Source organism: Alnus glutinosa, chromosome 5 (genome assembly GCF_958979055.1).
Source record: "Alnus glutinosa chromosome 5, dhAlnGlut1.1, whole genome shotgun sequence".
In the NCBI taxonomy this organism is placed as follows: Eukaryota; Viridiplantae; Streptophyta; class Magnoliopsida; order Fagales; family Betulaceae; genus Alnus; species Alnus glutinosa.
The window spans coordinates 25,093,779-25,157,359 of record NC_084890.1 but is presented as its reverse complement, the minus strand read 5'-3'; the positions used below and the strand labels follow the sequence as shown (position 1 = coordinate 25,157,359).

Below are 63,581 nucleotides of genomic sequence, written 5' to 3'. Positions count from 1 at the left end.
GGCCTAAGGCAACAAGTTTAAGTGAAGACATTTTCTTATATTTAAATATTAATTAAATTTAGTTTAATATTTTGTTATGGTATAATATAGGGGTTAATAGGGAAATTGGTAAGGAATATTACATAGGGGTAAATAGAGAAATTAACTAGGGAGAATTAATTAAGATATTGCTCCTAGAATACTCTTTTAGATTCTATAAAAGGAAATGAAGTTTGTAAAGAAAAGATATGAAAATGAATATTGATGAGAATCCTTTCATGGAGAGCTTAGGCCCCTTGAAGTGCCTTGGAGAGATTGGGCCTCTCTAAGTGCCCATAGTTACTCTTATTATCCATTTCAATCTTCATCCTTTTTCCTAATTCGTCCATATTTTCTCTTGCTTTGTTACAATTTCCATGCCATATTAGAAAAGCACATAACATATATATATATATATATATATATATATATATGTAATATATCGATTAGAGCATGATCTTCTATTTGTAAAATGCATTTTTAAAACTTTATATATATATATATATATATATATATATATATAACTTATTAAATAGAGAATAACTTATCACTTGGTTCAAAGATATGAAATAATAAGATTTAAAGAAAAGTAAAGAGAAGAATGGAAATAAGTTATATAAAGATTGATTTGTAATAGAACATAATGCGGAAAAAATTGTTGGATATTGAAGACTAACTGAGTGTGTGATTCTATATATTATGTACAACACAAATAATGAGAATTTATATACTTTGAAGACTTTTTATATTTTTCTAAATATTCAATTCAAATAAACGTTGGAAAAAAATTATATACGTTGGACTAATTTTATGAATGTAAAAAATTGGGCTTTTAAAAATAGTAAATAAGTGGGACTTTCTAAGAATTTGTTGAAGTTTTTTCTGAATGTAAATAATGAGACTTTCGATTTGTAATTACTTTTACCATGATTGAGGGCCTTAATTAGAAACTATTCATTAAATTTTTCCATATTGGAGTTTGAAAATTTGTTTTGGAAATAACCTTTATTGTATAATTATTAAGTGGGGGCCTTAGTTAAAGAGTAAAGAGTATTTTATTAACTTTTTACCTTATTAGAACCATAATTTTTTCCTTAACAAAATATATATTTATTATATAATTATTAATTGGGCCCTTAGAGTAACCCTAGTGAGCTCTCCAAATTTTAGCTAAAAAAACTACTTTTGTTATTTTAATTACTACTTTTAACAAACTTCCTACACCAAACTCTCCAAATATTTCTCTATTTCAACTAGATACTAATTTTTTTTATTGGTTTTAAGCAATCACTCCTAACAAATGAGGAGAGAAGAAAAGTGAAAAGTGGAGTGAAATGAGAGAGAAATGATTAAATATTCAATAGCTCATAAAATTTGTGAGCCAAATTTGGAATAAAATTCTGACAAGAGTCAAAATAGAGAAATTATAGAGAGTTTGCTGAAGTGAACTTTTTTGAGGTTTTTACCAAATTTTGATGAAAAATTTGAAATAAAGAGATCACTAGAGATGCTCTTATTCAATTGGGGACCTTTAACGACCGATAAGGCTCGAGCTGCCATGTTAGCTTATGTAAAGTAGGAAGCTCTTTTGCTTGGAAAAGAATAGAATCTTGCCTAGCACAAAAGCATTAATTAGTGATAACAAGGTGAGTACTTCCTATTGATTATTCCTTTTTCTTTAAAGTGACTAAGATGCTAATAGCCTAGCCAATGTCTGAACATTAGAATTGAATTATCATTTTGTCCAATGAGTAATTTCACGTCACTATTTCATATGTTAACATAACATTGCCAATCTACTATTTTTCATCTATTTTATTTATTTATTTATTATTGTTATTTTTAAACAATAACTGATCTAAGGGTAGAGTGACAATAATATATACATGAGTATATTGAGATAGTAGTAAGATATATAGTATTACTCTTTATCTAATATAATAGCGTGACATCTAATATTGCATTTGTTAAGTCTGTTAAAATATTAATTAAATAATTAAATAAAAAGGAAGCCAAAATGATCATAAAAGGTTTTGGAAAAGGATTGGATCACAAGATCACATGATTAGAGTTATACAACATTAATTGATTGGTTTGACTACACGTGATCATATTGCTAATTAAAACTACATAAAAACGTGAAGGCTTAATTGTCGAAATTGAAAACCTAAGGATTAAATTGAAATCACAAAAAAAATCTAGGCACTAAATTTGATTTTTGGCATGATTTTAGTGAGCATGTTTTCTTGACCAACGTTCCCTACAAAGAGTTGTGATTGGAAAATCTCTTTTTATTTATCTACCAATGTATTGCAAGTCTTCAATCCTTAAAAAAACGATGTTCACGGTGAGCAAATCAATTAAAATGCAATTTCTTAACTTCTTTCCGAGTTTGATATTTTAGCTTAGTGGGAGAAGAATTTGATCAAATATCCTATCCTTACAAAGATATCACGTGATGTCACCATTGCATTTAGCACAGAAGAACGTATATTGAATTCTTTTAGAAGTTCATCGTCTCCATATACGGTTGAGACCTTGATTTGTACACAAAATTGGATAAATGTTTGTAATTAAAAAGCTATGGTGATTAAGATAAATGTTTATAAATTAATTGAAACTCAGTTTTCATTACTTATTTATTCATTTAACTCAAATTCCTTTTATTTATTCATTCAACTACAAATTCTTTGGATTAAGCCCATACAAAGCTTAAAAAAAAACCGGAATTGTACAAAAAAAAAAGGGGCTAAAATCTAGATAAACCCATATAACAAGCCCATTAAGATTGAATTAAAGTCCAAGGCCCATGTTAAGCCCCAAAAAACAACTAGATTATGATCACCTCATACACTTTGACTCCGAGTAATTTTAAAAGTTCTATAAGTACGCATTTCTCTTGTGTCACTTAAAAATTAGGAGGTTTTTAAAATTATAATTTGATCAAAATTTAATAGTGATAAATCACAAGTCCAATAATAACTTTACAAGCCACCTCATTTTTTTAGGAACAGAATGTTGTACAAGAAGAACTAATATATAACGTTACTCCATGGTGAAAGGGTAAAAAAAAGTTTAAATGTTATATATTACTGTTTACTCCCGCCCTCAGTGGAGGAAGGCTATTCAATATTAATTTTTTTTAATTTTATGGTTTTGAAGATTTTGTTTTGATTCATTTAAAATGTTTAAATTAAGTGAAAACAAAACATATTTATCATGCCAGCCGGCCCCAAAGGTTCCTCTTCCAGGAGATGATCCTATATTCCTTCCTCTTCTACCACGCTCTTTATATCCCTTCCCAACGGTTACTTTTCCTTTCCTTCAACATTAGTAGCCTAAACCTGCAGGTTCACACACATGCTTAGAGAGAGAGAGAAAGAGAAAGAGAAAGAGAGTTTGTTTCAGTTTGTAGATGGATTTCAGTTCCTTCTTAACGTCCCTAGGGACGTCCTTTCTGATATTCGTGCTTCTCATGCTGCTTTTCACGTGGTTGTCGAGGAAGCCAGGGAACGTCGTGGTCTACTACCCGAACCGGATCTTGAAGGGTTTGGATCCCTGGGACGCGTACGGCGGCTCCAGGACCCGTAACCCGTTCGCGTGGATCGGGGAGGCTATGTCCGCCACCGAACAGGACGTCATATCCATGTCGGGGTTCGACACTGCTGTGTACTTCGTGTTCCTGAGCACCGGTTTGTCTCTTGTTCTCTCTCGCTTTCCATTTATATTGGAATAATGCTAGAACTAGAAGTAAATCTTTCGTCACTATTCGTAGATTTTTTTTTTTTTTTTGGGATTTCATATTCCAAGCCTATCGTTTTTAGTGAAAACTAAAGCCCTTTTTCTTCCTATGAAAAGTGGGAGCTATATATAGGGAGTTTCTTCAAATAAAAGAGAAAATTTTAAAAAAGCTTCGTGAATTATCCCTAAAAAATAACCGTTAGTTCACGAAGCTTTTTTAAAATTTTCTCTTTTAGGGATAATTGCACCGTTGGTCCCTGTGGTATGTTATAATTATTTTTCACTCTCTATGGTTTTAAAAGTTCATAGAAGGTCCTCGTGGTATGCAATAATTATAAATCGATCCCTGACGTCAAATTCTGTTAAATTTTTTAACAGATTCCGTCAAATGCCACTTCAGTGACACGAGTCGCCAATAAGATGGCGATACGTGTCCATCTTAATAAAAAAAAAATAAGTTTATTAAAAAATAAATAAAAATACTTTTTAAAAAAAAAAAAAAAATTCAAAAAAAAAAAGAAAGCTAAAAGGGGCGGCCTTCGTTTTTATTTATTTTTTAATAAATTTATATTTTTTTTATTACGATGGACACGTGTCGCCATCTTATTGGCGACACTTGTCGCTGACGTGGCATTTGACGGAATTTGTTAAAAAATTTAACAGAATTTGATGTCAGGGATCGATTTGTAATTATTGCATACCACAAGGACCTCTCGTGAACTTTTTAAACCATAAGGAGTAAAGAATAATTATGGCATACCATAGGGACTAACGGGCAATTATCCATATTTTTTAAAAAGCCTAGACAAATGTACTAAAGTGGTATGTCAAACTATCAAGGTATCCAAAATGCCACCTTTTTTTTTTTTTTATTATTCTATTCTTATAATACCTTTATTTTTTTAAAAACCAAAATAAAAAATTAATAAAATAAAAAAATAAACTAAACGAATTTTTTAAACCAAAAAAAAAAAAAGAAAAAAAACTCAAGGGGGTGGATTAATACAAAATATATATATTTATATATTTTGGATAAATGCAAAATCATTTCCTTTTGTTGGCCTAAATTACAAATTACTCTAGTCATATCAAAATGAATTTAAAGGTCTCTAGGGTATGCCAAAAAAATAATTTAGTTCCTGGAGTCAAATTCCGTTAAAAAATTTAACGGATTCTATTAGGTGCTATATCAGCGCCAATAAAATGATAACACATGTCATTCTTACAAAAAAAATATAAATATATTAAAAATATACATTTATAAAAATAAAATAAAAAAATTGGTCTAATGTTTTGACAGAATTTGACTGCAAAGACTAAATTGTTATTTTGGCCTATCCTGAAGACCTTTGAATTATTTTTTATTCCGCAGAGAGCGATTTGTAATTTAGGCCGGCCACGTAAACTAATTTTGCATATATATATATATAGATATTTGTTTAAAAAAAATAGTTTACTTTAGTTTTTAAGAGAATAAGGATATTATAGGAGTATAATAAAAAAGTGGCATTTTTGACACACCTTGATATATAGTTTAATGTATCACTCTAGCACACTTGTGACTTAAAATGTTGCCGAGCCACTCAGGATAATGGGCCGAAAATCAGTACACTACCCTTATAGGCGGGCAAATTTGAGCAGAATTTAAGTCTCCCCAATAACATTGGCAAACCTAGGTCTTTAGCAAGTTGGGAAACTTGGGATCCTTCACTCACCCTCGCTGGCAATGTGCTCCACCACATCCATAGCTTTTTGTATCTTTGAAGACATGTTTTTTTATATTGGAAAATGATTTTTCACATCCCAAATGCACAACTCTTACACACTTGAGGCACATTGGTGTGATCCATGCATGATGGGACCCACATGCATGGATCCCACCAATATGTCTCGAGTTGTGTAAGAGTTGTGCATTTGGGTTGTGCAACAAACCCATCTGTTTTATATATAGGTAACCCCTTTCAAATCTCTGCGAATGATTTGTGTACGAGCCTTTTTCGTATCATGGAAGATGGAGCTGTTTGTGTTATTCCTATTTTAAGTGATGAAATGAGAAACCTGTGGGTAAGTCAATAGGGTTACAATATGGGTAGAATTATTTCATTTATTAAGATTTTTGTTGATTACCCGAGTCTCACTACTTGTCAAAATTCAAAGTAAATGAATAAACTTCAAACCAAAATTTTAAGAGTATAACCGTGACAAAGAAATTCTAATTTTATTTGATGATGGAGAGAGTATCAATTACCAACTCCATCTCAATAAATATATAACATATATAAAAAGAAGAGAGGCAGAGATAAGGAGAAACAATACCACTCTGTGCAAATGCTTAGGTCAATCATGAGTTTAAGCATATATGCAGCTTGAAAGTAAAAAACTCAGAGAGAGAGAGAGTGAGAGACAGAGACAGATGGAGAACTTGGAAATGTTTAAGCAAAATCACTTTGTACATCCCTATTTTAGCCAATGAATGACTAAAGTCATTGTTAGCTTAAACAGATAAATGTTAATCTTCAACAATTTGAAATATACATATGATATTAACATTTGAACTATCAAACTGAATCATTACTTAAACAGTACTTGAACTATCAGAAACTGATAATAATGCTTGTAGTTTATGATCTGTTATACAACAATTAGGTCATCCTATAGTATAAAAAAACTCATTTACACCTTCATGAAATCATTTTGACTGAATAGGAATAAGTGAATGTCACTTTGACGGTAAGAACCTTAAACTAATTAAGGTTGTGTAGTTATAGATTTCTTTTATACAAACCTTTTTGGCAAGCTATAATTAGTTAATCTTCAAGAATTTGAAATATACTAATAACGATGCCTATAGTTTATGATCTGTTATACAACAATTAGGTAATCCTACATTATAAAAAACTCATTTGCACCTTCATGAAATCATTTTAACTGAATGGGAATAAGTGAATGTCACTTTGACGGTAAGAGCCTTAAACTAATTAAGGTTGTATAGTTATAGATTTCTTTTATACAAACCTTTTTGGCAAGCTATAATTAGTTAATCTTCAAGAATTTGAAATATACCGATAACGATGCCTGTAGTTTATGATCTGTTATACAACAATTAGGTCATCCTACAATATAAAAAACTCATTTGCACCTTCATTAAATCATTTTGACTAAATGGGAATAAGTGAGTGTCACTTTGACGGTAAAAACATACCTTAACGTAAGGTTGTATAGTGTTGGGTTTATCCTACATCGGTTGTGGAAGGGGCTGAGTGGTTAGTTTATAAGTGTGAAGGAAAGCCTCACTTCATGAGCTAGCTTTTGGGGTTGAGAGAGGCCCAAGACCACCTAACACTAGTATCAGAGCCCAGGTTTACCAATAAGTCTCAGGCCCAACAGTTCGCTGGAGAAACGGGTTGTCTATGTTCCTACCCAAGGCCCTATGTGTGAGGGAGAGATATATTGTTGGGTTCATCCCACATCGGTTGTGGAAGGGGTTTGGTGGTCAGTTTATAAGTGTGAGGGAAAACCTCACATCATGAGCTAGCTTTTAGGGTTGAGAGAGGCCCAAGACTTTATAGATTTCTTTTATACAAACCTTTTTGGCAAGCTATAATTAGTTAAAAAAACTTTTGCTTTCCCGAAGAGAAGCTTGTATTTGAGATTTCTTCTATTTGGTTCACTTTTTGACCTAAACATGTGAAGTTTTCAAGTGAAAAGCAAATGATTTCTTATACTATCTTTTTGCCAATTAATCTGCAGTTTTGAGAATCTTGGTCTTATCTAGCATAGTGTTGTTGCCAATGCTTCTACCAGTTGCTGTTACTGATGATAGTGTGAAGTCTACTACGGCAACCACAAGCAATGGGACCTTTAACGACCTTGACAAGTTATCCATGGGAAATATCAGAGTATGTTGCACAACTTTTCATGAACTGAATGGTTAATTCTCTTTCTTTTATTCTCTCTAGGCAGTAGGTTATCAAATGATGGATATGGCAATTAGATATTTATTAGATTTGTCAAAGTGAATTAAGGAATTTGTCTCATCCTAATAAAATCTCATACCTATTCTATAAATAGAGGCATATCTTAAATAGCTAGTGGTGCTAAATTTGTGATTTGTATGTTATGCTATATAATTAATGTCTTCTCGATCCAAAGTAAATATTCAATCTATTTGATGTAGACAAGTTGGAGTTCAATTGCATGAATAAAATAGGGGAGGACATTGGTGTCTGGACAAGTCTAGTGGGAGGAAACTAGAAAGGGAGCTTCGTTCGGATTGACGTTTGGTTCATGTCCGGACGGTCGTTCTGCATGGAGATCCAAGATGCGCGGCCTGTTCGGTAGCTCGTTTAGATTTAGTGGGGTTTAGTAGGGCTGCGACTTTATTTACTATATAAGTTAAATAAGGATGGCTTAGGCTGTCAGTTCTGTGTATTCTTCATCAGTTTTCAATAAGAAACACTATATGAGTGATTTTCTACCTGTTGTTTTCTTGAATCATTGATTTGTTCTTGGTTTTGGGAAGAGTTATTAACCAAGTGTTGTTTGTTTGTGATCAATCACACCCACACTGCATCCGTTGGTATTAGATCTAGGGTACGTTTTCTTTCCATGGCACGAAGGGGACGCGGAAGGGGAAATTGTTTTGTAGAAATTGGTGAGGTGCATGAGCTCGACGAAGCCATGTGTGATGATCAATTGACAACATGTTTGCATTTTTTCGAGGAGTAGTTTGATCGGTTTGATGATCGAATTGAGTAATTTGGAGAACAATTATAGCTCTATCCAAGCATCTTTTTTCCATTGGTGGCCCAAACGATCATCGTCGTCGACCAAATCCATGTTATGCGGTGGAGAAAGAATAGTATAGTATGGAGGATGACCTATCAACATGTTTATAGAGCGTAGATCACGGGGGAGCACGCTAATAGGGGGGGAGTCAGGCTTCAAACTTGACATTCCAGAATTTTAAGGTTGCTTGCAAACTGAAGAGTTGCTAGATTGGATAGTCGTAATAGAAGAAATTTTGGATTTCAGGGAGGTGCCCAATAAAAGGCAAGTTTCTTTAGTGGCAGTGAAACTCTAGCGTAGAGATGCTTGTGGTGGCAACAAATGAAGCAAAGTAGGGTGTGGTAAGGGAAGGCAACGATCAACAATTGGGAGAAACTATTGAAATAAATGAGGACCACATTCTTCCCCCATAATTATGTGCAGACCATGTACTAACAACTTCAAAACCTTAGGCAAGGAGCCCGATCCATGGATGATGACACCGTGGATTTCTAAAAGTTGGTGGCACGAGGGGATTTGGTGGAGTCCGATGATCAGTTGGTTTCATGATATATTGGAGGTGTGCACAATAATTTTATGATACTTTGAATTTCTTTGACCATCTTAATGTGTCTGAAACCCATTAGAGGGCATTGTATTTAGAAAAGACTCTATCTAGGATGCCTTTAGGATTGTTGGGTGGAGGTAGTAGTCGACTTATCCCCACATCCTCGGTACGTAGATTAGAGGGCAATCAAATGTGCAGCCTAACAAAGCGGGCTTCGAATAGAGTTCCAAAGTGCTTTTTAGCTTCACGTTTAACGACATGAAGATTGTACTCTTATTAAGCAAGGAGGTTGAGTCAAAACCTTAAAGAGAGGATGATAAAAATATCTTAGCTAGGAAGGAATTTATGGCTAAGATGCTAGCCTCAGGAGTAGTCTTTGTCATGTTGGGCATAGAGAGTATAAAGGAGGAATAGTGCCAAAATCTGTGAAAAGCTTATTAGAGGAATTTGCTAATGTATTTTCAAAAGAGTTTCCAAAAGGTTTACTTCCTCTGAGGGATGTACAACACCAAATTGACTTGGTACTGGGAACTAATCACCAACATTACAGCATGAGTCTTAAAGAGCATGAGGAGTTGAGGCGTCAGTGGAGGCTTGTTTTCTAAAGGTGATATCAAAGAGAGCCTTAGTCCATGCGCAATTCTAAAATTACTTACACGTGTGTAGATAGCCGAGCTATCAACAAGATCATTGTAAGGTATAGCTTTGCTATTCCAAGATTGGATGACTTGTTAAATCAGTTAAGTGGATCTACGATTTTTGCTAACCTAGATTTGAAGAGTGGGTAGAATCAAATACAAATTCGTCTTAGGGATGAATGGAAGGCCTCATTTCATACGCGTGAGGGGTTATATGAGTGGTTGGTGATGCCATTCAGGTTGTCTAATGTCGCAAGTACTTTTATGAGGGTGATGAACCAGAATTTCCTCCATTTAATTGGCTGTTTTGTTGTGGTCTATTTTGATGACATTCTTATCTCTTGTGCTAACCTTGATGTGCATCTTCAACATTTGCGAGAGGAGCTTGTAGTGTTACGCAGGGAGAAGTTCTTTGTTGTCAGTCTAGTGTTCGGTCATGATGGATTCTGTTATTTTCCTTGGTTATGTGGTGTCAAACGATGGTTTATATGTGGATGAGTCCAAAGTTACAATTGTCAAGCAATGGCCAATTCCTACTACATTGCATAAGGTGCAGAATTTCCATGGATTGGTGTCGTTCTATTGGTGTTTCATTCACAACTTCAATGCGATCATGGCGCCAATCACGGATTGCATGAAAGCTGGAAATTTTTTGTGGAGTTACGAAGTAGCTTCTGCATTTGAAGTAATCAAGGAGAAGTTGACTACAGCTCCTATACTTGCATAGCTAAATTTTTTACAGCCCTTTTAGTTGCATTATGATGCATCATCGAAGGTTGAGATTGGAATAGTGCTTCGTCAAGGCAGGAAGCTGGCAGCTTACTTCAGTGAGAAGTTGAGAGGATTGAAGCTTAACTATAACACTTATGATGTGGAGTTCTATAAGCTGGTGCAAGCCTTGAAGCATTGGAGTTCCTACTTGGCCTTCAATGAGTTTATCTTGTACTTGGACCATGAAGTATTGAAGCACCTTCATAGCTAAGATAAGCTTTCATCTAGGCATGTTAGTTGGGCGGCATATATCCAGCAGCTTTCCTTTGTAATCAAGTATAAGTCTGGAGCAATGAATAAGGTGGCAGATGCGCTTCGCTAAAAGGCGCTGTTATTTCCTACATTAAGGACAAAGGTACTTAGATTGATTTTTTAAAAATATTCTTTGTCTATTGATCCATTATTTGGTCCTATTGTTAGTGATGTGGCAATTGGTAATCGAGATGAATTTCTCTTCAAAGGAACCAATTGTGAATTCTTGAAGGTAGTTTAAGGATGAAGACCATTCAAGAGTTGCACAATGAGGGTCACATGGGCCGTGATAAAACGCTCAAATTGCTGGTGGGCAATGTTAGTAACCAAGTGCGCAGAAGGAGGTTGAAAAGTTTGTGGGGGGCTGTCAGATTTGTCAAGTGTCAAATGGTACAGCTATTAATGTTGGGTTGCCATGCATTTCCCATTTCGAATCAGCTATGGTCCAACGTGAGCATCGATTTTGTGTTGGGGTTACCAAGAACACAATGAGATAATGACTCTATATTTGTTGTGGTTGATCGGTTTTCTAAGATGGCTCACTTTATTGCATGCGAGAAGACTTCTGATGTAGTAAATATGCTCAATTGTATTTCCGAGAGGTTTATTGACTTCACACATTGCCATTGTCCATAGTTTTTGATCGGGACACTCAAATTCTTTGTCACTTTTGGAGGTGTCTGTGGAGATTGTCTAACACCAAACTAGATTTTAGTATTGCCTATCCTCTTCAAAGTGATGGGCAAACAGAAATGGTCAATCGGGCTTTGTGAGGTTTACTTGGGAGTTTGGTGGGTGACCATTTGAATTCAAAGGATCATAAGCTATGTTAACCGGAGTTTTCCTACAATAGGTCTACCAATCGAAGTACTAGGTTTAGTCCTTTATTTATTTTCTATGGATCTACCAATCTAATTTGCGTGCACTGTTGGATTTAGCACCCATTCATGATTTGCAATGTTGGAATGCTAATGTTGAAGATCTTATTACTCAGATTCAGGAAGTTCTCAAGGCTACAGTTCAGAAGTTGCAAGATTTTTGGCTAAATACAAAGAAACTGCTAATAAGAAAAGAAGTGTCGTAGTATTTGAGGAAGGTGATTTTGTGTGGGCTTTCTTAACCAAATATAGATTTCCTATTGGGGAGTATAACATGCCCTCTTCTCATAAGACTTCTGATGTATTCAATGTCAAGTATCTTTTACCGTATAGGGAGACTTATCTGATGAGGATGTGAATTCGATAATGACTTCTCTCCAACTCGGGGAGGATGATGTAAACTAGTTGACTTTCAATTGCATGAAGGAAATAGGGGAGGACATTGGTGTCCAAACGAGGTCTAAAACTCATCTGGATGAGTTTATTAGGAGGACAATAGAAAGGGGTCTAGGGAGTTTCATTCGAAATGGCATTCAGTTCAAGTTTGGACGAGTTGTTCAGCATGGAGATATGAGACGTTCATTTGGTAGCTCATTCAGAACAAGTTCGAACGAGGGCATGTTCATGGGAGATCAGAGATGTTTGTTTGGTATCTCATTCGGAACAAGTCTAGACGAGGAGTAGTTGCACTACTCGTTTGAATGAGTTAGTAGTTCCATCCGGGTGAGATCACTACAAACCAACTTAATTGTAGGCTTCAATAGGGTTGCGACTCTATATTATATAAGCTAAATAAGGATGGTTTAGTCCATCAATTTGTGTAATTTTTATCAATTTGGAATAAGAAACACACTTTGATTGATTTCTATCTATTTTTCCTCAAATCCTTGATTTGTTCTCGGTTTTAGGAAGAGTTTTTAATCTAGTGTTGTTTGCTTTTGATCAATCACACCCATGTTAAATCACAACTATACCTTTTATTTTGTGTTTATGAACTATATGTGCCCCATCATTTCTTCTAATTGCATTTTTTTTTTTTTTTTGGTGTTTGTGTTTGTTTGCATATACAGCGGAGGAGTCCTCGGTTGTGGGCATTTCTGATTGCCACTTACTGGGTTTCATTTGTTACATATTACCTGTTATGGAAGGCATATAAATATGTCTCTGTATTAAGAGCAGACACTCTTATGTCTTCTGAAGCGAAGCCTGAACAATTTGTTATTCTCGTTAGAGATATACCTCTAGCCCTTCGAGGTCAAACAAGAAAAGAACAAGTTGATTCATATTTTAATACTATCTATCCTCAGACATTTTACAGATCAATGGTGGTAACAGACAACAAAGAGGTAAGGCATTGATTTGCTATGTATGGTTTTCGTTTCTTTCTTTTACTTGACTGTTCAAGACTGCAAAGTGCTTGCAGGGTTCTTTATTTCTATTGCATTGTGATATACTCTTGTTTTCAATTTAAAAATTTTGTCGCTTTTAGTGATACTAGAATATTTATATAAGGCTAAATTACTAACTTGATTCCTTAGATTTGTACCTATATCAAATTGATTTTTACAATACAAAAAAATTCTTAAAGATCCTCCCACTATGCTCTTATATCAAATCAATTATTTTATACAAATTTTGAAATTTTTTCCAATGAAGCCCTATGCAATAAAATTTTATCCTCGTATAAAACTTTAAAAATGAAAAGAATTAAAAAAAAAAATGGAAGAAGAAGAAGAAGTTATGGCGGCCCACCTCTAGAGTGGCCAACCACCACCAAAAATGTGTAAGGGTACGTAGTCTAGAGTGTTGGCTGAACCATCTCAAAAGGGTTATTTATGGGGGTAGTTCGGTTACCTTCTTTTTTTCTTTTTTTCTTTTTACTTTATTTATCATTTTGGATTTTACTTTTATTTGAAGTAGAATTGTAATTTCGTAGGAGCTTCATTAGTAAAATTGACAACATTTGTCTTGAGGGATTGATTTGATATGAGAGTGTAGAACAAGGATCTTTAAGAAACATTTTTGTACCCTAGGTATCAATTTGATACAAGTCAAAATCCTAGAAATCAACCCAGTAATTTAGCCTTTATATAATACATGGTATTTCATATGTGCTGGCCCAAAGTTAGTGTTAGAATATTACCATTATCAAAATATTGTCATACTTGTGAATATTACCACTAGTAGAATATTTTCATAGTATTATTAGCATATTATGTTATATTGCTTATTCAGTAGCATATTAGCTATTGTAAATCAGTTGGGCATTATTTCTTAATTTTGTATTTAGTATATTTCCTTTCTTTCACAGGCCTCATTCAACTATAAATAGGACATTCTATTATGCACGCAGTTTATATATCATAAATACAAGCTTCTTTTCCACAATACTTTATCTTATCATTTTCTTCACAATAGCAAAGCTACCGTTTTTCGTGGTGCCATTAATAAGCCTTATTCCGCCACTCGTTCAAGTTCTCTTATTTAAGCAATCCTTTGGTGTTTTTCACTGTGAAAGCAACACACCAAACGCTTTGTTGTGGTTAGCTTTGCACTTAACATAAATTAGGAGTTAATCTCGACTAGTATGCGCCTCCACATGCCACACTCGCCACCATCTCACCTGTGTCAGACATATCAATCACCAAAATCGATCTATTAGTCGCCGATCGGAGGTTTTGTGAAGGAATGGCACCAAGAAGTGCCCTCACGCATTACCCTAAGTTCGACCACACCTTCACACTAGTGCATGCATTACTGGTTGACTTGTGTGTGATATCCACATGCCTATACGTTTCACGCATGCCTAGACCAAGTCAACTCCAACCGGTTCAATTTTTGATATGGATCTATACCCAGTTCATACTTGTGACCGCACTTTTTGCCGCACTTGATTGCTACTCAAAGGTTTCATGCTTGTTCTATTGCTTGCATCACACCTAATTGCAGCCTAATCCAAGCTCACATCTCTTTTGATGTTCATGTTGCACCTGATCTTAGTCTCCTACATCAACTTATTTGACAACCGAGCTCACACCCAAGTAATTGCCCCTACTGCACCTAATCCTTTTCGGCAAAACAAAACCCAAAAAGAGAACGAAAAAAGAAAGTTACCATTTCTCATATTCCTTCTAATCTTGACAACGTTATATGTCCTTTTGACAATATTTTGGATGGATCCAAATATAATATGTGGGCCCAAAATATGGGTGTTTTTCTGAGAGGGTGAAATGACGTTATGTTTTTGGAGACGTTTCTAAACCTGTATAGCAAGAAGGCAAGACCAAAGATAACTTTCCACCTCGTCTCGAAGATTGGGATAATGTGCATAGAATCCCCACTTTTTTTCTTTTTTAAGAAAAGAAAGAAGAATAGGAAAATATCCTCTCTTGGTTCATTAACACTTCTATTCCTTCCAATCACATCCTATTTCCCAAGCTTAGGAATGCAAACGCTGCTTGGGATTTTCTAGCGAAGCGATATAATTGTACTTATGATGGCTCACTACTGTTCCAGATTCAAACTAAGCTTTGTCATATGCTTTAGGAACTAGGTCAGTCTATTGCTAATTTATTCTCAAGTAAATAATCTTTGAACAAGTGTATGTTGTAGACCCTCAGGTGAAGTGTTTTGAAGATGTGGAATTATTTGCAGCGTATCATGATCGTCAAAAATTTATGGACTTCATAATGGCTTTTTGTGAGGACTTTGAGTCCATTCGAGCTTCTCTTCTACACTGTACCTTTATTCCTTCTCTTAAGGTTGGAGTAGCAAAGCTCATCTCTAAAGAGAATCACTGTTCCACTATGAAAATGCAATCTCCAGATATGGTTGCGGTTGCTGCCTCACATGGTGCTTCCAAATCTCCTATACCTCTCTCTAGACATTCAACATCGCAGTCATCTTCGAAGACTTACTTTTGCAAATATTGGCGACGTCCTGGTCAGTTAGTTCCTGAACATTGCAAGCTACAACACAAAATGTAGTTACGGGCTCCCTTCCAATAGTCAGCCGCAATTGGTCCATCTACTTCTTCTACACTTGAGTCTTTTAATGAGAATCAATCTCAATCCACTACTCTCACTGCAACTTATGTTGAGGCATTAATTCATCAGGTTCTATCATGATCCTCTACTGCTTTGTTCTTCACTTAAGCAAATCCTCTTGGTTTATAAACTTTGGGTGTTGTAACCTTATGACCCCTAATCCCATTATATTTTCTCAAAAGTATTCTCTTGCTCTCCTAATCCTATCATTTACATTGCTCATGGTTCTCATTTGCTTGTCAACAACATGGAGTCTATTTCTTCCTCTAATTTATCTATTGGTGACACGTACCTTGAACAACTTTGTGAACTAGGTCTTGAGCTAAATTTTTCTAAAAAATGAATTGATGTGCAAGATCCATAAACGGGTCATCTAATTGGGATAGGTCATAAGATTGGACATCTTTATGAGATTTCTTTTCTACAGATTCCTTCCCACTTTTCTATTTCAGTTACTGCATTCATGTCCTCTTCTAGCTTATGGGATTCTTGTTTGGGTAATGCCTCTTTACCATGTGTCCACCTTTTCGCTTCTCAGCGTCATCTAGGTTCCGTGGATTTAAAACATTTTCATTATGTCTCTTGTCCTCTTGGAAATCAAACACATTTATCATTTAATAAAAGTGAATCTTTCTCGTCTCCACCTTTTGATTTGATCAATTCTGATATTTGGGGTCCCTCCCGGTTTCCACTTAGGGAGGATCTTGCTATTTTGTTATTTTTGTTGATGATTATTCTTGTTATACTTGGATATATCTTTTACAACATAGATCTGAACTTACTCATATTTATCAAAATTTTCACAAAATGGTAAAAACTTAATTTTCTTGTACCATCAAAATATTTCATTCAAATAATGTTATGCAACAGAATGAAAAATCATTTCTCGTTGTTTTTAACCAACATGGGACAATTTCCCATCGTTCTTGTCTTACACCTTTCAACCGGAATGGATGTGTAGAACAAAAACATCGTCAAATATCTGACATTGTAAGAACTATTCTCATTTCTACTTTTGTTCTTTAAATATTTTTTTAGGTTAAACTGGTCTTCTTTTTGTTTACACAAACAATCGAGTCCTTTTGAGCTTCTATATGGAAAAGTTCATTACAACTCCTTTCGTGTTTTTTTCGTTGTGCTTGTTTTGTCACTCTTCCTCCACATGAACACAATAGACTTGAACTTTACTCCTAGTTATGTTGCTTTCTTGGTTATTACATTGCTCAAAAGGGCTATCATTTGTATGATCCCATAACTAGACTCCTCCGTGTTTCTCTTCATGTGGAGCTATGGGAACATAAATTGTTTACCAGTCACTTGAATTTTCCGCATTCTTCCTCCAATTATTCGCCCATTTTCATTGATCTATCCATTGCTTTGTTTTCTTAGTCTTCTCCAGAAAATTCAAGCTTCTTAAACAATCCTTCCATAGCTATTTTTTGTACACTTGATGCGTCTAATGGTCATCATGTTACATCACTCACCCAGATTCTCCTGAGGCCTTTGAACTTCATCACTTTAGTAGGTTAAGAGAACCTTCAACCCATCTTCGAGATTGTCATTTTTTTTGCTATTGCTACTCTTCATGAACCTCCCACTTATCGTGAGACAACCCTCTTTGGCAGAAAGCTATGTCTGACGAATTAGATGCCTTTACCAAAACTCATACTTGGGACTTGGTGGATTTTGAAAAATGTGCAGTTTGATGTACGTGGGTTTGCAAAATCATGACTTAGGCAGATCATTCAGTGAAACGCTACAAGACTTGCCTTGTTGCGAAAGGCTTTGTCCAAGAGTACGATGTTGACTATGAGGAGGCTTTTGCTCTTGTAGCATGACTCACAAATGTTAGATATTTGTTTCAGTTGCTACAGTTTGTCGTTGGCAATTGTTTTATAGATGTCAAAAATGTCTTTCTCAATGGTGATATTACAAAAGAAGTCTATGTTGCCTCCACCTAGCTATAAGCACCCTCCACATAAAGTCTATCTACTTTGTCGTGCTCTTTATGCTCTCACACAAGCTCCTTGAGCTTGGTTCGCCAAATTTAGCTTTGTAATTGCCGAGCAAGGTTTTTTCCTAGTTCATATCATTTTTTACTATTTATAGGAACTAATAATGTTGGTACTATTCTTATTCTTCTCTATGTTGATGATATAATCATTACTAGTGACGATATTTATGGCATACGTGCTCTTCAGCATTTTCTTAGTCAAAATTTTGAGATGAAGGAAGTGGGGACACTCAGCTATTTTCATGGTCTTGATGTTACTTTAGGTGCCAACGGTTATTATCTCTCAAGAGAAATATGCCTTTGATCTACTCTCCCTTGCCGGTTTGAGAGACAATAAGACGCCTAGCAGCCCTCTTGAGACAAGTCAAGCTTCTTATTAGTGATGGTGAACCTATTCCATATGCCGCTCTCTATAGGAAGTTGCCCAATCTAGCACTGAAGCTGAGAATTGCGCGCTTGCGGACACTACATCTATTTTTTTTTTGGGTTATACTGGCTTTTCTCAAACATGGGTACCACTCAGATTGTAAGTTCTCCCATTCATTGTGATAATCAAAGTGCAATATAGGTTGCCCATAATTAGGGGTGAGCATGGGGGGGGGGGGGGGGGGTTCCCCATTTTTTGGCCCCGCCCCGCACACCTGTGGGTTCTCAAATTTACACCCGTAAACCGCATAAAATCAGTGACATTTGTGCGGGGTGGGTGATGCAGAGCGGGGGATGCGGGGTTTGCAGGTTGTGCGGGTATCCTCGATTCAGGCCAAAACATGAGAAAAATCAAACCAAAGCCAGATTCAATACCAAACATACACAAGCAGTGATAATTCTTTCCAGTATATGTTGCATATAAGAGGAACCTGGATGAAATGGTGATAGTTATAGCACAACAATAACAACAACAACAACAAGAATATTCTTGAAAGAGGATTGCCATAAAGAAAATTAGACATTCTTGGACTCACCTCCTCATCCTGTGTATCAACAGGACTATTTGGTAATGCTTTGTTTACCCACAGACCATAGGATTGACGGAGTTAGTGAAGATGGGAATGATCGATTGAGGCTGTGGCGTTGTGCGGCGTAGGGGAAGAAAAGGGAAGATGAAGAACTTAGGATTTTTTCTGGGGTGTTGCGTTTTTAGTATTTAGGCTAAACGCACCATATGAGTATTTAGGCTAAGCACATCGTTTGGAGTAGGAAGTGTAATGATTAATAGCTGTATCACACTTTAAAAAATACTACAACCTACATGCGACACATGATCCACTGGTCTTTAAGTCTCTTCTTTTCCTTTTAGGTTTCACTGTTTCAACTTGGGCTCTTCTTTTCCTTTCTTCTTTTCACAAATCCTCCAGGCTCCAATCCTCCTCCAGTCCACCGTCCTCCGTTAGTAATGAAGATGAAGAGAAGATAAAGAGCTAGAAGAGGAAGAAAATAAGAGAAACATGAAAAAGGGGGTGCGGCTGCGGGGCACTAGGGTTAAGGAAAGGGGTGGGGTTTTTTTAATCATATATATAATTCATGCGGGTAGGGGCGGTGCGGGCCGGGCCCTCGATTTTTTTCAAATGCCCCCCCCCCCCCCCGCAGCCCGCACCGCACCGTGCGGGGGGCCCAAATATAGGCCTGTGGCCCGCCCCATGGGTGTGGTTTTCCTGCTAGATGGGGCAAGGCGGGGCGGGTATCTTCGGGTTTTGCTCACTCCTACCCATAATGATGTTTTTCATGAGCACACCAAACATATGGAGATTGATTGTCATTTCATATGGCATCTTCTTAGACAGGGTACCTTACATTTACGATCAATCGCATCATAATATTAGCTTGCCGACATATTCTTGAAGTCTCATCCACTTGATTGACTTCATTATCTTGTTTCCAAACTCAAGCTGGCTTCACCACCTAGAGTTTTGGTGGGGGGGGGGGGGGGGGGGGGTTAGAATATTATCATTATCAGAATATTACAATACTTGTGCCATAATATTTTTCTGTTGTGCAAAAGACCACAATTACGATAAATAAGGCAAGACAATCACACACAATAACACCAAGATTTACATGGTTCTCCTAATGTGAGGTACGTCCATTGGCAGAAGTGATTACGAAGAAAGTCACTATCACAGAAAGAGTACAAAGACAGAAGAGAGAAAATCACTCATAACCTAAAGCCCCAATACACCCAAATCTCACTATCACACAAAAGAGATTCTTTCCCGATGACAGATGGCTGCTAATCTCTCTTTTTCTCTCTCATTGTTAGAGGGCCTCTTTTCCTTCTTTCTTGAGGTTTCTCCAAGAGACTTCTGTACCTCCAAGAAGAAAGATAACAATCCCTGGTCTTTATCTTTGGTGCTGTCACTAAATCTCAAAACACAATGTCCAACACTCTTTGATATCAAGCACAGCAACCCACTATTTCTTGCAGTTAAAAACTCATTTTTTTGCGGCGAGAAACAAAGCGACCCATCATGTCCTTTTATAAAGGCTCAAAGTCAGTGTTGAGAGAGAGACAATTCGATGGAGGAAAGGATTTCTTCTCCTACTCTAAGTAGGCTACGTAAGTCCAAAACTAAAAAGGAATAAAACAAAGCAGCGGAGCCCAGACATTAATTGATGGGTGAAAGGCTTACATTAACAATCTCCACATTGACTTGAAACCCATCAAGTCTAACAATACGAATCTCCTTCGGATGTCTCCACTAAGGGCCCTAAGGGCAATCACAATCCACAATTGCCACTCAAGTCCAAGCATCTCTTGAGCTTAAGCATTGGACCTGGTTTAGATAGAACACCATGCTTCTCTACCAATCCCGTTGACGACAAAACTTTCCCAGCTAACTTTGTCTTCCTATAGACCCATTTTCACCATGTAGCCTTATTTCCCTTAGGCAATTCTACCAACTTATAAGTGTTACCTTTCTGTAGTGACTCCACCTCTTTTGGCATACCATCCTGAATAGACGATGAATCTCCCCTACCAGTTGTCAAGTCAAAAGAGACAATGTCCTCAAACCCATACATTTCTGATACTTTTCGATCACTTTTCTCTTTGCCTCTTGCTAAAGAATAAGGCTCTTCCTAGTGTTGTGAGTCTCTTGAAAACTGATCATCACATACATCTGTGAGTGAACATTGGTCATCAAGCTCCACCTTCACGACTTGTTTCCCTTTCTGGCTATTAGTTGATGCTTCATCTTCACCCTTTCTTAGCTTATAGACCTCATCAAACACCACATCTCTCCTAAAATTTGCCTTCTTTGAGACTAGATCCCATATCCTATAGCCTTTAACATCGAACAAACCAAGACAAATACATTTTCTTAACTTTGAATCCAATTTCGACCATTCTCCATTTTGCACATGAACGTATGCAGGACAACCAAATATTCTCAACACTGAATAATCAACCGGTTTACCTGACCATACTTCCTCTGGAACCTTGAAATCAATTGCTACTGTTGGAGATCGGTTGGTGACGAAGCATGCATAATTAACTGCCTCAGCCTAAAAACTCTTTGGTAACCTTGCATCAAACCCCATGCATATAGCCTTTACTAGCAATGTTATGTTTCATCCTTTTGGCAACTCTGTTTTGCTGTGAAGTCTCTTTTACTATGAAGTGATGAATAATGGCTTCTGTTTTATAGAATTCCAAGAATGCAATGTCTCTTACTCTAAACCATTACCAGATCTTACATACTTCACTTTTCTTCCACTCTGATTTTCCACATATGCCTTCTACTGCTTGAAGATGGTGAAATCCTCTAACTTGTGCTTCATAAAATAAACATAGACCTTTCTTGGAAAATCATCAACGAAACTAACAAAATAATATGCACCTCCGTTCGAAGACACTGCTACTAGTCCCCAAACATTTGAGTGAACATAGTTGTGAACACCTTTGCTTATATGAGATGACACCTTAAAGCTGACTCTTCGTTGCTTCCCATACAAGCAGTACTTGTAGGAACCCAATTTACATGACTTCAAATCTTTCAATAAATTTCGCTTGTGAAGCTCAAGCATACTACGCTCGCCTAAATGGTCAAGCCATATATGCCACAAAATAGTATCATCACTATTTGGTTCTGCCGAGGTGGATGCTGCAGCTCCACTTGTAATTGTGTTCTCGAGTAACTTATACAAATTACCAATTTTCTCACCATTCATTACCATTAAAGCACCTTTGGCTATTTTCATAACTCTATCTTCAGCTAAATAACTATAGCCCAAAAGAATCCAATGTGCCCAGCGATATCAGATTTTTCTTAAGATCTGGAACATATGTAACACCCCGGTCCCATTTTGAGAAGATGAGTAGCCCACATATAGAGTGAATGGTTTACAAGATATGTTCATAAGTGCTAAGTTCCACATTGCTTACTTAGTTGGTAAAACTGGGTTTATAAGTTATTCTAGTGAAACTCCAAATTGACTAGTCCTTTTGGAGTGATAGCGCAGATATGGCTAGCACTTTTTCCTAGGTCGTTACAACATATCTAACATTAGTGAGTATTCTTACAAACCTGTCAAACATCGTGACTTTTATGCACCTATTCCAATGGCCTTACACCTAGCATCATTACCCATTAGCACAGTACCTGCATTATAGGATTTTGAGTGTGTCAAACCATTGCCTATTCGGACACATTATATGAACAAACAGTGATATGAACAAGCATAATCTAAAATCCAAGAATCTATGAGAGAATCTGTACCTGAGGAAACTGAAAGAGCATCTGCGCTAACCTCACTGTCATTGGACTCGTCATTCACCACACTGGCTAAATCTACAGAACCTTTATGATTCTTCTTATCTTCCATGTCTTATTTCATCAGCCTACAAAATCTTCTGTAGTGCCCTTTCTTGTGACAATAATAGCAATCCATGTCTTTTGCATCTAACCAAGATTCTTCAGCCAGTGCCGATCTTAGATCGAGACTTCTTACCTATGCCATTTTTCCTCTTAAACTCATCTCTTTCACGCTTTGGCTCAAACCTTGCCACAAGCCCATCTGTCTGATCATTAACAGGTTTTCTCCTCGTTTCATGTGACAAGAGAGATGTCACTACAAAAAAGCCATTATTTTGAGTCGCTTGAATAGTGTCATTTTTTGACCAAAATAAAATAAAATGATACTATTAATTTTAAGTCGATTGGAAAGCGACTTAACACATAGGGTTTGGACTCTAGGTTAGAGTCGTTCTGCTGTTCAAACGACTCCACTTAAAGTCGTTTGAACAGTGAAAGACTTCAAATGATCAAGAGTTGTTTTAGCTGAAAAACAATTTCAAATGATTAAAGTCATTTGAAACACCCAATTTAAAACCCAAATTCTTTAATTATCTCAAAAAAAAAAAAAAACAGCCATCAACCCATGTACCCTTCTCAAACCTTCTATAAGTTCTATCAAACACCTCATGTGCCTTATACAAACAATAACAGAAAAGAATGCCAAAAACATAATTAAAGGAATTGAAGACAAAGTACACACACACAAAAAAAAAAAAGAAAAAAAAAAAAGCTCTTCCCCGAACACAAAAGACACAAACACATGCATGCATGCATCGTGACACGACAACCCAACAAAATCGAATGTAAAATCAAAAGAGGAAGGAAAAATATCACGATTGCCAATAGCGAGAGTGGATCGATGAACGGTGAAGTGCCCTGTGGGTCATGCCCAATCCCGCTGTGAGAGGTAGAGAAAGAAAACGATCAAATATTATGGAACAAGAGAGAGAAGATCAGATAAGAAGGAATATCAACTAACGTTCAAGCTAGAAGGGAAAACTCATATAGGGTGCGTTTGGGATTGTGATTTCGTAGACAATAAGTGCGATTTTAAACCAAATCGCAGAACATAGATCGTTTGGGAACTGCGTTTTTAAAAATTGCGATTTGAAAACGCAGAAAATCTGCTTTTTCAAATCGCAGATAAGATGGTGCTTTTTTGAAAACGCAGAATTTTAAAAGGTAAATTCGCGATTTTAAAGGCTAAATTGTGATTTTGCCAAACGCTTAACTGCGTTTTTAAAAATCATTTTTTTCAAATCGCACATTTTTAAATCGTTATTTTAAATCGCACTTTTTGAAATCGCAAACCCAAACGAACCCATATACGTACAGAAGAGAAAAGAGGGAATATCAACCACGTTAAATTTAGCGACATTTACCATTCAGATAACACTAATTTTAAATTTAGTATCGATAAACAGTAAACAACACATAAAATTAATTTAGCGACATTCACTGTTCAAACGATACTAAATTTAAATTTTACGTCGTTTGAACGGTAAACGATGCTAAATGACGTCATTTTATACAAACGACACTAAAAAGTATGTCACTAAATCCCCTCCATTTTCTTTTCTTTTTTGTTTGTAGTGTGTAGTCACCTCTTCAAACGCAGTCTTTTTCCTTATACGACAATGTCATAACCAAGTGATCATAAGAAAGGAGAAGCGATGTGAACAAAAGTATGGCTTTATCTTCTTCTTCTTCAATTTCACTCCAAAATTCAACAGCTGTGTATGCATGCAACATGTTGAACTTGTTGAGGTGCTCCAGCAAACGATATATAATTAAAGGAACCAAAAAGGAATATAACAAAGCAGCGGAGCCCACACATGAATTGATGGGTAAATATTCCTTATTTACTAACATAGTAGTTATTGTAAATCAATTAAGCATTATTTCTAGATACTGTATTTCATGTATTCTTTTTTCTTTTTTCTTTTCACCTGCCGCATTCAACTTTAAATAGATCATTCTATTGTATACTTCATATATTAGAAATACAAGCTTCTTTTCCGCAATTCTTTAGCTTGTCTTTTTCTTGGGTTGGAACAGTATCTCATATGGAAGTAGAATGTGTAAGCATTTCTAGATACATTAGAAAAGTACAATAGGTTTATGATTATTTAAATTGATTTATTACCTAACATTGATTGTTTCTCCTAGGTAAACAAAATTTGGGAAGAGTTAGAAGGGTACAAGAAGAAGCTTGCACATGCTAAAGCCATATATGCAGAGTCAAGAAGAACTGGTAAACCAGAAGCAAGACCCACCAACAAAACTGGCTTCCTTGGTCTCTTTGGTGCAAAAGTGGATAGCATAGAGTACTACAAGGAAAAGATTAATGAATTAATCCCAAAACTGAAATCGGAACAAAATCTCACTCTCAGAGAGAAGCAGCAAGATGCTGCTCTGGTCTTTTTCACAAACAGGGTGACTGCAGCTTCTGCTGCTCAAAGCCTGCATGACCAAATGGTTGACAAATGGACAGTTACAGATGCTCCTGAACCACGTCAACTGCTATGGAATAATCTTAAAATCAAGTTTTTTCAGAGGCAAGTACGGCAATTTGTGGTGTATGTTATTGTGGCCTTGGCCATACTTTTCTACATGATTCCAATTGGGTTTATTTCTGCTCTCACAACACTGGACAATTTAAAGAAACTTCTCCCATTTGTAAAGCCAGTTGTGAATTTGAAAGCACTCAGGACAGTGTTGGAAGCTTTCCTCCCTCAGATTGCACTCATTATCTTCTTGGCTTTGTTGCCCAAGTTCCTTTTGATTCTCTCCAAGGCTGAGGGAATTCCCTCTGTAAGCCATGCAGTAAGAGCTGCTTCTGGGAAATATTTCTATTTCACTATGTTAAATGTTTTCATTGGAGTGACAGTGGGTGGAACCTTGTTCAGTACACTCAAGACCATTGAGAAGAATCCTAACTCTGTAGTTACAATACTAGCGAATGGTCTGCCAGGCAATGCAACGTTCTTCCTGACCCTTGTGGCTTTGAAGTAAGATAATGATTTTGCATTTCTTATATTTGTTGTTTCTTTTCTTCGGAAAAACTTTACTTATCACTCATCATCTTTCATCACTTTTGCAATCATACCCATAAACTTTAAAAAGTGTCAATTTAGTGTATCTATCTTTCAATTTTTTTCAATTTCACCTCTCTATTAGAATTTTTCGTTAAATCCTAATGGAGGGGTGTCAAAAATTCTAAAATACCCCTCATTTTTTTTTAAAAAAAAAAAAAAAAATCTAGGATTTAGGCATTGTTTAAGATTTAACAGAATTTGCAAAAATACTCATGATTGAATCTTTGAAATTTTTTTATTTTTTATTTAAAAAAAGAAAAGAAAACATGTGTATTTTGAAAATTTTGATAGGATTTAACAGAAAATCCTAATGGAAATGTGAAATTGAAAAAAATAAAATAAAATAAAGATAAATACACTCAATTGGCATTTTTTAAAGTTTAAGGGTATGATTGCAAAAGTGATAAAAGATCAGGAGTGGTAAGTGAAGTTTGCATTTCACGTACTCTTTTTTTTTTTTTTTTCATCTTCTATTTTTGAGGTCTTATGAGTTAGAGATATGTACCTTTCTAATTATCATAATAATAATATGTGCATTTAAGCTTTACAATACAATAATTCTATGATTCCCAGGTTCTTTGTAGGCTATGGTCTTGAACTGTCTAGAATAGTTCCTTTAATCATATACCATTTAAAGAGGAAGTATCTGTGTAAGACTGAGGCTGAGTTGGTAGAAGCTTGGTATCCTGGAGATCTCAAATATGGAACTAGGGTTCCTGGTGACATGCTGATTGTCACAATTGTCCTGTGCTACTCTGTTATAGCTCCTCTTATTCTCCCATTTGGCGTGGTTTACTTTGGCCTGGGATGGCTAGTTCTTAGAAATCAGGTAATTTTCATTGATTTTTTGTTGAATTCATGATTCTTATTTGACCAAGCTCTTTCCTATGCTGGAAGCAAATTGAGGAATATATCTTTTACCCTGTTAAATCACTTTAATATTTCCCCTCATGTGTGGCTCAAACTCTCTTTTAATATGTGAGGCCTAGCACGTGAAATATTTAATTGAAAATTGAGAGTAAATGACTGAGACAAGATTCGAACTCGGGACCTTTAGCTCTGATACCATGTTAAATCGCTACTTATTTCAAAAGCTTAACTTGACTGCCAGGACGACGGCACGAGAAAAAGGGGAAAAAAAAAATGATATGATTCCATGTCGTATTTATATTCCTTATGGGAGAATTACCTTCTAGGATTGATTGTAATCATGTTTCTGTGTGATGTTTCATACAACAGGCACTCAAAGTTTATGTTCCATCTTATGAAAGCTATGGAAGGATGTGGCCTCACATGCATTCACGCATCCTAGCAGCTCTGATAATATACCAAGTCACCATGTTTGGTTACTTTGGGGCAAAGAAATTCGTCTATGTACCATTCCTAATTCCACTCCCCATACTGTCCTTGGTCTTTGGATATGCCTGCAGTCGGAAATTCTACCGCTTTTTCCGTGACATGGCTCTGGAAGTTGCTTGCCATGATTTGAATCAAATTCCTAACATGGACCAAGTTTTCAGATCTTTCATCCCACCATGCTTGAGATCTAAGGAGCTTGATGATGATGAGTTTGAAGATGCTTTGTCACCATAAGTTTGATGTACATTTGTGTATTCCACGGGATTTATGTTGGTTTTTATACTCTTGTTTAAGATAACTTACATGGAACTTGGCATATTTGTTTAAGATTGATGATGCTCTGTAATCTGTCATATGTTATGTTAATTTGAACCACCTTGGGTGGAATTTCTTATTTGAATGGAGATGTGATGCAGCAGAAACATGGCATGTCGTTAATCAACTAGCAACAATCAACTGTTTTCAACTACCATCGTGAATTTACCGTGTGACTTTCCACTCCCCACATCCTCTTTTTCAACTTCCACGAACAGGGCATAACAGAGCCCCTTGGTAACAAACAAAGAGAGAGAGAGATATGCCTCAGCTTCTGTCATCTGTCATTAGATAATGCAAGCATTCCAACTCAGAAGATCATAGCCGTGCCTTCAAATCCAGGAGTTGGCTCATTATCCAACTTATATTCGATGATAATTTTGAAAGTCACGTAACATTTGAGAGGGCACGAGAAAGACTGAAGTCTCTCAAATCTGTCAAATCGTGCTTCCCTTACCCAAAATCTAGCCCCTTCTTGGATTTTTTTCTTTCAATTGTCATTTATTTTTTATTCAATAATGGATTGTTTTTCTTTCTATTTTTCTTCTCACTGACCACCATCTTCTCCATTAAAAAAATTGAATAATTGCACCATTGGTCCTTGGGTTGGCCTAAATTACGAATCACTCCCTGTGATACTATAATTACAAATCACTCCCTGAACTCGTTTTCCATCCACTAAGTAGACAAAGTTCGTTAGTAGATTACAATACAAATAATATTTAGAGGTTGTCTCATTATTTATATGACGTGGCAAACTAACGGATTCTGTTAATTTAGAGAACGAAAAACAGGTTTAAGGAGTGATTCGTAATTATAATTTACCACAAAGATCCTCCATGAACTTTTTGTACCACAGGAAGTGATTCCTAATTTAGGTCAACTCCAGAAACCAGTGGTACAATTATCCCTTAAAAATATTCCAAACTTCCTCATTCTTTTCATTTTTGACTTCCTTTGTAGTCAACTGCCAGAGTCCTCCCTGATTTCGTGAAAGTTGACTTCATTACTAACAAAACTATGGTTCCTTAGGACCGTCTGACCAGTTCAAACCAACTCCCCAATGGTTCATGGCTTCATGGCTAGGACACGCTACATTTATATACCGAGTAAAACAATAAGAAACCAAATGAGTCAGATTGTCTAAACCAATAGAGATAATGGAGCCTGAACATTTGGGAACTCGATAATACACACAAGTCAAGTATTATATAATTTTCCTTGAATATTACTTTCAAGCAAAACCAACATTATCTATCTATATTTCCGCTCATCACTGGATTAACATACAAAACTGCCTCTTCATTTGTGCTGTCCATGCAGGAAAGTTCAAAAAAATAAGGAAGGTGGCTTAAACCTAGACAGACTAGCAGTTAGTTAGCTAGCTCGAAAATCCAGGAAAAGACGCAATTTCTGCAGCAGGAGCTCACGGGAGCCAAAAAGAGGCTTGCCGCTGATGATCCAATCCTTCTCAAGAAGACCTGCTTTAGCACTATTCAGCATCTCATCGTGGAAAGCAGACACAATATTGTAGATGGAGGTCCTTAAAACATCAGCAACAGCATATGCTTTTGAATGTAGAGGCCCACCTCTCTTTTTAGCCACTGCAACTTCTATTCTTCTTGTGCTTAATGTTGCCCATTTAATTCCAGCTGGCCCCATCAAATGTGAGGGGGACTGAACGTTGGTCTTCTTCCCCATGAATGTCTCGACAGCGAGGAGGCAAGACAACAGTGTGGAGATGACCGCAGCGTTACTACCAGAGAGCTGAGCAACCCCACACCTGTCCTCCTTATGCGAGCCTGCAGTTAGCGAGGCAACCGTCCTGGCACACCATGCACATAGCTGCATAAAGAAGGCTCCATCATTTGGTTTGTATTGTTATGCTAATAGCTGCATGAAGTACTGTTCATATAAAGTTGTCTAATTGTGAAAACAAATTTATAGTTGTTGGCTGTTTTCCTTCCCCTCACGCTTTTCTCATTTACGGGAAACCATTTCCCAGCAGAAAGTATCCAATACAACTAGCTAATTTAGAATCTGACGACATGTCACATGCAAGATAAAAGAAACGTGGAAAGTTCAAGCGAAACTATGAGAGATATTAGCTGACATATTTATGCATTTTTTAACCTGAATATATTATAAATAAAAAAGTACATACAAGAAGTTTCTGATGAGTAGGTCGCTAAAACCTAGCTTACAATAAAAATATTAATTATACAAGGAGATATTCATAGCTAAGAACTAGAGTACTCGTGTATGTATGTGCGAAGAGGGAAAATGTTTTTCACATCCTTTCTTTGTCCCACATGCATAGCAATAACTTGCTGTCAGCAGGCATCGAACACAAGGACAAGGACTGACTGCTGCCAGAAATCATTTCTCCGGAAAAATGAGCAAAGGAGAAAAAAGGGTGGCAAAATAGATTTCAACTAATGCTCCGTTTGTTTCGGCGTAAAATGATTTCTGGAAAATGATTTCGGCATTTTCCGGTGTTTGGTAGGGGCGAAAATAATAGTCAACCGGAAAATGATTTCTGTTTGACCAAAAATGCTTAGTAAATTTCGGAAAATGATTTACGCTTTTTAAAAGCGTAAATCATTTTCCGAAGACGCCAGACACAGTCGATCTATTTTAAACGGCACAGTCGACCTTCACGTTCAAGCAGCCGACCACCATCGAAATATTGCCGGTATCGGAATCCAACATCCGTTAATGTCGCCGGAATCTGGCAACGGAATCCGGCCACCTTCGCCGGAATCCGGTCAGCCAGTTTCCGGCGACGAATCTGACCGGAATCCGGCCATCTGGCCGGATCTGGCCAGACCGGCCGGATTCCGGCCATCTGACCGGATCTAGCCAGAAAGGCCGGATTCCGGCCAGAAAGGCCGGATTCCGGCCATCTGGCCGGATCTGGCCAGAGAGCCGGATTCCGGCCGGCCCTGGCCAGGGAGGCCGGATCCCGGCCGGCCCTGACCAGGGAGGCCGGTTCCCGGCCGGCCCTGGCCAGGGAGGCCGGCTCCCGGCCGGCCCTGGCCAGAACGGCCGGCTGGCCGGACGGATCTGGCCAGATCCGGCCATCCTGACGGGATCCGGCCTCTCTGGCCAGATCCGGCCACTTTCGCCGGAATCCGGCTATTCCAGATTCCGACGAAACTGTCCGAATTCCGGCCTTTATCTCGAATTCTAGTTATATTAGCCAGAATCAGGTGAAAATAGTCAGAATCTAGTCGGTCAATAACGAAATCTCGTCATCGATGATTTTTATATTATTTTACATTAATATTTTTATGTTGCGAATAAAAATTGATTTTTATAAGTTAATATGATTGAATAAAAATATAAAAAAATATTTACGATTTTCCGTACGCGCCAAACACCGAAAAATGCTTTCGACGGAAAATGGCTTCCTGAAAAATGACTTCCCTGAAATCATTTTACGACGGAAACCATTTTACGTCGAAACAAACGGAGCATAAGTGGATTCAGATTGAAAAGAATTTCAGAGATCATGTGCATCAGCATGCACACTTGCAAACACAAATAAAAAAAATAAGGTGCTTATGTTTGAGATATGAGACAAATAATTTGATCATCATGCTATAAAAGTCTAAAAGAAAACCCTTTTGTTGCATCAAATAATCTCAACAGTTGAATCAATCACCACAATTCCCCAACCTCGTGACAGAACAGCTGATTACTTAAGTCTTATCTGATGCACAGAAGATTCCTAACTGGGAACCATTCAAGAATCCACTGAATGCGGTCTTATCTGTGCAGGTCAGCCTACAATGTAAGAGCAAGCCCAAGTGATGCAGGATTTTGATAAATAAAATAAAATAAATGTTACTGTTTGTAGTACCAGTACCAAAGCGGTGGTACTGCTCAAAGTACACAATTTTCTATAATACCTAAAATGACATTGTAGTTTATATTATCAGATCCACCGTCTAAAATATTTCTAGTAGGACCCTTTTGAAGGATTAATAGATTGTGACCTTGTGGGCAGACGGTTCAGCCAAAAGGTAACAACAATCCCATATCCAGCAACTCTTTGTGTTCTGCCAATGGCACGGCATATCAACTTCCAAAAGACAGGCTTGGTGGTCAAAAGCTCACAGAACACCGCTACTTCATATCCTAAAGTAGCAGACAAACTTAAACTTCTTTTACATAACAACATCAACAGACCTCTTTTCCCCTTTCAGCCACCAAACTCAATGACATTCTAACTGAAAAATCTTTTATCAAGTAAATCGCTCAAGAATTGATGTCACTAGAGCTAGAAAATAGAAACTAAGGACAGCCAAAATGCTCTTGTTTCCTTAGAATAAGCGCCCTCTCTATTTCTGCCCTAGCGGTGGCGCGTGTAGGCGCGTCCCGCTAGGTCTCAGCCTGGTTTTCCTTTCTCTTGGAGCGCTGAGTTCAGGCGAGCCCTAAGATGGAAAGGAAGTTCTTAGTGGAGGCAAAATCCTTTGTGCTCTCGGTTTTGGAAGGGGCGTCGGTACTGCAAGTTGAAGAAAAGAGAAAAGGTTTCTTCGGTGAGATCCTCCTGAGCAACCAGTGTACCGGTTGGCTATCGTCGATGATGGAGGCTCTTTTGGGTTTCCTTGGAGATAAAGAATTTGTCAAATCTTTCAAGGAGGGGTCGATGGTTCTGATCGTACATAGAGGTGGGAACAAAGATGGCTGGTTCTTGGAGGCGGTAGCTTACAGGATGGGTGGGCGGAGAGGGATTTTGTTGATCCCTAAGGGTGGTGGAGGGTGGGGCTGGCACAAATTTGCCGGTGAGCTAAGAAAGGCAAGAGGCTATTTTTTTGCTACGGTAGGGGGCGGGAGTGGGTCTCTGTTTTCGACGAAGGGTGGGAAGGAGGAGACGGAGCCCTCATTTACGAAGGTGGTGAGGTCGGGATCGTGCTTTGATGCAAAGGAAATGCTCATCATGGGTCGTGTGAGGATCAGCCATTGAAGGAAGCTTTTCCGGTGATATTTAGTATTGCTTGTCGTTAGGAGGCATGGGTTGTGGACAATATGATGTCTACCAATGGCGTTCTTCAGTGGAAGGTGCTGTTTCTTAGATCGGTACAAGATTGAGAAGTAGATTTGAAGCTTGCATTCTTTTGTTTGTTACATTCAATCCGATGGAGATAAGGTAGTGAGAACTATATTTGGTGGATTCCTTCAAAGAGAAAGAAATTTTAGGTGTTTTTCATGAGTTATTTACCTCGGGGGGTTCTTCTTTTCCTTGGAGGAGTTTTTGTAAAGTTAAAGTCCCTTTGAGAGTGAGTTTTTTTGTGTAGACGACAGCCCATAGGAAGATTTTGATATTGAATAATCTGAGAAAGAGAGTATTAGTGGTGGAATGGTGTTGCATGTGTAAGAGGGGTGGGGAATCAATTAATTATCTTTTACTCCATTGTAAAATGGCAAGAGAATTGTGGAGTGCGATCTTTACCCTATTCGGAGTCAATTGGGTGATGCCAACCAATGTGGTACAGGTGTTGGATTGTTGGCAAGGTCAAATGGGTAGACGTTCAGTTCTAGATGTGTGGAGGATAGCACCGCTGTGCTTAATGTGGAGTATATGAAGAGAGTGGAATGCTAGATGTTTTGAAGATTGTGATAAGACAAGGGAAGAGCTCAAGAACTAGTCAAATCGCTTTTTAGTTGGACTGTGACGCATAATATCTATCAATTTTCTATCTTTTCTGAATTTGTGGATTTTTGTTTTTCTTTTAGCATGTAAGGGGGACTTTCTTTGTATACATCTTGTGTACTAAAGTTGTGCGTTTCTGCACTTTTCAATGAAATGAATTATTTATCAAAAAAAAAAGTATAAATCACTTTAAGACGAAAATATTGTAGCATTATCACTTTGGTAGGCAAAGAGACCCTGATAGCAAAAAGTGGTAGAATGCAAGTGTCAAACTCTTTTTAACAAGGTATCCTTATCCCATTATTACAAGCCTGGAAACCAAACAAATTTAATAGGTTTTCTATTTCTATAAGCAAACCAAATCAAATTAGCTAATGAAATCATCCAATTGATTTGTTTTGCCTAGTTCGGTCAATTTAGTCAGTTTTTCCTTTTTTTAACCAAGTTACTAAAAATGTGTAAAATTAAGATATGCCTTGTTTAGTCAGAAACGATGTTAAAAAGTTATTACTATTTGTGGTTGACTAAATGAACAGATGACCTTGAACTAGATATATTAGCCCATTATTTTTGTTTTTATTTTTCATAAGTTATAGTAGCCCATTATATAGTCACCTCAACTAAGGCTTTGATCCATCTGACTAAGATCGATACCATGAATCCTTTACCAACTGTCTATTAGTTCATTACTAAAATATGTATTCATTACATATTCTAATCACAAAACGCATCTATTTAGTCAAGCCCCCATCCATGCATCTAGTACAGAGATCAGTCAAGTGCAGATATGACGTGCAAGATGGAGTTCATACCCATGTCTGTGTCAAAATGCAAGCACATAGATCAGAGATATTTGAAATTCATGTTATATGGGGCACTCAGCTTTAGTAAATACTACTAATAAATCACTAAAAGCAATTGTCCTACAAAACATTGCATAAAATTCTTTATTTTACAACTTGCTAGAAGATGACACTCGGATAGAAAAAGGCCGAATAAGTAGCAGCACAGTCATGCAGGAGGTCCTGGGAAAGTCCTACGACACTTTGGGGGATTACAACGAACTTGCCTATGGGTAAACATAGGGTACAACTAGGGGAGAGAGAGAGAGAGAGAGGTCTTGGGAAAGTCCTACGATACTTTGGGGGATTACAACGAACTTGCCTATGGGTAAACATAGGGTACAACTAGGGGGGGGGGGGGGGGGGGGAGAGAGAGAGAGAGAGGTTAAAAATCTGCACTTCATCCTAAAATTACAGATTCCTGAACACATTTCCAGCAATTTTAAATGAGTTAAAAAATAAAGAAAAGCCCGCATACAAGAAATCTGTTCAGGACAAGATAGCATAATGCAAGCATCAAAAAATAATACACGCACATACATAGACTTATGTATGCATAGATTCATTCACATGCGTAAGCAACAGTGGTCTGTACCTGGAAGTTGTTCAGTGGTTCCCAATGCTTAGATTCTAGACGTGAGTCAGCAGGTGAGAGTAACTGATTGGATAGTTGAGAGGTTTTGTCAACATTACTTTCCAAACCTTCAGCCAACTTTAACGCAAGCTCTTCCAGAGGCCTCAAGCATACAGCTGTGACTCTTTTGTAAGTCTCACCAGTTTCTTCATAAAAGGCAGCTCGTCGCCAGGTATCAACATTATTCTCACAAACCATACACAGATCAAGATATGCAAGATACTGTAGAAGAGAACTTCGGTTGCTCTCCTCCAGAGCTGAAAGGAGATGCTCACTTGGATTTGTTTCTGCTGCTGCAGATCCTTTGGGTGGTGCAAATGTGAACCTCTTTGTATGTAGCACCTATTTTGCCACATAGTTTCAAACAATTAGGCAAATGTTATAATAACTGACTTTAAGGAAAGAAGAGAGGATATGAATATGCAAATACTGGAATTAAAATAATTTAAACGATTCGCTATCACATTCTATTGAGACAGAAGTCTCCACCCATTAAAGGTCATGGAGGAAGAGATATTTGTGTTTGTGGATCTCGATGAAAATGACATATTATTAGAAGAGTATATGCCAAGATGTAGGTGTCCTAACCCCAAGGAGTTGGCTCAAGTGGTAAGGGCTTTGGTCTTGGTGACATTCCCATCAGGTCTAAGGTTCGAATCACATTAGGTGCAAAAAATTCATTGGGGAGTATTACCCAATTCGTATAGAGAGGACGCTTTGCACGCGTCCGAAATTTACCTGATAGGGGTGGGTACATAAAGTGGCCCTGCCTGAAGAGGTTCCTCGTCATAAAAATAAAAAAATAAAATAAAAAGATACAGGTGTTCTAGTGTTTTAATTGCAACTAAGTTCTCATTAACTCTTTATCAAAAGCAATAGGCAAGAATTATTCAGATTTTCCTACAATTAGTTTTATAACCCAAAATCTGAATCATCGTATTTTCGAGGATAGTGAGACAACCGTTCTCTTTCTAAAATCTTCTTTTTTTGAGATCTCTCTTGGGTTGAGTTCTTGTTAATGTTCCTAACTTTGTCTCTACAAATTTGGTTGATTTGATTAGCTTTTTACATTGTAGCAGGTTATAGGGTTGAGTCTATATTGTATACTCTTCGTGTACGTCAGTTTAACCCTTTTTTTCTCAATAGGATCTGAATTATTCATCAAAAAAAAAAGGCAAGAAATATTCGATTAAAGCTGTTGTGGTTAAAAGAGAAATCGATGCAGCCATGGAAGATTGATTTTCATTAGTTCATAACAATACAGACGCCAAAATTTATTTTGTGACTCATTTACGACATCACATTAGGGTCCAAAATCTAATGCAGTTTTGAATGTCAAATCATTAGGAGTCGACGGTTAAAAAGGTTTTTGATTTGGGTTATAATCTCAAAACTAATGGTTAGTTTTTTTATGAGGGACAGATCAATAATTGTTTCAAACTCCTGCAAATTGAGTGTATTTTGATAATTGCATCGATTTAGAACTTTATAGGCGTTACTAAGTGTCTTCGAGTTCATGTTAGTCTTTATTTGGGTTTTGTTAGATCTTTAGTTTACTAGACAAATTAAAAGTCATAATGCTACCAGTCACTATATAGAGAGCTACTAGTCCCTCTATATATGTGCCCAATGCACTCAGAGAATTCAGCATATTTGATAATGGAATACCTGATACAAATGGCAAGACAAAAAATTTATTTTAGTTTATTTAGGTCTTCTTCCTCCTCTCTTCGTCCTAATTTCACCATGTATTTTTGTGATTATTGTTTGTCCTGCATCAATACCAGTTTTGAGCATTGAGATAAGATTGCCAAGTGTGTTCTTCTTTCTCTCCACTGTGGAAGATACCATTCGCCAAAACTGTTTAGAGCCCCTGAACAACCAAAAAGTTTTCTCTTTTCTTCCATCTTTTACAGCCACAAATCAGATCCCTTCTCTTATACCCTTTAAAACCCTAAAACCCTAAAATACCTCTTAGATTACAAATCTTCCTCTTAAACACCTTAAAAAGCATAATCTTTTACTACTGCCAGAAAATTCTAGCAAGTCATTTCCGTAGTTTCCGACTTCTTCCATCTATCAAAATCAAATCTTTTCAAGCCATAATTCACTCTACAATCCCTAACCCTTCTTCTAAAATCCCAGACACTAGATCAACACATTCTCCTAACTCTAAACCCACTACAAGCACATTTAGAGAGGTTCCCTAATCTTTCGTGTATATATATATATATATATATATATATATATATATATATATATATTTAATTTGTTACAATTTATGTTATAAACCACTTTTGTGGTCTTTAAAAGGGAAAAATACACTTTAGCCTCCTGAATTACCACCACTTTTGCATTTATGGCACCGAACTTCAAAAACTAACATTTGGGACCCTTAAACTGCCACTCCATCAGCAATTGGCCTCAAAATGGATGAAATAGAAGTCATGTGCGCCTAAAGGGACTTAATTCCAGAAGAGCTAAAGAGAACAAAAAAAAAAATCAACTTAAGAAAATGTCAGAAGAGCTAACCCGATGTAAATGGTGACTTAATTCCCAGCATAGAAACACTGCAAAACTCCCAATCCAAAAGATGATCTGCTCAGCAATGTACTTTCTCACAGTAACGTGGCTCTTAAAGGGATCTGGGAGAATTGCTCCTAGAACAGCTGAAAAAAGGTAAGCCACACCCGAAAGTGTGAAAGCGCGTGTAGTAGCTGAAGGGAGCCCCATCTTGAAGCTGAAGAAGGGTGGACGCTGTTGCGACAAGCAGATTAAAATTAGTGGCCATGAGTCTCATGACTAGAAAACAAAGCACTGTGAGAATCCAGTGGCAATATAAGTTCTGAATGGCAGCCCGGGTGAAAACATGCAAACAATGAGTTCTTAACTAGTAAAAATGAACTTGATTTTGCCATTCTGCAGACTGCAGGCTCATCAAAACAGAGTAAGACCTGAAGTTTTGAGTTTCACAGTCATATATTTTGAGCAATAAAATGGACACTATTTTTTTTTTTTTTTTTATGAATAAAATGGACACTATATTATTAAAAGAATGAGAAAAAAAAATTAATAAAGCACCAAATTTCTTTTAAGCACCTACAAAAGAAAAGTATAGAGCAAAGTTAGTAGGAGCAATTGCAGCAATTGCTGATCAATTTGACCCATATCAACACAAGAAGATATTCAAAGATGACGTGCAAATAGAGTCTTAATAGCGCCAAAATTTAAACACAATATTAAAAATAGGAAAAATCTAGTGCAGCAGGACGCAATACTAGATAGGCAGCATAAGTTCTTGGCATTCCCGACAAGACTATTTGGTTAATTTGAAGAATATATCATCAGTTTCTCCGATAAAGTTCTAAGCTTAGAGGAATATGGCTTAAATCAAATAGTCTCCTTCATTTGAGCTCCTATGCCTTCCAAAATCTAATTTATAATAACACTCTTTTATTTTATAACCATAGTAACCAAAGTGGCAGGGTATTTCGAACAGCATATCAAAAACTATTGTGCCTAACACAAGTGTTTAAGTAGGTCGAGATGTTTCTTTTTTCTATTTCTGAAACCAGCAGAACATGAAACGCTATCTAATAACAAAATCTGTAGAAACTTGTAAAAATTCTCCTCCCAATTCTCAGCAACCAACCAGAGCATAGGCCCAAATTAAAAACTTCAGAAAAAGCAAACAAAACCCACACACACACATATACACAAAAAGTAACCTGGATAATGGGAAACTCCAAAACCCATCTGCGCTTATAAATATAAACCAACCCGTAAAGCAATCCAACCCCAAAACCCCGAATCACCCACTCAACAGCAAAGCCGCTCGATTTCACCCAGCACATCGAAACCATTCCCAGCATTCCTGATACAGCACACGCCGCCACAAACAACACGAAGCTCAGAGAAACCTTGGCCCGGAGACGAAAATCGACGGGCACCGACGCCGATGATGAGTCCGAGACAAGAAGAAAGCGGACGAGGCCGAGTATGAGCTCAAAAGGGTAGGCCGGGCGGTGGGGGTGGGGAGAGGAGAGGAGTGAGAGAGAGGCCGAGAAGAGGAGCTGTGAGAGGTGGAAAGTGAAGAAGGTGAGGAGGGTAATGAGCGACGGGGCATAAGTGATTAATGGGTTTCTGCTTCTACTACTACTAGAAGTAGAAGTAGAAGTAGTGCTGCTGATGGTGGAGATGAAGGTTTTGAAGAGGAGGAAGATGGCAGAGGAGGGAATGGACTGCCATATGAGGAACCCTAGGAACCGGTTCTTGACGATCATTTCTGGTGGTGTTGCCAACATTGTTTTTTTTCTTTTCTTTTCTTTTCTTTTTGGTTTTTTGATTCTGGTTAGTGGTTTTGGTTCTGGGTTTTGTTCCTCAGACAACACACCGTGTGTGTGTGTTTGATGCTCTTTTGATTTTGGAGAAAGTTTTGGGGAGGAACAATGGTGGGGTTTTGATGGGTTTGATTTGTTTGCACAAAGTTACCCTACTTTTTGATTAATTACCGCAGGACCTTAGAAGTTATGTGTTATTTCATCTATAATTTTCTTTTTTTCCGAACCGACCCCAAATGTTAATGGGATTTTAGCATGATACCCTTGTTAATTGTAAGTATATTTCTAATTTTCTACATACTACGTAGTTTCTCTTTCATGCTATACTTTAGACTTTAGAGTATGAAAAATGATCTTTGCACCTACATACATGAGCCCCACTCAATGTGAATGATTGTGTAGATATTGTGCATCAATCACTCCTCTTAGAGTATAATGTCTTTGTAGTATCGTATCAATACTTAAATTTCGATGCTGAATGTAATAAAAACAGTTGCCTTCCTCTTGTGTTTTGTTTTGTTTTGGTTTTTTTTTTTTTTTGAAGGTACAACCAAATAATAGGAAATGAGTCTAAAATTGGCATGACCCTCTGTGTTGTAGTTAAAACCCAAGATATAGGCTACACAAAAAGAGGAATCAGATGGAACACAAGGAAGGGCATGAACCTCAAAAAGCCCATCAACCCTACTCGAACTCCCTCTAGACAGCTACAACATTCATCGAAAAGGAACCAGTTGACCAATAGGCATTGCATTCCCATATGGATTCGAATATGAGAAGACAAAAGCTCCGATTACACAAATCTCCACATCAAGATCAAACCATAGTGGCATAAGGAGATTTAAACCCACAAAACCTATAAAACATAACAATAAACACTGAAATGCAACTAGAAAAACAGAAAAGAAACCAAAAAAAAAAAAAAAAAACATCATTGGTGGAAGGAGCAGTTGGGGAGGAGCACTTATCTACTGACGGGCACGTGAGAGCCACACGGTGGTGCGGAGGGCATCAATGAGGAATAAAGAGGTTGAAGAAGATAGTGGTTGAGCGCTTTGAAGGGCGGGACTGACAGAGGAAGATAGATCGAGATTGAAATTTTTTTTATATGAAAACAAAGCCAATATCGAGAGTGGTAGAGGCTGAAACGATGTGGTAGGGGGAGGGGGTTGAGTGGCGCGACAAATCTATGGTGGAGGGAGAGTTGAGGCTTCGTTTGTGAGAGGTAGAGGAACCAAAAAAGAAAGAATGAATGACAATGAGACAAAGAATGGGAAAGGAAAGAAAATCTACCTCTCTTCCCTAAAAGACACACCGGTGGGGAAGAGATGCCTCAGAAGGAAGAGGAGGATCTCTAGCAAGAGAGAGGGGAGAGCTTATCTCTCTAACCAAGAGAGAAGCATCGCTTTTTTTTTTTTTTTTTTTTTTTAAAAAAAAAAAATCATAATATTTTAAAAATATATTGATTTCACATTATTTTTACAATTTTGCCAAAGTGTTACACAAGAAAGCAACACAGCTAACTAAAACGACATCATTTTGGTATTAAACATGAAAATAACGTCATTTTGGTTAATTCATTAAATATAATATATATTAAAAAAAAAATTATATGTAAAGAACTGCATTCGCATACCCTTAAACCGTTATCTATGCCCATATATGCGGATAGTAATTTTTGCTAACTGCATCCACATCCGTATGTGCGGATAATAAATACGAACAGTTAATATCCATCCACATGTACAATTCTAACGTCTTCAATACACGAATTGCAGAAAGCAAGAAACAAACATGAGCGCATGATTGTATCGGGGGACAATGTAGTCTATTGATGTGAAAATAGGGGGAATTTTTTATTTCATGACGAGGAAGCAATTTTTTCTTTGAATAAAATGTAAAATGTAAATATTTTATATCATTTATTAACATGGTATGTGGAAAGAATTTAAACTTGTCTCAAATATAATATTTTATCTTATACACTGCCTCTTAAAATTTTAAAATTTTTATATGTTATATGTTTTTTCTTCAATAAACCCTCTGAAATTATTTTTTTACTCTTCCAAAAAGTCTGCTTTTAGTTTTGTCTCCCTAAAATTCTACTTCTGCCACTGACAAAGCATATTTTCAGTATTATTTTAATATGCTCTTTGTGCTATGAAATTCGCTTAACATCTAAATTGGTCCCAATGGAACAAAATACTAAAGCATAGGGTTATATATATGGCATACTGATGCAGTTATTAACCGCATCCACTTATCTTGAAATTGTTATCCTCATCCGCATATGTGATTAATAATTTTTGCTAACTACATCCACAATAGCGAATAGTGATTAGCAGTTAGTCGCATTTAATAACCACTCGCTATTACAGGCCTACTAGAGCTAATAAATTAATAATCATTGTTCTTATTTCTTTCGGTTAAATACATTTTTGCTCATTGTGGTTTAAAGACTTTTGCCTCCTATGCTTCATTTCGTATCCCAAATGGTACCTCGTTTATGGTTAAAGACGGAGAAGGTACTTCCGTCCAAAAATTGAAGGAAGTCCACCTTAACACCTTTAAAAAATTGACACGTGTCCTATGCCTAATTAAAGATAAAATTAAACAATAAAACAATTAAAAACTAAAATACTAAAAATATTAATAACAACCTTAAAAAAAAATAAAAACATTAAAAGATTAATTTTTTTTTTTTAAAAAAAGAGGGCTCGAGCCACCCCATGGCTCTTGGAGGTAGTCGAGCCGCCCCCAAAGAGCAACATAGGGGTGGCCGAAACTATCCCCAAGAGCCTTGAAGCCACCTCTATTTGGCCTGAAGCCACCCTCACAAGGCCAAATTTTTATTTATTTATTTTTTTTAAAAAAAAAATTGTTTAGTGTTTGGCACTTGAGGGTGGTTCATCCCAATAGGTCATGGGTGTGGTTCGGCCACTCCCAAGCCAAACGAGAGTAGCTTGGCCACCCCAAAGCTCTTGGGAGTGGTTTCGGTCACCCTGATTTTGCTCTTTAGGGTGGCCGACCTACCCCCAAACTGGCCATAGGGGTGGCTCTCCGTGTTAATTTTTTACTTTTTTAATTGTTAATTATGCTTAGGACACGTATCGATTTTTTAACGGTGCTAACGTGAATTTCTATCAATTTTTGGACAGAAGTACATTCTTCATCTTTAACTATAAACGCGATATCATTTATTATACGAAATGAAGCATATACAATAAAATAAATAAATAAAGTCTTTAAATCACATGGGTTTAACCCTATTTCTTTAGTGTTTTCAGTAGTTCCTATACCCATCATGTTTCAAGCTCTTGCCTTTATAACTTTAGCTGTGGCTTTATATAGGCAAATCGATGGAGGATCTTCATTGACTAGTTTTTGAAATATCAATGTATGCACAGATCAAGATAATATGCTGAGGGAAATTAAATAAAATATATAAATTACATGACAAATAAGGTATAAATAAGATATATAATTTGAAGACTACCGTCTTACCTTTCAAAAGGCCGGCCGTTAAATAGAATTATGTAATAAAGAAAGACTTCTTGAAAGATCCAGCTTCTATGTTTCACTACCGCATATCTGCTGTGATTTGTTCCAAAGGCACAGATGCTATCAAGCCATTTTAATGCCAAAAAGCAAGAGTTTGTGGGAAACATTGACTACCAAACTCACACCGTCTGTTTTTTTTTTTTTTTTTTCTCTCTCTCTTTGCTACAGTATACGCCTCTGCGAAAAGGATCCGGCATAGGAGCCGGATCCCTGCGAAAACAGACTTGTAGCAAAGAAGCAAGCAGATAGCAGTATTCCCAACAAACAAAGAGGTGATTGTTCCTGTGAATTGTTGTTGTGAAGGTCAGTACTACTGGTTCAAAACCACATGTAATAACTTAAACGATGAAACATATTTTTGTGTGGCAAACAACATATACTAGGGATTATCAACTTGAAATGCTCTTAAGCATGTGAATCCATATAGTAGTGAATACTATTTACAGCTTGGTATGGAATAGCAAGTGCCACTTGGATGTGCTTGTCCTACAAGATATCAAACAGCAGATGGCACAAGGTATATGCTAACTTACTTGGTCAACTGGGATTATCATGTTCCTGATATTGCTGGGAGATTTAGCTTAAGCGTGAGAAGTATACTTGATGCAAATGGATTTTCAGAAGAAAAACCAGTCAAGTATTTTTCTTTTTTCTTTTCCTATCTTTGCTACAGGCCTGTTTTCACAGGGATCCAGCAAGGATCCAGCTTCTATGCCGGATCCTCTTGCCTTTTGGCTTTAAATGACTTGGTCACATTTGGGCCGTTAGAACAAACCACAGCAAATATGCGGTAGTGAATCACTACCGCATAGAAGCCGAATCCCTTCTTAAAATGCAATGCTACTTTTGAGTGGGGACTGTATTTCCGTATAAGGATCATCTCTATTTCAAATAAAATGAAAAACATCTATTTTATGGTTAGAATTCAAAACTGATATATCTAATAGTATGTATAAAGCTAGTACATATGAAGTCAATACGAAACTAATACTAAACATTCAAAATATTGGGAGACAAGAGTTGGGTGCAGCACACAACACGAGTCATTTCATTTGTGCTAGTCAAAAGAAAAATCTCCATCATTAAACTTTCTGTAGTTGGTGAAGTCATCGTAGTCTTCGTAGTCATCTGAGAATTCATAATACCTGTCAATATCAGACAAATGATCTATGTCTGACAACCCAGATGAGTAGTTGCCATCAAAAGAACCATCATCATCAATTTCAGCATTAAATTCGTAGTCATCAGTGGAATCATGAGGACGCCGCAAGTCTTTAATCTGTTCAGCACATCTTCTTCCCAAATTTCCTCCTAGTTTGACATTGAAACATTGGCGTAGGTCAAGTGATTCAAGGTGAGGACAACCATCAAGGATGGCCTGCAAGCCATCATTAGTCAGTACATTTCCAAAAAGCTGGAGGCGGCGCAATTCAGGCAAGTTCTCTGCAATAGCAAGTGCCACCTCATCACACTCAAAGTAAGGAGTTTTAAACCCCGGGTTGTTGAATTTGAATGATTTCAAATGAGGACAAAAGCGGCACAAAGCTTTCAAAGGTTCGTTTGACAGTGCAAAACAGTATGAAATGTCAACCTCCTCTAGTAATGGAAGTTTTGCAGCCACTTCACTCAATCCCTCATCTGAAATGTCATGGCAACTTACAAGTCGAAGGCGTTTGAGCTGACTTGAACTGTTAAAATACCATGAAAGGAAATGACAAAATGAAATATCAGTTATCATTAGACAGGCGAATACAAATGTGGAAGAATTTTGCATCAGCAAATTCATTATTGGAATAAAGAGATTGAATCCACAATCCATCACAAAGATTGTGAACTGTACGAAAGATATTTTTCTACATTGCAGCCCCACTGGGGACTATAATTCAACAAGGTGGGCTGCAAAGGGGTGGTGTGCTGTCTATTTTCTATACTGTGTAGAAAAATTATTCAAAGAAAAGAAACCCAATTTCTAGTTGGGAATATTTTCCCGGCCAAATCATCCACCAATTTATTAATTCCCATACCCAAAACTTCCTACATATGCGGTGGTCTCTTCAGCTCAACAGGATACAGCTTATAGTAGTACAGTCTTAATCTACATATATCCATGGACCTATAAACAAATATAACCATGCATATTTTCTTTTCTGCTACTTGAAAGAAACCTTAACATATGCTAACTATATAACAAAAGTGCACTCATGGCGCAATCTTAGAGAAGTCACTGCTGCACCAATTACATCTAATTAATATAGACCAAGGCGATAATTAATCACAGAAGCCTAATGGATGTTTAAACATGAATAATAGGCATTTATTATGCATAGGAAGATTGAACAGTGAGCTTGACCAACGTCAGTCGTCATATTGTTGGCGAACAAATTTTTACTTATATCGTCAATTGATGATTGGTTCAATAGTGCTGCAATAACCACTCATTGTGCACAAGATTCCCTCCCTCCAACACACACACACACACACAAAAAAAAAAAAAAAAAAAAAAAAAGAAAAAAAAAAAGAAAGAAAGAAAAAAGTTAACTTCATGGTGGCAGAAATTCTTTTTTGATGAGTAAACTTTGTGGTGCCAGAAATTCAATAAAAGATGCACTCTTAAGTAAAATTAAAAATTTTTAGGTCATACAAAGTTATCCAAGACTAAAACTGAGTTTAAATACTTGATTGGAGACACATCATTATACATTTGTATCCACATGGTGTGGCATCTTAGCATAAATTACTGGAAATGGATCGTCTGGAAAGCTTGCATTCAAGGAGCAGCTAACTATAGATCCCATCAAGCCTTTCAATTTTTTTTTTTTTTGGGTAAACAAAGTTATAACAGTACAGAAGTGTACATAAGACGAAAACCCCATTTAACCAATTTTTCATCAACAAATAAGAGTATGCCCCAAGATTTCTGGAGTGGAGGATTTCCAACATCATTAGCTGCAGTTTTCATCAAAGAACAACCTCAACTCTTTTTCAAAGGTAATTGCTTACCATTCAGCAATCCGGCTTCTGTTGCTTTAGTTAGAATCTTCGATTTTTTTTTTTTTTTTTTTGAAAAAAGTTAGAATCTTTGATTTGAGCACGCGGTAGGCTATCAATATTATTTATGGTAACTTTTGATGATCATCAAAATTGCATCCTCCAATCAAATTCACGTTTTCCTTTGCCTTAAGTGTGGAAATAGGCTAGCTACACGGCTTACATGTAACACCTAACACTATGAAAGCAAAGCACAGTTAGACCATGTTGTTAATTTCCGTACGACTATCATAAACTTCTGGATGCAGAGTTGAGTGAAGCAAGACTACTACAAAAACATGGTTAGTTAATATAAGAAGCCCTTGTTATTGATTGACGAGAGAAATACAAATTGATAAACACAAATATCTCAAATTTACCAGCAAACCCTAAATCTCTAAATCAATAAACTAGAATTACACGAAGTAGTTACCAAAATCCAAACAACCACAAGACTCTAGCAATCAAATTGTACAACTAAAAGGCCCTCACTGTTAAAAATTAAACATAAACATATCAATAATTTCTCTCGCATAATCCAAATCAAATCCGAACAAAAAAAAAGAAAAAACCTGTCAGCGATGTGCCTGAGGAGGTCGTCGTCGCCTAAGTACTCCATGTAGATATCGACCAACTGGCCGCAGCTGCGATCGACGGCGTGGCGGCACATCGTCTCGAGGTCGGAGATGTCCCAGTGGCTGTGAGGGTTGCACATGTGGACGGTGCGCCACATAGACGGGTCCTTGCAGAGGTTGCGCCACGGGGAGCACACCATCTGCGCGCTCGTCAGGATGTCGATGGCGCCCAGTCTCAATAGGATCGACGCCGTCACGTCCCGGGGCAACTCCAGCCAGTTGCGGAACTCGTCTGCGAGTTCAGGAGGAGGGTGAGGGTCCATCGCTACTCGCGAGATTTTCTCTGAAAATGCTGATTTCGGGTGTGTTTGTGTTGGGCGGCGGTTTCTATTTGTTTAAACTTCTGTTTGTCAATTGTAATTAATAAATTCTTCCTACTTATTGTATTTGATTTAAATTCTTTTTTCTATTCTTTCAAAAAATAGAAAAAAGAAAAAGAAAAAAGAAAAAATGTAATGCTATTAAGAGAAAATAGTAAAATATGGGGAAAAATATATAAAAAAAAATCTCCTGGAACTAACAATTGATTTTAAAATAGCTCCCCTAAATTTTCAAGTGCAATAATGTGACTCATCAAACTATCAAAGTGTGTTAAAAAGTTTACTTTTGTCCAAATATTCTTATAATACCATTATTCTCTTAAAACCTAAAATAAAAAAATTAATGAAAATTATTTAAAAAAAAAAAAGAAATTGAAAAAAACTATAAATATCAAACTAAAAAGTTAAAAAAATTAAAAAATTTTAATTAAAAGAAAGAAGAAAAGTGTTACAAAATTTTAATTTTTAATTTTTAATTTTTAAAATTTTAAGTTATATATATATATTATTAACAGTGACATGTATCGTCATTTTATTGATGCTAACGTGCTACACTAACGGAATCTGTAAAGTGTTTTGATAGAATTTGACTGCAATGAGTAATTTAGTTTTATAAATGCATATTTTTAATATATTGATATTTTTTTTAGTAGGAGTGATGCATGTTATTATTTTATTGTGTTGACGTTGATACTAATAGAATCCGTCAAGTATTTTGACAGAATTTGACTACAATGACTAAATTGTTATTTTTTGCCTACCTTAAAGTCCTTTGAATTATTTTTTATTTTACAATAAACAATTTGTAATTTAAGCTAATTACATGAATTGATTTTGCATTTATTATTATTTTTTTTAAAAAAAAAAAAATTGTTGTTTTTAGTTTTTAAGAGAATATGAGTATTATATGGATATTTCGATAAAAGTGACACTTTTTACACACTTTGGTAGTTTGATGGGTTACATTAATACACTTAAAAATTTATGAGGTTTTTTTTTATATTTTTCCCTAAAATATATAATGGGCAACGGTTGGAGGGGAGGTATGCAATGTTGTTCTTAGTTTTTTTTATACTCGAGACAAATAGATGAAGAGTTAAATGCTACTAATATTGCCCTTGTACTTAAAGTTAAAAATCCTACTAGAGTATCAGAATTTAGGCCTATCAGTTTTTTGTAATGTCTTATATAAAATTATTTCCAAAGTGCTTGCAAACAAGTTAAAAGAGGTGCTCCCCCACATTATTTCATACAAATAGAGTGCTTTTATCCGAGTTAGGCTGGTTATTGATAATATATTGTCTACCTACGAGACTTTGTATTCCATGCATATCAGAATGTGGGATAAGGTAGGATATATGGGGCTTAAGTTAGATATGAGCAAAGCATAACATGGTGGAATTGAATTTTTTGGAGGCTATCATGCGGCGTTTGGGGTTTTCCACTCAATGAACTAAGTTTATTATGGTGTGTATTCAAATGGTATCCTATGCTATTGTGGTGAATGGACAGCTTGTGGAGAGAATTAAACCAACGAGAGGAATACGACAAGCGGATCAACTATCCCCAACCTTTTCCTCATTTGTGTAGAGGTGTCGCTTGGCTCTTTTCTCCACCATGTTGAGAGGTCAGAAATTATCACAGGAGTACCAACCTCTAGAAAAGGTCCATAATCATTTACTTTTTATTGATGATAGCTTACTATTTTGCAAGGCAAATTCAATGTAGCGGTTCAGGTTGACAAGGTTGTTAGAGAAATATGAAATTGCATCTGGTTAGAAGCTCAACAAGGATAAAACCTCCATTATCATCGAAAAGAAGAAAAGAAATACTTCAATTATCAGGGCTCCAAGCTACACAAAGATATGACAAATATCTTGGACTATCGGTGCTTATTGGAGAGTCTAGATCATTGGCTTTTAAAAGCATAAAAGATATAGTGTAAAATCGTTTGCACAAGTCTATATCAACCCTATTTTTTTTTCATATTTTTTTTAAAAAAAGAAAATTTTAATTTTTTTTAAATGTTTTACCTTTTTAATTGGTAATTAGCATATAGGACACACGTCAATTTTTTAAGGGTGCTAATGTGGACTTCCATCAATTTTTGAATGAAAATACCTTCTCTGTTTTTAATCATAAACGAGATACCATTTGTGGTAAACATAGAGGGCAAAAACTAAAGTCTTTAAACCGCGTGAGGTTTAACAACCTTATTTCTCTAGTATCTTCACTAGTTCCTATACCCATCATGTTTCAAGCTCTTCCCTCCATAACTTTAGCTATGGCTTTACATAGGCAGCTCGTTGGAGGATCATCATTGACTAGTTTTGAAATATCAATATATGCACAAATCAAGATAATATGCTGAGGGAAAATAAATAAAATATATAAATTATATGACAAATAAGGTATAAATAAGATATATAATTTGAAGCCTACCATTTTTACCTTTCACATACAATGCTGGCCGTTAAATAAACATATCATATATAGCTAGAAAGGTTCATCAAATTGTTCAAGTCAAAAGTAAAATTTTGCTTTTATGTTTCATTCTTGGACAAAAGGCCGGTTGACTGAAGACAAACGTTGTCATGGGCATCCCACAAAATTAGCATATCCTTCAAGATTGTGTATATATCATACATATCTACACGCTTCAAGGAGAAAGATCCTATCATATATAACACTTAAGAGGCCTCCTCAATTTTCATAAGCACGGCCACCTTCAACCTCCAAGTCCATGAGTAAGTATAAGCAGAAGAGCAACACGAGGTAAACTATTTAGTAAACAATTAATGGCACAAAGGCTGACCTTGCTTCAGCTAGATACTTAGGCGCATTAGACATGCTTTCCATTCCACCAGCCACAACAACATCATTCAAACCCAACTGGATAGATAGATTGTGCTGCAAGCATTGTTGCTGGGACAAAGAAGATAAACAACCAGTACTCTCAATACCACTTCTATGCTTTTTTCTACATAAAAAGTAAAAAAAAAAAAACATTTTCGATCAATTCAATGAAGGGCGCACCTTTCATCCCCGACGAACAAACTTTGTTAATAGTGGTGCAGATCACAGAAGTAGGAATGCCTGCACCCAAAGCAGCCTGTCTAGCAGGAGTTTGGCCAAAATTTGCGCTTAGGACAATATTCCCGAAGAAAACCTATTGCACAAGTGAAGGATCAACATTTGCCCTCTTAAGAGCACCTTCAAATTAATCATTTACAAACAAAATGTGAATAAAACACACACACACACACACAAACAATCGTATTAGGAAATACTATTCCAAAGAGCAACAAAGTTTAAAAAGAAAAGAAAAGAAAAAAAAAATAGATAAAGAGACTTAAGTGGCCAGTAGTGATTACATTCAATAGCTATAGAGCCAAGCTTGGTAGCTGACAACGATGAAAGAGTACTACCAAGTAAGCCGCCCATCGGTGTACGTGCAACGCCAACAATACAAACATCTGTACAAAAACACTATAGATTAATCGGAGATAAAGTAAGAATTACGTACCCAAGAGGCCAAATTGCAATCCTTTTCATTTTTCTTCTCAAAAAACTATTCTTTTACATAAATGACAAGTAAAATCGGAAGTAAAGATTGAAACTTTCTTATCTTTTATGATCGTACCGTACGTATAAGCATGATTATTATGGCGTAATTCCCAGTAATTGAACCATATAAAATCAGAGGAAATCAAGGCAATTCTAATTGAGATTTTTAAGAAGGAAATGAAGCTGAACCCAATAGTTTATCAAATTTATCAAATGAAACGGTGGAGGAACATGTGAAAGCAAAGGGATCAAATCATCAAAAGGCAATCAATAACAATAACAAAGAAAGAACCTCGAGGTTTAATGGAGTCCGAAGATGCCACTGAGACAGGAGCCATTCGGAGCGTCCGAGGAAGAAACTCTTTAGAAAGTTACTAACGAAAGCAACACCCTTTTGGATTCGGGGAACCTCTAAGAAATGATAGAAAGAGATGAGAAAGAAGAGCTAGAGGCAAGGAATAGAAATATAGAATGGAGCAACTCAGTGATCACCCTCTTACCCCAAACGATTCAACGTTGGAAAGCGCAAAACGCCATCTTTCTCCGTGGGGCCCGCCCCTATCCGTCTTTATCCTCTTCAATCTTCTTCTTCCCCCCCCCCCCCCTCTTATGCTAGGATTATATATTATTAGTCTTTAGATCGTGCTCTCAAAATTGTTTTGAGAGAAAAATGCTAGAATTACAATAAGTGCATTATAAATATATAATTTTAAGGTATATTTGGAAAATTTATAGGTGTGAGTCTATTTTAATGTGCTTTAAAGTTGTATACTTGTAGTGCATGTATCATAATAAATGATTGTTCTATAAATTCTCTAAATTCTGATTTTTTATTTTTTTTTTAGTTAAATAGTTTGATTTATTTATTTATTTTAATAGTTGTTATTTTGAAAGAACTTTACTTTTTCATAGTTTTTTTTTTATTATATATTATTAAACTATTTGTTAATGAGATAATAAAATATAAACTATTTAAGTAAAAAAAATAATAATCAAGATTTTGAGATTCTACTTCCTAACATTAAGATGGGAAGATACTTTTGTCTTACTTGAAATCAACACATAATGCAGGGATGGAATCAGGGGACCGGGTGGCCCCCGATTTTTTTTTTTTTTCCTTAATATATAGGAGAAATTTCACTTAATTTTTGTGAGATCCTAAAAAATTATAAATTCGATACATTAAATTAAAATTTTTTAAACTTTTGAAGATAAAGTGCAAAAGTGATGAAAGTTTAAGGGAGTTATTTAAAAATTTCTCCCATGTATATATATATATATATATATATATATATATATATATATATATATATATATATATATATATATATATATTTATATATATGAGGCTTATTAAGTTTGACTCTCATATATGCTCTGACCTTTGTAATATTGATGACTATTACATTTACGGGGTTCATAAATCGGCCCCTTTAATATTGCCAATTAATTTGTAAACCTCAATAAAATCATGAAAAATTGAGTTCCTTGTGCAGAATTTGGTGGATTACACCACAGAACATTGGCAGAGGAGTCCTGCAAGACTAGCTTTGGAGCACAGATTCATCATTGACATTGGAGATCATGCAAATGTTAGAACCACAGGCCTGCTCTTCTGTTGAAATGGTATCCTTGAATCACAGCCCTGCTCTTCTGTTGAAATGGTATCCTTCTAACTGCCTGCCCACATTTGTGTTTATTATTTAGCGTAGGATGGGGATTGCACCTAACATAAGATGGGAATCGAGTGCAATGAAGCCGCTTATTACATGGGGAGACTGCACATTACACATGCAATGGCGCAGCCTTGTTGCACTTGATCCTGATCCGGATAACCTAAAAAAAAAAAAAAAGAGTTCTAATTCATATTTTATATATGCCCTAATTAAATAATGGAGACCAGACAATATAAATTAAAACATCTTAAAATCTTTATTCTCATAGGTGTAGTTTATAATGAAAATAAGTATGAATAAAAAAAATAATAAGAAAAAAACTAAGATTTTGATTATCAAAGCATTAAAAAAAAAAAATTAGCGAGAATTTTTTTTTATTGTCGATGTAATACCTATTATATTTCAATCCTATATAATTTTGAACATTCGAAAAAGCAAATGAACAAATAAAAATAATAAAAAAAATCTTATAAACATTCAAATGAAGAACTACTCAACCAAAAATTTCACAAACAAAATGAAAACATATTTAAATTTCAACCAAAAATATAAAATAAAATACCTTTCTCCATATAAGAGTCCTACTTGTATCATTAATTGAGAGAGAGACTAATTGTATCATTAATAGAGAGAGAGATTAACCAGTTCAAATTTATTTAAAAGACTGGTTCATTACTTAAATGACCGGTTTAGTTACTAAAAAGTATGAGTTCTTGCCACGTGTCACCATTCTATGTCATTCTAAGGAGGAACTCGGCTTATATATATATATATATATAGAAAGACTTCTTGAAGGACTCGAGTTCTATGCAGTAGTGAAAACTATCGCATATCTACTGTGATTTATTCCAACGGCACATATGCAATCAAGCCATTTTAAAGCTTGAAAGCAAGAGTTTGTTGGAAACGCCATCTATCAAACTCACGCCGTCTCTCTCTCTCTCTCTCTCTCTCTCTCTCTCTCTCTCTCTCTCTCTCTCTTATTCACTCTTCGCTATAGTTTACGCCTATGCAAAAAGGATCCAGCATAGGAGCCGGATCCCTGCGAAAACAAATAAAATGAATAACAACAATTTTATGTTAGAATTCAAAACTGATACATCTAATGGTATATATAAAGTCAGTCCATATGAAGTCAATACGATACTAATATTAAACATTCAAAATATTAGGAGACAAGGGTACGATGCAGCACACGACACGAGTCATTTCAGTTGCGATAGTCAAAAAAAAAAATCTCCGTCGTTAAAATTTCTATAGTCGGTGAAGTCATCGTAGTCTTCGTAGTCACCTGAGAATTCAAAATACCCGTTAGTGTCAAACAAATGATCTATGTCCGATGACCCAGATGGGTAGTCGTCATCAAAAGAACCATAACCATCAAGTTCAGCATTGAATTCAAAGTCATCAGTGGAATCAAGGGGACACCGCAAGTCTTTAATCTGTTCAGCACATCTTCTTCCCAAATTCCCTGCCAGATTGACATTGAAACATTGGCGTAGGTCAAGTGATTCAAGGTGAGGACAACCATCAAGGATGGCGTGCAAGCCATCATTAGTCAGCTTATCTCCAAAAAGTTGAAGGCGACGCAATTCAGGCAAGTTCCCTGCAATAGCAAGTGCCACCTCATCACACTCAAAGTGAGGAATTTTATATCCCTTGCTGTTGAATTTGAGTGATTTCAAATGAGGGCAATGACGGCCCACAGCTTTCAGAGGTTCTTTTGACAGTGAACAGTATGAAATGTCAAGCTCCTCTAGTAATGGAAGTTTTGCAGCCACTTCACTCAATCCCTCATCTGAAATGTCATAGCAACTTACAAGTTGAAGGCGTTTGAGCTGACTTGAACTGTTAAAATACCATGAAAGGGAATGTCAAAATGAACCAGCAGTTATAAAAAGAAAAAAGGAAAAAAGAAAAAGAAAAAGAAAAAGAAGACAGGCGAACACAAATATGTGGAAGAATTCTGCATCAGCAAATTCAATATTCGAATAAAGAGATTGAATCCACAATCATTATGAACTGTATCAAAGATATTTTTCTACATTGCAGCCCCACTGGGGCCTATAATTCAACAAGGTGGGCTGCAAAGTGGTGGTGTGATGTCTATTTTCTATTCAGTGTAGAAAAATTATTCAAAGAAAAGAAACCCAATGTCTAGTTGGGAATATTTTCCCGGCCAAATCATCCACCAATTTATTAATTCCAATACCCAAGACTTCCTACAGATGCGCAGGGTCTCTTCAGCTCTACAGGATACAGCCTATAGTAGTAGTCTTAATCTAAATATATTCATGGACCTATAAATAATTATAACCTTGCATATTTTCTTTTCTGATATTTGAAAGAAACCTTAACATATGCTAACTATATAACAAAAGTGCACTTGTGGCACAATCTTAGAGAAGCCACTGCTGCACCAATTACATCTAATTAATATAGACCAAGGCGATAATTAATAACAGAAGCCTAATGGATGTTTAAACATGAATAATAGGCATTTATTACGCATAGGAAGATTGAACAGTTAGCTTGACCAAAGTCAGTCATCATATTGTTGGCGAACAAATTTGTACTTATTTCGTCAATTGATGATTGGTTCAATGGTGCTGCAATAAGCACTCATTGTGCACAAGATTCCCCACTCCAACACCCAAAAAAAAAAAAAAAAAAAAAAAAAAAAAAAAATCAGAAGAATTTTAATTTTAACTTTATGGTGGCAGAAATTATTTTTTGATGAGTAAACTTTGTGGTGCCATAATTTCAATAAAAGATGCACACCTAAGTAAAAATAAAAATTTTGGGTCATACGAAGTTATCCACCAAGCCTAAAACTAAGTTTAAAACTTGATTGGAGACACATCATTGTACATTTGTATCCACATGGTGTGGCATCTTAGCATAAATTACTGGAAATGGATTGTCTGGAGAGCTTGCATTCAAGGAGCAGCTAACTATAACAGTACAGAAGTGTACATAAGACGAAAACCCCATTTAACAAAATTTTCATCAACAAATAAGAGCATGCCCCAAGATTTCTGGAGTGGAGGATTTCCAATATCATTAGCTGCAGTTTTCATCAAAGAACAACCTCAACTCTTTTTCAAAGGTAATTGCCTACCATTCAGGAATCCGGCTTCTGTTGCTTTAGTTAGAATCTTTGATTTGAGCACGCGATAGGCTTTCAATATTGTTTGTGGTAACTTTTGATGATCATCAAAATTGCATCCTCCAATCAAATTCACGTTTTTCTTTGCCTTAAGTGTGGCTCTAGGCTAGCTACACGGCTTACATGTAACACCTTACACTATGAAAGCAAAGCACAGTTAGACCATGTTGTTGATTTCGGTATGACTATCATAAACTTCTGGATGCAGAGTTGAGTGAAGCAAGACTATTACAAAAACATGGTTAGATAATATAAGAAGCCCTTGTTATTGATTGACGAGAGAAATACAAAATTGATAAACACAAATATCTCAAATTTACCAACAAACCCTAAACCTCTAAATTAATAAACTAGAATTACACGGAGTAGTTACCAAAATCCAAACAACCACAAGACTCTAGCAATCACATTGTACAACAAAAAGGCCCTCATTACTAAAAATTAAACATAAACATATCAATAATTTCTCTCGCATAATTCAAATCAAATCCGAACAAAAAAAAGAAAAAAAGAAAATACCTGTCAGCGATGTGCCTGAGGAGGTCGTCGTCGCCTAAGTACTCCATGTAGATATCGACCAACTGGCCGCAGCTGCGATCGACGGCGTGGCGGCACATCGTCTCGAGGTCGGAGATGTCCCAGTGGCTGTGAGGGTTGCACATGTGGACGGTGCGCCACATAGACGGGTCCTTGCAGAGGTTGCGCCACGGGGAGCACACCATCTGTGCGCTCGTCAGGATGTCGATGGCGCCCAGTCTCAGTAGGATCGACGCTGTCACGTCCCGGGGCAACTCCAGCCAGTTGCGGAACTCGTCTGCGAGTTCAGGAGGAGGGTGAGGGTCCATCGCGACTCGCGAGATTTTCTCGAAAATGCTGATTTGGGGTGTGTTTTTGTTGTGTGGGGGGTTTTTATTTGTTAACCACGTGTTTGTCAATTGTAATTAATTAATTCTTGCTACTTATTTTATTTTATTTAAATTCTTGTAGAAAGTTTGGAGAAAATTGCCTTGCTCCTTAGAATCCTAGTATGCAATGCTACTAAGAGAAAATAGTAAAATATATATTGGGCGACGGTTGAAGCCTTGAAGGGGAGGTATGCAATGTTGTTCTTAGTTTTTTTTATACTCGAGATCGGTAGATGAGGAGTTAAATGCTACTAATATTGTCATTGTACTTAAAATTAAAAATCCTACTAGAGTATCGAAATTTAGGCCTATAAGTCTTTCTAATGTCTTGTACAAAATTATTTCTAAAGTGCTTACAAACAGGTTAAAAATGGTGCTACCCCACTGATAAGTCTTGAATTATTCGATTCAAGACCCCTTAATTTGCATTTGTTAGACCTAGTTCTTGTTGTATTTATAAAGTGTTGTTGTAGTTTTTGTGTTTTGTCTTATTTTCAGGTCTTAATTGAAATCTAGTTCAACACACCTGAATTAGACCTGAAAATACATCAATGGCGATTTGGTCATTTCTAGAGTTCAAAGTTGCTCCTGCCAAGTGAAGAATCGGCTAAGGTAAATCGATCGATCTACTTTATAATCGATCGATCGAATCATCAGTCGAAGAAAAATCGATCGTGCGACATGCGATCGATCGAGATAGGGCAACCACGAATGCGATCAAGCGAAGTGCGATCGATCGACTTTATAATCGATCGATCGAATTTAGATATTTTTAGATATTTTTAGATATTTCCTAGATATTTTCTAGATATTTCTTAGATATTATTAGATATTTCCAAAATATCTTAGATATTTCAAAATATCTTATCTTATCTTATCCTATTTTATCTTATCTTATCATATCCTATCCTATCCTATCATATCTTATCTTATCCTATCTCTTATCTTATCTCTTCTTTAGATATTATTTTGTAAATCTCCTCCTCTATATATATGAGGCATGGGTGAGAGTAATAGCATGCATCTTTTGGGAGCTTCGATTGTCTCAGGTGTATCTTAGTTAATTTTAATGCTTTTCATTTCCTTTTGTAATCCGAATTCTCTTTGATTAATATAGTGTTCTTAGTTTATTTAAATCTTGTTTTCTTTACTGTTTTCCTTTAAATTTATGCTTAACTTAGATTCAATTCATGTCTAGCTAAATTAGTCCTTAGGGTTTGATCCAAGTCCTATCCAAAATCATGTAGTGTTCTTGATGTTCTTAGGATTTTCTTTAGATGTTTGATGATTGTTGAGGGCTAGAGGATATCAAAACCCATGCTAAAAGGTTTTGGTATCAAGATTCCAATCAAATTTATTCATGAAAAAGAGTTTAACTTGTCTATGAGTTTTTCTTGAAGTCTTGAGTAAAACCAACATTCTTGGAAACAAGAATGATGTCTTTTTCAATGGTGCTATTTGACATGATGTATGTTTTCTCATTAGAGTCACCTTATAGGGTATGCTAGGGAACACCAATCATTTCACCCCTTTGGTAGTCTAATTGTCTTTCAATTGTAGTTTAATTTTATGTAGAATGATTTGGTGTGAAATTAGATATCTTATCATTGTGGCCTAAATAGGGTTTTCATGTATTGTGTACACTTATTAGGATGTGTTATAGAGTAGTAAGCTAGGGCACATTAGTCACTCCACACCTTCGGTAGAGTAAAATGTTTTTCAATTATAGTTTAATCTTTACGTGGAGTTGATTAATGTAAACCTAGGTGCTTTATGATTACGTCTTAACGAAAGTATTTTCATGTCGAGGTCGTCGTAGTGGTTGACGCCCATTACGCGCTCATATCAAGCATGTTAGGAAGATCCATATAGACTTTAAGCATTGCATAGGTAGAGGATTGGATAGGATCAACACCCTAAGTTTTCTTTTAAGTTAATTTCATTTCCGTTTTCATTTCTTTCACCTTGTCGTTGTAGCTTCAATTCTACAACTTTTGTTTTTACTTTTGTTGATAAATTAAGTTAGATACGCTCTTTAGATATTCCATTATGCAAAACATCCAATAATCTCTGTGGTTCGATCACCCTTACTATAGTACAATCGATACGTACTATTGCGAGTGGTAAACTTATAAATTTAAAATCCACGTAGCCGCTTGGCGTGCTACCACCCACATTATTTCATACGATTAGAGTACTTTTATCCGAGGCAGGCTGATTATTGATAATATATTGTCTGCCTATGAGACTTTGTATTGTGGGATAAGGTGGGATATATGGGGCTTAAGTTAGACATGAACAAAGCATATGACAGGGTGAAGTTGAATTTTTTAGAGGCTATCATGCGGCATTTGGGGTTTTCCTCTCAATGGATAAGGCTTATTATGGTGTGTATCCAGACAGTATCCTATGTTATTGTGGTGAATGGATAGCCTATGGAGAGAACTAAACCAACGAGAGGAATACAACAAGCGGATCCACTACCCCTGTACCTTTTCCTCATTTGTCCAGAGGCGCTTAGCTCTCTTCTCCACCATGCTGAGAGGTCAGAAATTATCACAAAAGTACCAACCTCTAGAAAATGCTCACGTCTCAATCATTTATTTTCCTGATGATAGCTTACTATTTCATAAGGCAAATTCTATGGAATGGTACAAGTTGACGAGGTTGTTGGAGAGATATGAAATTGCATCTAGTCAGAAGCCCAACAAGGATAAAACCTCCATTAGCCCCGAAAAGAAGAAAATAAATACTTCAATTGTTAGGGCTCCAAGCTATGCAAAGGTATGATAAATATCTTGGACTACTGATGCTTATTGGAAAGTCTAGATCAGATGCTTTTAAAATCATAAAAGATAAAGTGTGTAATCGCTTGTACAACTGGAAGTTCAAATTCCTCTTGTAAGTAGGGAAGGAGATTTTACTGAAGGCTGTGATTCAAGCAATTCTAGCCAATAGTATGAGTGTCTTCCAGCTTCCATTGACTGTGTAAGGAAATTAATTGAATGATACATAAGTTTTGGTGGGGGCATCAGAAGAATGATTTCAGGATTCATTGGATGAGCTGGGAATGGATGGGTCTTTCTAGGGCTCAAGGTGGGATGTGCTTAAAAGATTTGGTGATTTTCAATAAAGCTTTCATGGCCAAACAATGTTGGTAGCTTCTGCAGAATCCTAATTCCTTGGAAGCAAGTATCATCAAAGCAAAATACTATCCACATAGCACAATTTTGGAGGCTAATTTAGGGAGACAACCATCTTTTGCATGGCGAAGTTTATTGTCAACTAGCGATTTGCTAAAAAATTGGATTATATGGCGGGTGGGTGATGGAAGAGACATACGGATATGGGGTGACAGATGGCTTCCGACCCCAATATCTTTTTATGTCCAATCCCCAAGGTGAACTTTAGCGGAGAACGCAAAGGTGGCAGAACTCATTGACTAAGACACAAAATGGTGGAACTCCAATTTGATCATATAGGTAATCCAAGAAGAGGAGGCCCAAGTCATATACAAGATGCCCTAGAGCTCACTACAACCAAAGGATCTTTTAATTTGGAGATGTGATGAGTACCAAATATTGTGTATTTGGACCTCATAATTTACATTAATTAAACCTTTAGCTTTGTTATTTTCTAATGCTTTGGTTAGTTTTAGTGTTTTTATATTTTGTAGGACAATAAGAGAGAAATGATACAATTCAAGCAAAATACAAGGAAATTCGGATGCAGCAGACCACTACATTTAGACTGATCATAACAGGACCAAATGATATCCTTTTTGGGAGTTTCTTAGGTCTAAATTGAAGTTCAAGATGTCAGCTTTCCAACGCAACAAGTTTCAGCCAATTTGGAGATGCTTGGAAAAAGATATGGCTGTTTGAATTTCAGTCGTCGGATCATCCCGAAAATCCGGAATCATCTCTCTTATTATTTTTCTTTTGCTTCATCCCTTGTCTCCCCAAAGCTAGAGCCAATACACGTTTTTCTCCACATTCTCAGCCACTTAATCACTTTTTTTTCCACTCAACATCATTCCATAAAACACTCACCACTCATTCCATAAAACACTCACCACTCATTCCATAAAACACTCATCACTCATCTCTCCACTCATACACCCACTCACCCATTCCACACAAACCACTTGGCTATAAAAGGAGACCAAGGCTGAAAATCAAAGAAGGAGAAGAGGCATGAGCCTCTTTGTACATAACTTCTTGCTTCTCTTCTTCTTGTAGCTTATTTCTTTCCTTTTTGCAACTCTTTGATTTTTATGCTTTTAATGTTTTAAGTTGTAGTTATTTTATCATGTGTAGCTAATATTTTCGTTTGGGGTTGAGGATGAAACCTCACCATTGAAGAGAAACCGAGTTTCTTGCTTGTTCATGCTATTTGAGTTTATGGGTTTGATTTCTCATTGTTCTACTTCGATTTTCTTGAAATGATGTTTTGATATCTCTTGTGGTTTCCGGATACAAGTGATGATGTGGAATAAGTTTCATTAAATCGGTTGCTTGGTTTTTCATCTATCAAAACATTGGACATTCATTGTGCGTCGTTTGACTAATACATTGTTTTATCGGTTCGAATGAAGATATCCATTGTGATTGAATGATACATTGGATGTTTGGATTTCAATTGGTACTCTTTGTGATTTGTGCTATGAACGAAATCATTGAATGATCTAAATGATTTTTGAAGCAATGTAGAGCATACCTAAGATTTATACGTGACAACCTCGAATAAGTGTGATGAGCATGAGATTAGGTTGATATGATTTGGTGAGTGTGGATTCCAAAACCCTAGACCCCTTTATTTTCATTATTTTTGTTTATATTATCTTTTACCAAAAACCCTAAAATTTGGAACTAGGTTAAAATAAGATTAGTTTGAATAGAGATTAATTTTCGCAACACAATTCCCTGTGGGATCGACCTCGCACTTGCATAACACTATATTGCAAAATGATTCGTGCACTTGCGAGTAACTATTTTAAAACACATCAAGATGCACAACTAATGAGGATTTTTCAGTCTGAAGTGCCTACCATATGGAAAAATGAGTTACAGTTAATACGCCATGGTGGGGGTCAAGGCCACGAGAGGGAGATTCAGTTTGGAAGGTTATATGAAATTTTAAAATTTCAAATACTGTCAAAATGTTTATGTGGAGAGCTTATAATAACCTTCTACCAACGAAAACAAATTTACTTCGAAGAGGTGTCGTTTCTGATCCCCAGCGCCCTATTTGTGGAAGAGACAAAGAAATTGTTAAACATATACTTTGGAGTTGTCCATCTGTGAGAGATATTTAAGGGTGTGCCACGAAGAAGTTACAAAAATGTATTGGAGAGGGACTCACTTTTCTCCATGTGGTTGAGGAGATGTTGGGACGATGTGACTTGGTAGAACTTGAGTTAATGGTGGTTGTGGCACGAAAAATACGGTTTCGAAGGAATTCAGTGGTACATGGAGGAGTCTTCACACACCCAAACCAAGTATTTCGAGAAACCAGTGACTCTTTTAAGAGAATCAATGCACGAGAGCCTGATGTGCGGAGTCATACCCTAGAAGTAATGCCAATACAATGGAAGAAATCCCCCCCACAGGTATGACTAAAATGAATTGGAATGTAGCTGTGGATTAGAATAAGGGATGTATATGGCTTGGCACTATTGTTCGGGATTATGAAGGTAATGTTTTGGTTGCACGATGCACCACAAAAAGTATTATTGTAGAACATGTCGTGGCAGAAGCATTGGCAGCCATACATGCAATGGAGTTTAGCAAGGAGATGGGTTTTTATGATACTCTTAGAAGGTGATGCTTTGCAAATTGTCACTGCGGTCAAAATGGAGGGAAAAAATTGGAGTAGATTTGGACATCTTGTGGACGGAATCAAAGAGGGTTTGCGTCACCTACGGTTTTGGAGAATTGATCATATAAAGAGGGACGCAAATTCAGCTACTCATGGTTTAACTATAGAGGCAGTTAAACATGTCATAGATAAAGTCTGAGTTGAAGAAATTCCAAATTTTATATATATATGGTATTGTAATCAGGAAGCAAGTTGCCCCTATTTGATCATTGATTTTATCACTAAAGTACGAATTTAAAAAAAAAAAAAAGGGGGGGGGGGGGGGGGGAGAACTTCACTTATAACCCCTGATCTTTCATCGCTTTTGTAAAAAAGTATCTAAACTTTAAAAAAATGTCAATTCAAGATATCCATCTTTATTTTTATTTTTTCAATTTCAACCCTCCGTTAAAATTTTCTGTTAAATCCTGACAATATTCCCAAAATATCCCTCATTTTTTTTAGGAAAAAAAAAAAGAAAAAAAAATGCTAAGATTTAGGTGTTGGTTAGAATTTAACGGAATTTGCAAAAACACCCATGCCTAAATCTTTGAAATTTTTTATATATTTTTTATTTTAAAAAATAAGTACAAGGGTATTTTGAGAATTTTGATAAGATTTAACAGAAAATTCTAACGGAAGGTTGATATTAAAAAATATAAAAAATAAAAAATAAAAAAAAATTGAAAGGTGGATACCCTAAATTGACACTTTGTTTGGGTACCTTTTTGCAAAAATGATGAAAGATCAGAGGTTATAAGTGAAGTTTTCACAAAATTATTGAAAACAAATGTGTTTGCATTGAATTTTTCTGACTATTCTAAAGTAATACATATTTTTAATAAATGAATTATAAATTTATTAAAAAATGTAAAGATAGAAATAAATATATACAAGAGTCCCAATTTCACTCTCACAAAGTCAACATTTTATAGTTTTGGTAAAACTATCGTGAGACAATTTGGGAATGATAAACTATCGGGATTGAAGTTTTATATTTTGCCTATTTCTTATCCATCTCCATATAAGAAATGAGCAAATCTACCATTAAATATGTGGGACAACATGTAGTCCCACATATTCAATGATGAATTTACAAAAGAGATGGGTAAAAGATTGGCAAAAGATGGATGTCTAACATCTAGAAGCTTAAAAAAACAACAGAGATTAATGAGTTTCTTCTAGGACTGTACAAGTGAGTAGTTAATTGTTACAAATCACTAACCACTAATTGCGTAACCGCTCTGATATGTAGTCAACAAAAATTGCTAACCACTTAACGAATAGGGTTATCGATTTTAGAGTAGGTGGATGCGGTTCTGCATACCCATATATATATAAAATTTATTAAAACGATGCCGTTTTTGTATAGGATTTCATCTTTAGTTTAGGAATTTTTTTTCTTCTCATTTGTGTCATTTCTTTCTTTACTCTCACACTCACACTGTAGGCCTATCTCAACCCCTCTCTCTCACTCTCTCAGCTTTTCAATGCTCCCACGCCACACAGCCATAGCTTAGCAATCTCTACACGGGTACCTCCATTCGAAGCCTTTACAGCCACTCACTATGACTTCAAAGGCATAAGCCATTTTCCTCCTTACAGTTAGGGGTGTGAAAGGGGTGGGGCGGGGTGGATTTCCGACCTTTTTGTCCCCTGCCCTGCACTCCTGTGAATTGTGAAAATTGCACCCGAACCGCACAAAAAAGGAAGAATTCGTATGGTGCGGGACGGGGGGTGCGGGTTGTGAGGGGGCGGGGTGGGTTCAATACCTAAATCTAAAAACATGAGAAACTAAAGCCAGATTTTCCCAGGAACCGAACAAATCATAAAGAAATCACAAACAAATCAACGATTATTATTCGCAAAATTGAAGCAACACAAGAAATCATCCAAATTTATAAACCTTCTCTTAGCAACCAAACACTAAACTAAGCAAAACTAAATAAAAACGAACAATTTTTTTTAAAACACACTCACCTTAATCACCATCGATTGTGGACTTCATAGCTAAAGAAACAGCTTGGTCACCGGCTCGCTAGACCACGCTTGATATCCTTAATAGCAACATTCTTCACATTGAAGCTATCAGGGAAAAGAAAGAAGACGGAGGGGGTGAGGGGCGGAGG

At 36.3% G+C, this 63,581-nt stretch overlaps 4 protein-coding genes and 1 long non-coding RNA gene across 7 annotated transcripts; 1 reads left to right on the top strand and 4 right to left on the bottom strand.

Annotated features, from left to right (window-relative positions):
• The first annotated feature begins 3,360 nt into the window (after positions 1–3,360).
• LOC133868564 (CSC1-like protein ERD4) lies at positions 3,361–27,332 on the top strand. The gene is made up of 6 exons (XM_062305493.1): positions 3,361–3,710; positions 7,510–7,658; positions 12,704–12,979; positions 24,656–25,497; positions 26,158–26,413; positions 26,824–27,332. Exons 1-6 carry the CDS (start codon positions 3,434–3,436, stop codon positions 27,175–27,177), a joined length of 2,154 nt encoding a protein of 717 aa, XP_062161477.1. The 5' UTR covers positions 3,361–3,433; the 3' UTR covers positions 27,178–27,332.
• Positions 27,333–28,419: 1,087 nt separating this feature from the next.
• On the bottom strand, positions 28,420–38,814 carry LOC133868565 (uncharacterized). Its single transcript, XM_062305494.1, has 4 exons — positions 38,122–38,814; positions 36,926–37,150; positions 34,355–34,735; positions 28,420–29,103 (listed from the first exon to the last, which is right to left on the bottom strand). Exons 1-4 carry the CDS (start codon positions 38,695–38,697, stop codon positions 28,636–28,638), a joined length of 1,650 nt encoding a protein of 549 aa, XP_062161478.1. The 5' UTR covers positions 38,698–38,814; the 3' UTR covers positions 28,420–28,635.
• Positions 38,815–43,188: 4,374 nt separating this feature from the next.
• On the bottom strand, positions 43,189–46,297 carry LOC133867649 (putative F-box/LRR-repeat protein 9). Its single transcript, XM_062304399.1, has 2 exons — positions 45,894–46,297; positions 43,189–43,982 (listed from the first exon to the last, which is right to left on the bottom strand). The coding sequence occupies exons 1-2, from the start codon at positions 46,217–46,219 to the stop codon at positions 43,352–43,354; spliced, it is 957 nt and encodes a 318-aa protein (XP_062160383.1). The 5' UTR covers positions 46,220–46,297; the 3' UTR covers positions 43,189–43,351.
• A 2,446-nt stretch (positions 46,298–48,743) lies between these two features.
• Positions 48,744–50,408, bottom strand: LOC133869750 (uncharacterized). 3 transcript variants are annotated; one of them, XR_009900517.1, is made up of 5 exons: positions 50,344–50,408; positions 50,136–50,254; positions 49,651–49,752; positions 49,313–49,445; positions 48,744–49,201 (listed from the first exon to the last, which is right to left on the bottom strand). It is a non-coding gene; the product is annotated as an uncharacterized LOC133869750 (long non-coding RNA). The 3 variants fall into 3 exon arrangements; XR_009900518.1 differs by lacking the exon at positions 50,344–50,408 and having other exon boundaries at positions 49,313–49,489; positions 50,136–50,320; XR_009900516.1 differs by lacking the exon at positions 50,344–50,408 and having other exon boundaries at positions 50,136–50,316.
• A 2,241-nt stretch (positions 50,409–52,649) lies between these two features.
• Positions 52,650–55,558, bottom strand: LOC133868512 (putative F-box/LRR-repeat protein 23). The gene is made up of 2 exons (XM_062305422.1): positions 55,208–55,558; positions 52,650–53,367 (listed from the first exon to the last, which is right to left on the bottom strand). The coding sequence occupies exons 1-2, from the start codon at positions 55,531–55,533 to the stop codon at positions 52,743–52,745; spliced, it is 951 nt and encodes a 316-aa protein (XP_062161406.1). The 5' UTR covers positions 55,534–55,558; the 3' UTR covers positions 52,650–52,742.
• Between the last annotated feature and the right edge of the window lie 8,023 nt (positions 55,559–63,581).

What these genes read in the sequence shown, in the direction of transcription:
- LOC133868565 (XM_062305494.1), bottom strand. Translation starts at nt 38,697, where the DNA reads ATGTTGGCAACACCACCAGAAATGATCGTCAAGAACCGGTTCCTAGGG. An exon ending in TGGAGTTTCCCATTATCCAG is followed by an intron (nt 37,151 to 38,121) that starts GTTACTTTTTGT and finishes TTGTCGCAACAG; the next exon opens with CGTCCACCCTTCTTCAGCTT. An exon ending in AACCACTGAACAACTTCCAG is followed by an intron (nt 29,104 to 34,354) that starts GTACAGACCACT and finishes TTCTTTATGCAG; the next exon opens with CTATGTGCATGGTGTGCCAG.
- LOC133868564 (XM_062305493.1), top strand. Translation starts at nt 3,434, where the DNA reads ATGGATTTCAGTTCCTTCTTAACGTCCCTAGGGACGTCCTTTCTGATA. An exon ending in CTTCGTGTTCCTGAGCACCG is followed by an intron (nt 3,711 to 7,509) that starts GTTTGTCTCTTG and finishes ATTAATCTGCAG; the next exon opens with TTTTGAGAATCTTGGTCTTA. An exon ending in GGCTAGTTCTTAGAAATCAG is followed by an intron (nt 26,414 to 26,823) that starts GTAATTTTCATT and finishes TTCATACAACAG; the next exon opens with GCACTCAAAGTTTATGTTCC.
- LOC133868512 (XM_062305422.1), bottom strand. Translation starts at nt 55,533, where the DNA reads ATGGACCCTCACCCTCCTCCTGAACTCGCAGACGAGTTCCGCAACTGG. An exon ending in CTCAGGCACATCGCTGACAG is followed by an intron (nt 53,368 to 55,207) that starts GTATTTTCTTTT and finishes GTATTTTAACAG; the next exon opens with TTCAAGTCAGCTCAAACGCC.
- LOC133867649 (XM_062304399.1), bottom strand. Translation starts at nt 46,219, where the DNA reads ATGGACCCTCACCCTCCTCCTGAACTCGCAGACGAGTTCCGCAACTGG. An exon ending in CTCAGGCACATCGCTGACAG is followed by an intron (nt 43,983 to 45,893) that starts GTTTTTTCTTTT and finishes GTATTTTAACAG; the next exon opens with TTCAAGTCAGCTCAAACGCC.